A 72089-nucleotide genomic window follows, 5' to 3' on the forward strand; every position below is an offset into this window, starting at 1 on the left:
GAAAAGTTGTGCTTCGCTGAATAGGATTATCCTATTTATATGCAAGTATCATTTTTGTATCTGAAGTTATGAATATTGCTATATACCAATATTTCAAATAAGCTTGCTCCTGAGGTAACTCCCACAAAGTAGTTTACATCCAGTCTAGCCAGCACTTTGTGAATGGACTATTCAAGCTGGTGGCCCATCAATGAATAAAATGGGGCATGGAGGAAGCTTATCCCCACCTAATGGACTTTCTTGACGTTCTTGCCAGAATATGGGTAATTGCCCTTGCTATGAATCATCAAAGAATGCAAAGACGTGATCAGCTCATATGACACTGGGCTGCATCTTGTGCCGTAGTTTTCCACTAATTCTGCTAGGGGCTTTGTTTGGGACAATTAAGTTCCCTTTACATTGCGGAAGCCATAAAAGGGAGAAATGACATCACTTGGCCTCACTCCCCCACAACTGAACACCTGGAAAGATTACTACAGGACAAAGACTTGGCTTGGGGAGGTGGTCCCAGATGGGAAAGGAGGAATCCCAGCCTGTGTACGGAAGGTTGGTGAGCTGTTTGTACCATCAGGATGAGACATGGCTTGATTCAAATCTTGTCTAGGTTATAGAAATTACATTGTGATTTTGTTTTATTTCCTAGGGCATCTACTTTGACATGCATACTTATTACTTATAATAACTTAAAATCTCTCTTTCTGTAGTTAATAAACCTGTTTTATATTTTTTACCTAAAACAGTGTTTTCTTTGACATGTAAAGGGAAATCTACTCCAGAATAGCGGCTGGTGCACTGTCCTCTCCACATTGAGGAAGGGTGGTTGGGGAAATAATTTACACTAGTCAGTCTTCTGGGCAGTTTATTGAGCAAGACCAAATTCTTCTTGGCTACACGGTGTTCTCACTTTCAGCTTATGGTGGCTGCGGGTTATGTCAAGTCCGGATCTCTCATAACAGCATAACGTCTATCTAAAACCAGAGTTAGAGCAGAAAGAGGCTCACAGTTGCAGTGTAGCCAACTATCATGATTATACTGTGAGTTTCTCAATATTTGGTAGTTTTCTTAAAGCCCCAGTTCCCAGAATTGAGATATTTCAGGAGAATCACAACTTTCATTTATTGAAAATGTTAATTTCTGGCCCTTTGACTTTGCAGACGAAATCTTGAAAGCATGAGATGAGTGCAAAAAGCAGCTAGTAAATAAAAAGATTACCTATTAACTTTTAAGCCAATCTTAAGATTCTTGGGAAGGTTAGATCTCCTGCTTTTTGAATGCTTGGGATTCAGCAATATTTCAGCCTTGCTGATCACTTCAGGAAGGAAAGGAATGATAGCAATGCATTATAATGGGCTGCCCATCTTCTGATGGTTGGGTGGCAGGTGAATAGGGTGTGTGAGAGAGAGAGAGACTGGGGGGAATGGGAAAATAAAATAAACTGTCCTTTTGGTAAATGGTGTATTTGTGGCCAGCAGAAGGAAAGATGGTGAGTGGTGTATGAGGGTGTAAATTGCTGCCCCTGGGCAGTTCATCATCAGTAGGGATCAAACCTGAGACCTTAAAGCAGCAGCCTCAAGCACCTAAGCTGAAAGAGCCACATCTGTTATTAAATATTGTAGCAGGCTCATCAACCTGTATCTGTGGCCAACTCACCATCAGAGACATAGCACCACACTGAATTATGTGGTCTATTACAGTTTTTTTGGCTTTTTAGACAATGTGGTCTTTCGTAATTCTTTCAGACCCTCCTTATCCAACAGTATTGTTAAGATCTCATTCTTTCCACAGTCTAGAAACCATTTCAATGGCTGGGGAAAATCACACCAGTGTATATAAGTTCACCCTCTTCGCAGTTACGGATTGTTCACAGCTGCACTGTTTCCTCTTTGTGGCTTTCCTCATCATGCACCTGTCACCTTAGTGGGGAACAGGGGAGGCTCTAGGTATTTTGCCGCCCCAAGCATGGCAGGCAGGCTGTCTTCCGTGGTTTGCCTGCTGGAGGTCCTCGATCCCGCGGATTCAGCGGCACACCTGCGGGAGGTCCACCGAAATCGCGGGACCAGCGGATCCTCTGCAGGCATGCCGCCGAAGGCAACCTGCCTGCTGCCCTCGCAGCGACCGCCAGAGTGCCTCCCCCCGCACCTTGCCGCCCCAGGCAAGTGCTTGGCGTGCTGGTGCCTTGAGCCGCCCCTTGTAGGGAATATGGGGATGACTGCGTTAACCAGGATTGACTCCTGGCTCCATAGCCCCCTGTATTTCTTCCTCAGCTACTTGTCAATCACTGATCTTGGTTATTCCTCTACCATCACCCCCAAGATGATGCCATGCTTGTTATTGGAGAGGAAGAAGATTTCTTTCCCTGGGAGTACCATTCAATAATATTACTTTGTTCTTTTTGCCATCCTTCAATGTTTCTTGCTAGCTGTGATGACATATGATTGGGATGCAGACATCTGTAACTCACTGCTCTGTACTGTTGTCAGCCTCTTCAGAGTCTGTTTCCAGCTAATTTAGGCATCTATACCATTGACGTCATCCATGAAGTACTGGAAATTAGTTTTACCTTTTGCTTCTGTGGGCCACAGGAGATCAATCACTTCTGCACTGTCATGAGTTACAAATAGTAGAGTTGGTATTGAATATTGCAGTCCTCTTGGCTGTGTGTGGATGCCACATAGCCCATGATGCGATGAGAAAGTGTTAGACTTGTCCTAGGGTCATCATATCAGATTTATTCTCCCCCTATATTGTAGAGGAGCATCCCGGGCATTGATTGGCTGCTGCCCTTATCCACGAGACTGTCGCTGTCTCATGCTCCTCTGCATAGTCTGGGCAGGATTGATAACATCACGTCTTATTAAGATTGCCTGATATTTCCCTTTATAAGACCCTGTCTTCAGTTGCTTACAACTTTGAAAAACTGAGTATAAAGGCTGAAATTTCCCATGCTGGTTGTTTGTATCAGACTAAATTATTTTTGGGAAATTTCACCGAAAATAATTTAGCCATTTCTGAGAATGAGGCTAGAGAAATATACGTTGTTTTGTCTACAGTAAAAAAAATTCTGGCCATCTTTTTTTGATCAGCTTTAGTCTTTCCATATTTTGGAGCAGGGACTTGAAATTTGTCCAGTGGTAGTCCATAAAAGCAAAGATATGGGTTTTTTGCTACAATCATCTGCTTGAATTTGGCCAAGTTATAAAAGCTCTGAAAAATTGAATTTGCACATGCTCAACAGGAATAGCTTTGATTTTAATTTCTTTAAAATGTCCAAAAAGTCTATCCTCACTGTGTGTGCTCCATCCCGTCACAGCTCCTACATGTGACCACACTCCTACATGTGCAGCAAACCCAGAGAACAAAAGAGCATGCTCCAGGCAAGGGGTGTAAGAGTGAAGCCAGACCTTCCCTGTAACTGGTGCTCCCAGCTGCTCCAGGCCAGGAGGAGGCCAGGTATTGGAACAGAAAGTGAACCCATCTTTCCTGTGCTATGAATCACCTACTCCCCTCCTTGATATCTGGGCAGTGTTGGAGGAAACTGTCCAATTTGAATGCTGTGTGGACAAAAGCTGGAGCAGAGGGAGGGTTAAAGAGTAGATTGGGACAAGGAGTCTGTTGAGACTTTGGCTACGTGTTCACTACCCGCCGTATCGGCTGGTAGCAATCGATTGCTTGGGGATTGATATATCGCGTCTCATCTGTGATATATCGATGATCGGGGATCGAGATATTGCCTCTCATCTAGACACGATATATCGATCCCCGAACGTGCTTATATCGATTCCGGAACTCCACCAAGCCCATCGATCCCTCACCTTGAGGACGGTGAGTAATTCCATCTTAGATACTTCGACTTCAGCTACGTTATTCAAGTACCTGAAGCGGCGTATCTAAGATCGATTTTCCCCCATAGTGTAGACCAGCCCTAAGACTGAAATCAGGGAGAGACACTGGGACTAGGACTACCCAGGCAAGGAGATTTGGCCTATGAATTGCAGGTGTAGAAGTGAGGCTGGAACTGAGTTACCAAGGAGACAGAGACTGGGAGCCAACAAGGCAGGGGAGGGGAAGCTGAGACTTATTGGGCAATGAGATTGGGACTGGGAGTCAGAGAGGGAAGCAGTGGGAGGGATTGGGAGCCGCTTGGCTGGGAGAAAACACTGAGTTTAAACAAGCAGTTGGTCAGAGACGGGAGACTGTGACCAAAACTGGCTGAGCAACAGGACTGGAACTGGGATGAGAAGCCTAAGAGGTGGAGACTAGGACTGTGAAGACAAAGAGAATGAGATAGGGAAAAGGACATATTGGAGGGGATAGGACAAAGGGCTCAAACTTCAGGGGGAACAGATAGAAGTGTCTGTGGTACTAGAACACACGCCTCTCCAAAGCTTGGAATGGAACCCAAGAATCCTGAGTCTCACCATTCCTATGTGGTCAGCGAATAACTATGAAACACGCTAGCAAAATATGTCTCATCCCCCTGTAGTGCTGGTCTACATAGGCGTTGACAACCTACTGCTGTTATAAGTTTTTTTTTTCTATTAGCTCCAGTTACAAAGGTCTGCGAGGTGAATCTGAAGGTGCTCACCCTGCTACTTTACCATGTGGGTTTCAGGCTGAGGCCACATGATATAATTTATGATTATTCAATTTGTTTTTTTTTAGAAGTAGGAAATTGCACACTCAAAAGAAGGTCATTAAGTTTACAAATTCAAGCACTCAAAAATTAGGAAATACTAGAATTAAGCTTGCCTGTGCAACTTTAATTCCACTCTCTTGCATGTACATGATGGGCGTGCATTCATGGCGTGATTCCCCTGCAATCATTGGCGTGATTCCCAGTTTTGCCTTTGTGCTCTTAGCCAATCTCAGCCAGGAACACCCATGAGAGTAACAGACAGTACAGAAGGACAGATAACCATCATCTTATTGCCAATTTACAGTGACAGCAGATGGTACAGAAAAACTGATAACCATCTGTGCTATCATACAAAAGCAAATAAATGCTGCTGTGTAGCGCTGGAGTATCGCCTCTGTCCGCGACATCCAGTACACATACGGTGCCTGTAAAAAAAAAAAAAAAAGCTGAGCAGGCTCCATGGTTGCCATGCTATGGCATCTGCCAGGGCAATTCAGGGAAAAAGGGTGCGAAATGATTTTCTGCCATTGCTTTCTCGGAGGAAGGAATGACTGATGACATTTACCTTGAACCACCTGCGACAATGATTTTTGCCCCATCTGCCACTGGGCTCTCAACCCAGAATTCTAAGGGGTGGGGGAGACTGTGGGAAGTATGGAATAGCTACCCACAGTGCAACGCTCTGGAAATTGACACTAGCCTCGGACCATGGACGCACACCGCTGAATTAATGTGCTTAGTGTGGCCACATGCACTCGACTTTATACAATCTGTTTTATAAAACCGGTTTATGTAAAATCGGAATAATCCCATGGTGTTGACGTACCCTAAGAAGAACTGTGTTTGGCTTCTGGTTACCCACTGTGGCACTACAGAGGCTCTTTTGTTACTGGCTTGGTGAATCTAATTATAGAATAAACCACCATTTTGGGGGACTGTCTGCCCTGTTTCTTGCAGTCTGCCCTGAGTTTGATATTCTCAGTATATCCCATTCAATGCACCCAGTTACAACACAGTCTCTTATGTGCCCTCTTTTTCCCAAAAAGGCCAAGGATGAAAGTCATGGAGATTGGCCTCCCCTTTCATTTGGCTTCTCCAGGTTGGGGCAGTGGGTGTAGCTGGGGAGTGCACAGTTACTACTCATGTTGTACCTGTTGTATGGATTTCATACAGAAGAGCTTCTAGGTCAATCTAATGCCATTCACCAGCACAAAAATTCACTTTAAAACATATAGCATCTTTTTCAAAAGAGTGATATGAAAGGATTGGTATATGTGTGCACTACATGGAATAGACGGGTTAGTCCAAAGCGTACTGAATATAAATCACTTCAAATTAAAGAGAAGTTTCAAGATACTTTGTTAATTTCCCAAGAGCTTTTCTGATTCCAAAGGAACTAAGGTAGCTCTTAATTGCAAATGAACCAGTTGCCTCAGGCTAGGTTCTGAGAAGGACATCAAGAGACTCACATCTCCAGTAATGACCGAAACCCATAATAAAGAACTCTACCAAATCAAATAATGAATCCTTTGGAATCTGAGTGGATGAGTATCTTTCTGATTTAGGTAGGTTCTGTGGTTGTGGGTTACATGGACCTAGCATGAAGAGCTGTCTGTCTGAATATATTCAGTGGTAGAGGAGGTGGAGTTTTCCAGAGAATATCAAAGAGCCCTTTTTAACTCAGATGTGAAATGATGGTCTAATAGAAATCAAAATGCGATGATCCAGAAATTGGAATTAATAGATACAAAATACCTTTCTTAATCCATTCCCATTTCAATTATGTTAATTTAATAAGGGACAGAGCAGGGCAGTATGTTAATTCAGCGTTCTTATACATGAGGCAATGTGGTCAGCTGGAGAAAACTGTAAGATGTGATGTATTCTATTCTATTCTTCACTCTGCTATTGACTTGCAGTTTGACTTTGGGCAAATTGTTAAAACTTTGTCTACGTGAGCTTTGTGTATATGTAGAATGGAGAATAATGAGGATTAATGTGCTTTGAAATTGACAGATGAGGAGCCACACAGTTTTTGTTACATACTTGTTCTTTTAAATTACGCTCTGGACTGTAGAAATATTTCAGTTATTAAACTGTGAAGTTCATAAAGAAAGATATTTGATAGAGCACAATCCAAAGGATGTTCATTCCAGTGAAACAAGTCTCTAGCAAGATTGAGAAATACATGTAATTTAATCTTAACATGCACTGTACTTCAATTCTCTCTTCCACCTTACCTGCATCCCAGAGAGAAACTCTAAGGTTTAAAATGCAAACTGAGAGCAAATCCTGCAAGATGTAGAGAATCCATCATATATCATATGTGGGATTTGAGTCTACGCTGCATAAGCCAACAGCTTCCAGAACAATTTTCTGCTAGAAAATTTTCCAACAAATTTTTCTGTGGAAAATGGCTTTTTCAACAAACTGACATTTTTCTTGAAAGAAGTCTGTCAGTGTTGAAATTTCTCATGTGTTGGTTAAAAAAAATCAAAACACTTTTTTTTTAAAAAGCAAAACTCAACTTTTTGAGAAGGAGGAGGTTAAAAACACTTCCCTTGATCTGCTGGCAATGCTCCTAATAATGCAGGACAATATGCCATGGGATTCTTCCATCCTAATACATGACTCTGCACTTATCCTTGTTAAATCTCATCAGATTTCTTTCAGCCCACTCCTCCAATTTGTCTAAATCTCCCTGTATCCTAATTCTACCCTCCAGCATATCTATCGCTCCCACCAGCTTAGTTTCATCCGTGAACTTGCTGAGGGTGCAATCCATCCCATCATCCAGATAATTAGTAAAGATGTTTTTAATTCTCTGACAGTTCTGAAAAAATTGATATGTGTCAAACAATCTGAAATTTCTGAAAAAACAACTGACAAATCCAGTCAATTTTGGATCCAATGAAAAATGTTGTTTAATCTGGAACATTTTGTTTCTGGGCATTTTAAAGGGCTACACTGAGAAGATTGCTTGCAGAGGAAACCAAGATGTAACTTTTAACCCAGTGATTAGAGCACATGCCTCAGATAGGGGAAGAAAGCATTCATATCCCAGGTCTGGAATAGAGATTTGAACTAAGGTCTTCCATCTGCTAAATAACTACCCTAACTGCCAGCATATATGATATTCTTAAACTGAGATTTTTTTTCCATCTCCTCTGTTGAAACTGTTCCACTACGTATAAAAGATTTGAATAGCCATAGGGCCAGAGAGAGAAAGAAATTGAAACTGACATTGTAGCCTGAAGTTTAGGGCACTCACCTGGAACTTGGGAGACCCAGCTTTAAATCCCTGTTCCAGTGATGATTGAAGTGGAACAGATTTAATAGGAGAAATTGAGAATGAGTAGCCTACAGCTAGTTGTTAGGAATGCACTTACAAGAGGGAAAACCTGGATTCAAATCCCTGCTGTAGAATAGGTATTTGAACTGGGATCTCCCACATTCCAGGTGAGTGTCCTAAACTCTGAGCTTAAAAGTTATAAGGTGGGCTGTTGCTGGTTTGTGAGTCTAGCCCCCTCCCCATTATTTTTCCTGGTAGATACTATTCAGTGAATTTGTCCATAAATAACAGGTAAATAAATATCAAGTGGGAGCTAAAAATAAAAGTTGCTGATAGACAATGATGGAATTGCAATATAAATTAATAATGGGAAAAAAGTAAGCAAAGGTTAAGAATAAATTCCTTTAAAAACAGGGATGGGTTTAAGAAATGATTTCCTGATCTCAGTAAATGAGGTCATGCCCTGAAATATGTGGTTCCATTGCTTATGTTATTTTTCTCTTATGAGACGCAAGTAAATAAAAATAAATTAATGGAGATACCCTATCTCCTAGAACTAGAAGGGACTTTGCACGGTCATCAAGTCCAGCCCTCTGCCTTCACTAGCAGGACCATGTTCTGATTTCATCCCAGATCCCAAAGTGGCCCCCTTCAAGTGGCCCCCTTCAGGTTTAGCAGGCTAATGCTCAAACCACTGAGGTAATCCTCCCCAAAGTGTATGCCTATATGTAATTCCAAAATGAATAAAGCATATGGAAGTAATTTTCAATGTAACATTATAATTAGTCTTTGGATAAATTTCCATAGTGTTATAATTAACCTCTGCCACAACATTACTGGAGAAAAAAAAAACTTTAGAAAAAAATTTCAACTATGTTTTGAAATCCCATTCACTGTGTTGTACATGAGTCAAGACAAACTATGGGTAGGACCTGCTTGCCTCCTAGCTGTCATACAGGGCAGCTTTGCCCAGACTTTTGAAAGTTCACTCTCACTTCAGGAAAATGAAACCAATCACATCCTCTGCTGCAACCCCTCCATGTATTGATAAAGGTTTATCAGTGTTCATGTATATGTCTTCAACAGCTTTCCCTCCCCTTCACCCGGTCCCAGAATTTGGAAGCACTCTCAAGGGGTATTGTGAACTCTATACTTTTCCTGGAAGGTAAGCATTTGCCCAATTGTCCTAGTTACAGGCAGCACTTAAAGTTGCCATATTATAATAAAGTGCCTCACGCCTATCACTACCTCTCATGTATTTCTGAGGGATTTAACAGGGACTAGGCATTTCTTCTATTTAAGGGAAGGAATTCCTAGATAAAAATATTGTGACTCAAAAAGACTGTTTTCTTTAAGACCCTCTCTAATTCTAACATATACTTTAACCTTGTTTTGGAAGATGCTCAATACTGAATACATGGCTGGGGAAAACTACACTACAGTGACTGAATTCATTCTCCTGGGATTCTCTGACCATCCAATGCTGCAGAGCATCATCTTCATGGTGTTTCTAGTGACCTATATCACAAACCTGGTGGGGAATCTCGGGCTGATTGTGTTAATTAGGGTCAATCCCCATCTCCAAACTCCCATGTACTTCTTCCTCTGTAATTTATCTTTTGTTGACTTCTGTTACTCCTCAGCCATCGCCCCAAAGGCAATGCAGAATTTCTTGTCAGAAAGGAAATCAATCCCTTACATGGGATGTGCTGCTCAAATGTTCTTCTTTACTACATTGATAACCACAGAATGTTTCCTCCTGGCCGTGATGGCTTATGACCGATATATGGCTATTTGTAACCCCCTGCTCTATATGAACCTCATGTCCCCAAGGGTCTGCACCCAGCTGGTGGCTGGGTCATATAGCTTGGGTATTACTGGTGCTTTAGTTCAAACAAGCGGTGCCTTTCGATTATCCTTCCATGGCTCCAACATCATCAATCATTTCTTCTGTGACATTCCAGCAGTCATCAAGCTCTCCTGTTCCAGCACCTACATTTCAGAGATGGTGCTTTTCGTCTTCTGTGGGATTATTGCCCTCACCACATTTTTTATCATCCTTGTGTCCTACATTTACATCCTCACCACCATCCGGAAGATCCGCTCCACAGAGAGTACGTATAAAGCCTTCTCCACATGCACCTCCCATCTGACAGCCGTCACTCTGTTCTACGGGACAGCCATTTGCATTTATGGCCTACCTCAATCCAAAGATTTGCTTGAAGAGGGCAAAATCGTCTCAGTGTTTTATACTTTGGTGATTCCCATGCTGAACCCGCTGATCTACAGCCTGAGGAACAAAGAGGTGAAGGATGCTCTGACATCAACTGTAAGAAGAAAAATACTCCCTAAAATGTTGTTTAGAACCTGATTTTAAAAAATACCCCATCAAACGGCAACGCAGCATGGATAGATTTTTTTTACATGATTCACACTGCTTATTCAGCACTCATCTGTTTAAAAACAGATATATATTATCAAGCACTAAAAAAAAAACTGAAATAAATCAGGATTTATATCAAGATTGATCAGGAATTTTCCTTTGAAAATTTTTCTTCAACAGAAATGTGATTCAACAGAAAAAATATTGTTAAGTCCATGAAGGAAGTTAATAGAAAGAAATAATAAAAATTGTGCATCCTGTGGAAATTAGAAAGCACAACTAGTTTGGCATACTTTGTCTTTTTAGCTACTACTTCCCACAAAAGTGAATTTTTCCTCAAGAAAATGTTGATTTTGAAGACTAATTTAGACTTTCTGGTATGAGATATCTAAACCAAATATTTTGTTTTGGATCATTTCTACATTAATTTCTGCATCCACCTCAGCTGCAGTCGCCCCTTATGGGAGCTGTTGTTTGAGTGCCTCATGACCATATTCTTACCTCAGGGTTGGCGTTCCTCGTAGAACTACATTTCCCATGATGCACTGTGTTCATAGAACGCCAATTATTCCCTCTGGTGAGGTGCCATGGTGTAAGACTATGATGCATCATGGGAAATTTAATCAGCTATGGCAGCCCTGCTCAGAGGAAGGAATGAGGGCATGAGACACAGAACTACAACTCCCAGAAGGCACTGCAGCTACTCAAGCAGATGTAGATGAATTCTGAGGTGACCTAAAAAGAAACATTTCAGTTCACCTCAATAATCCAAGATGAAAGTTTTCCAGTGTGAAAGTCAACATGTCACATTTTATAAAATAATTTCCAAATTAAAAAAAAAAGGATGAAAAAAAACATTGACATTTCAGAAATTCCCAGGGGATGGTATTCCATTTTTTTTGTTAGCTTCAGTCTATGTTGTCATATGATCTTTTGTCAGGTTTAGAGGGGTTTGGTAATATTTTTATAATACTACTGGCCTGATTTTCAAAAGTGCAACTAATTGAAAACCAGGTCCTAGGGTTAATATCTTCAAAAACGGGTGCCTCAAGTTGGGCTGCTAAATTCATATTTGGGCCTAAATACATATTTCCAAGACTGCTGAGGATCCAAAGTCTCCTTTTGATGTAAATAGAAGCTGCTTGGTGCTCAGCATTTCTGAAAACAGAGCTAATTGAAAGTCAATGGAAATTGGGTGCTGTCAAGGTTCCTTCCTCACTCTGAACTCTGTGGTACAGATGTGGGGACCCACATGAAAGAACCCCTAAGCTTATTTTTACCAGCTTAGGTTAAAAACCTTCCCAACGCACGAACTCCACCTTGAACAGTATGCTGCCAGCACAAAGTAGATTAAACAAATATTCAGGGAGGGCCACTTGGAGCCCTACCTTCCCCAAATATCCCCCAAACCCTTACACCCCCTATCCTGGGGAGGCTTGAGAATAATATCCTCACCAATTGGCACAGGTGAACACAGATCCAAACCCTTGGATCTTAAAACAATGAAAAATCAATCAGGTTCTTAAAAGACGAATTTTAATTAAAGAAAAGGTAAAAGATTTACCTTTGTAAAATCAGGATGGTAAGCACTTTACAGAATAACAAAAGACTCAAGAACACAGAGTATCTCCACTATACACAAAACCTTAAAGTTACAAAACCAGTCATAAACTTTCCTTTTACACAAAAGGAATACACAAGCCAAAACAGAAGTAAACTAATGCATTTCCTTGCTAAATATTTACTAACTTTATACGCGCTGGATTGCTTGCTTCCTCAATCTGTGTCCAGCAAACACACAGTGTGCCCTTCAAAGCCTACAAAAATAGATAATAGGACATTATAAAAAGTTTAGCACCACCCAAGGTAGGTACCCAATCCTCCCCTATTTAAATTCTATGGGATCTTTGCTACTGATTTAAATGGGATTAAAATCAGATCCTTTAACAGAAATATTTTGATTTACAGTAATAACAGAAACCTTTACCTAGGAGAACCATCTAACATCACAGACCTGCAAAATACTAATAAATACTAATATCAATACATTACTCTGTTCCCACAAAAATTGTAAGAATTTATTTAGATATTTTTTGATGTCATTTTTTTCATTCTCCTACATGCATAAATATAGTATATGACCTTTAATTTTGTATATTTATTTGACAAATTAAACATTATGCTAAACATATAATTGTTTATAGATATACTTGCGATACAAAAATATTAGGCACAATCAGAAATGCTAACTTAAGTGTTCATTTTATAACAAGATAAAAAGGACAGAAGAATTGAGTCCAAAGGGTGAATTAATTCATGATTCAAATTCTCTATTAACTGTGAATAATTATGATGATACGTTTTGTTTATAATTGCTTAGTAACATAAATTTTATTTCTAGGACAAGATATCTTGAACATTATATTATGTTTCTTTATATGAAAGTTGTATAAAAATTACGTTTTTACAAAAATTACCTCTTCATTGTAAGATTTGACATATTTCCGTTTACAGTAATAGGCATCGTTATATAAAACATCGGTCTAGTTCAAAGGATCATTTATGGTTGATAAAGGAGAAGGTATTTTGGTTTAAACTCAGATGAAATACCCCATAGAAGGTGAAAGTCTTGTGTAGTTATCATTAGTAATTATAATGATATATATTGACCTACAAGTACATAAACCCTAGAAATTTATTAATTTTTTTTTAGCTTTTCCATTTTCAAATCTACATACAAATTAAATATGCCCTGAAGTTTAGTTATTAAATAATGGAAAGAAAATTAGCAAATTATATAGAGCAAATTAGTTTTTTGCATTATAGATATTAGTCACAGTCAGAAATACTTGCATAAAAATTCATTCTGTTGTCAAATCACAATTTTGTTTGCCTACCTTGAGAACAAAGGGAAGTGTCTTTTTTTGATGCTACAGGTTTTCATAAATATCTGCTGGCAATTATACCTGGGAACCACAATCTCTAAGGGATCTCACAGTTACTACCATCAGCAAACTCATAAGGCTTTTCTTAGTTATCAAAGAATCACAAAGCTAAAAATGGAATGCACCTATTACATCATCCAGAACGCTGTGGTTTCATGCCTATTTTATTCCATATGAATTTCCCATAAGGTCATGTTTCTCAAACATTTGAAATCTAAGCGTCCCTTCAGGAAAACCAAATCAATCATGCCCTGATCCTTCTGCAGTACCACCATGTTTTTTGAAAGGCCTACACGTCTTAATTTAAACAGTTTCCACATTGCCCTTCCTCTGGCCAGTCCTTTGTATACACATATATCCCTCTAGTTCTCCTCACACAGAGAATTTTTGAAATGTGTTGAAGATCTTCATAATAGTGTTGCTAGCTTCCCATTGGAGGAGAAATCAGAGATGAGGGGTTTTCTTAGTTATACTATTTTCTTAGTGTACTCTATTTTATTACACTCTATACACCAGTCCTTGAACAAAGATGGTCACAAATATGTAGGCCACACCCTCTTTCAGAAATGGAAGTCCTTATCTCCCGTATCCAATTTCCAAGAGCAGCCCTACTCTCACAATTGACCTAGTTAGGGAGATTAAAGCAGAGAGCAATCTCTCCTATTCCTTGCAAAACTCCCCACAAAAGAAAGTCAGTCAAAAAGCTAGCAACAATAGAACTTTTCTTGACACAACCTACACACTAAAAACAGAATTTGTAGTTCTGTGCGTAACAATGTCATCTTGTGACTTCCGCTATAAAAATATATAGCCTCTCTGTTCTTATGCACTTTGGTAACCTGTGAATTAGTTAACAATGCTAACACAAAGTTTTATTACTGGCATCTGAGGTAGCACCAGTTGAAGTGTACAATGTAATTCACACCTCGCTGGTATTATTTCAGGCTCTCTGCTAATTCAGGAATATGTCTCTGCTTCTATTACAGTTGCCTCAGCTTTTGATGCTTTGCTTTATAACAAAAACAACTAGTATTTTAAATAAAAACTGAGCCTGTGAAGAACAATTGAAATGTCAGTCCACACCCACACTTTGATATATATTGCCAATAAGAGCCTTTCACACCTCCATAAAAATTTACTACAGCTGATTACTAGAAACCTGCTGCCATGATTCAAAAAGTTGGGAAGGTAAGTTTTTCTTTGATGAAGACACTGAACAGACATTGCTACTGCAGTAGGATGTGCATAAACCAATGCAATAATAGCCTGATTTTCAAAGGTGATCATTCTAGCTCCCAATCCCTTGAACGGAAGTGGTAGGTGCTCAGCAATCTGGAAAATTGTGACACGTAACTGATGTGTCAGTTAAATTCAAGAACTTTTACAGACATAAGCAGGATTAAAAATTTGGGGTATTCCTAATTCTCAAATTTGATTGCATAATTGAATTCCAGTTTGGTATATCTTGCTGAATATTAAATCTCCCAGATGGTACCAGTGTGCTGTTGCATGATAAAAGTTACAGTTGTCTTATTGTAGCAAGTCAATGTGACAAGGACAACTGGTACAATTAACATACATCGTACACAGAGCTAAGAGAGGAGCCCTGGCCTTCCATTTCCTAAAAAGGCAGTGTGATGGGTTGGACCTCCCCCGCCCACAGAGCCTGCCCTTTCCGCCAGCTTGGGTTTCCTCATCCTGTTCTTGCTGTGCCAGGATCTCAAGGCTTCTCTAGAACACAGGTAAGGCCACACCCAGCTGCAGACACAGACAGAAACTACTTCTGTGTGGGAAGACTCAGCTCAGGGATTTTATCCAGCGCTCACGTGCACACGCCCTCTCTGTTGTGCTGCATAGAGAAATCAGTACAGTGTACACTCATAAAAATCACTCTCTCCCTCAATGTGGACAGAGATATGCACAAGTTCTCCCCCCCACTCCCAGTTATAAATTGAACATATTGGGTTTTATAATAAACAAAAATAACTTTATTAACTACAAAAGGCAGATTTTAGTTATTATAAGGGATCGCAAACAGAACACAGCACATTACTATGCATGTAAACAAAACTTGAATACTAAACTTAAGCTCTTAAAGAGATTGGTTTCAAGAACTAATTTCTCACCTTAAATGTTGCTTTTGGGCAGGTTGCAGAAATTCTTGAAGATTAGCTACTCTGTTTGCAGCTTAAATCTTTAGACACCGTATTCACAGATCAGATCCCTTTTCCAGCCTGGGTGCAACTCTTTCCCCCTCCACGCATATGTCTTTCTTTCTCAGATCTTTCCAGCTGTCATCCTCGGAGGGGATTCAGTGACGATCAACTTACTCTCCAGACTTAAATAAACTTTACATAGGGGAAGAGCCTTCTGTTTCCCAGTCTTGCCCTCCCAATCCTTTTAGTGGAAAATCACTAGAAGTCCAAGGCAGTGCTTAGTACCAGGTGACATGACCACATGACCTTGAGATTTGTATAAACCTCTGTACAAATCAGAGGGAGTTTGTATAAACAAAGGATAACAGCTAATGTCATGGGAAGGTATTGTTTATGCTACTTGGAGGGGGTAGGTCTGCCTAAGGTCAGGACCTTCCCTGTCTGACTGCAGTCTTACCATGCAATTGCTTGTAATAAACTGTCTCTGAACTTGTTGCTAAGAGACGCAGAGCGAGGACTTGTTTTCTTCCACAACCTACATGAACTAAAAACTTTTACTAAGAGGGTGAGAAATACAATAAATGCTGAACAAGCTGAATTATCTGAACAGTGGTTTCTAGGATTCCATTACCGTTTTCTGGGCTTCCCTCCAGGACATATTTCCCTATGTGTCCTAAAGCAAGATTTGTCCTTGATCAATTGCAAATTCCTGGACAGTTTTCTTATAGTTAGGTAAACATGCCTTTCCCCCTAGATAAAAGCCTACCTGTAGCCTTCGGGTAAGAGATGGCCTCAAGCACTTCCATGCTTGTTAGCAGACAGTGCTCCACTTCTTCTTCAACGCTTAGCTAGAGAGTTGGCCAGAGCAATTGTCCATTCCTGCGCAACCGCAAAGGCATGATGGCCTGAGCGTCAAAAAACAAGAGCGAACAATCAGGGGCGGCTACAGGCACCAGCGCTCCAAGCGAGTGCCCGGGGCAGCAAGCCGTGGAGGAGCGCTCTGCTGGCGTTGCGAGGGCGGCAGGCAAGGTGCCTTCGGCGGCTTGCCTTTGGAGGGTCTGCTGGTCCTGCGGCTTCAGCGGACCTCTCGCAGGCATGCCTGTGGGAGGTCCGCCGAAGCTACAGGACCAGCGGACAGTCCGTGCTTGACACGGCAAAATGTCTAGAACCACCCCTGCGAACAATTATCCTGGGAAATACCTCATCTCACTGGGATGAGACAGTGGTTCAGTAAGGCGCCCTTTTCCTGATCCACCAGTACTGGCTTCATGCTGTGTGACCTGAGCGGCTGAATCTTTCTCCGGTAGCTAGGTGCAACTGCTGCCCTACATCTCTGCCACCTGTGTTAGCCATAATTTTCAGGGTTCACACTGGATCTGTCCACCTCTCATAATGACAAAGTATGACATGTCCAAACTATCTTCATTCCATACAACCTGCCTCACAAAAATCCCCCTGAATGCAGCACTGCATCCCCTGTATCTTTCGGCCCAGAACAATCTCAAACCAATTTCTATTGACACAGTGCAGTCAAGAGGATATGAGTACCATCATTGTCAGGAGGTGCCAGAGGTGCATGGACCACGTGCTTTGCATAGAAATGGATTCCATCACCAGAATAGCAATAAGATGGACACGTGAAGGCAAGCGAAAACGAGGTATCCTAAAAACAACATGGAGAAGAGCTATGGAAGCCGAGCTGAAAAAGGCAGGCTCGTACGGCGGCTCAGGGCTACATTCTGTCAACAGTGCTGTCTGTCAAGTTAGAGGAGTTGTGAAGGGGCTGAGTTCCCACAAAGTAGTCTTGCTTAACCTTCCAAATCAACTCCTGGGAGCAAGTACACAGTGAATAGCACAGCACCCACAGCTTTACCATTGAGAAGTGTGTATCATATGCTCCACAAGAGTTGTGAAGGAGATGGACTTTCCACTTAATAGGAAATTCCTAGATTTCAATAATTGTTTTTATTGTTAATTGGAAACATAATCTCAGAATTTCTTATGAAATGAATGTTTCAAAAACAAATATTTCAGGACAATAGAAATATTTTGTTTTGATAAACTATTTCTTTTAAATTTCAACTTTTATTTATTTTATATTATATTATAAAATGGTAATATAACATTAAACAAAAGAAATACAAAAAATAATTTTTAAACACGAAATTGAAACATTCCTTTCTGATAAGGTCAAAATGCTTCATTTCGGAGTTTGTTTTGTTTTGTTTTCTCAAAGAAATGTTTTTGAAATCAACATATTCATATAGAATGTTTTGATTTTGAGAAATCAGACTTTTCTGATGGAAAAGTGTACTGCTCAAGAACTATTACATCTTAAACCTACATGCAGTGTAATTGCTGTTGTTGCTTGCCCACAGGTGAAAGACTGCATGCCTCTATGTTATGGCTTTTTTTCCTCTTTTTTTCACATTTTCATCTCAAAGGAGTCTATTGTCTGGAAAGGCTGCTGTTTGGGGGTTTGGGGGTGTTTTTTTTTTAGAGAGAGTTGATGGGACCTGTTACAGAAGACACGCATACAATACTCTTTCATGGCGGTACATGACTTTTGTTCTTTCTTGTTTTGCTTTTTCCCTTAATGTTAAGTGACATTTATTCTGAATTGAAATGATTTTTCTTTGGTGGACCCAGGCTATATGGTCTTGTGAGTCCAAGGATTACCACGTCTTTGAACTACACAGCATGAAATGTCTTCTGCGTTGCTAGTCCAAGTACTACTAACCAATAATGCAATGACTTTGGTGTTCCCAGCACAGATTATACTATGCCTTAAACCTGTTGTCAGTGTTTGACTCTCATGACTGTTCCAAAACTTTGTGCCTACAATAAAGTTCCTCTGTGCTGCTGCTAGACAAGCGCTGTTAGGCAAAGGCTTATATAGCACTACCTGGGCCAGATCCTCAGCTCATGTCAATCAGTGTAGCGCCGTTCTCTGGCCCTCTGGTGCAGTGCAATTTGAGCACAGATTACAAGGTAGGAAATTGCCTAGGCAGCGTCTGTGTGGTTTTACAAACTAAAAGAGCCACGATATCACTGCAGAAAATCCAAGTGATGCTGATGACTGACGATAAAATTAATTTATTAATTCCCACAACCATACAGAGAACTGGGACTAAGATCATGTTTTTCATCTTCCAAAACATTGGTTTATGTCACTTGAGAACTCCATGAAAGATCCCATATCGCCTACTGTAAGTAGCCACTGTGACAGATTTCTCTTCTCAATGTGCCTGAGGTGTCAGGTGTTCAGGCTGAGGTCACAGGCTCGTCAGGGGAGGAGATGATGGAGCACATCAAGCGTCTATGTTTAAAGCTTTATTAATAAAATTATAAAATAACAGCGGAGAGTGCTGGGGATCCCCCACGTCATTCAGAGGAAGGAAGGAAACGTTAGCTCCCGAAGCCCTAATCCTCTTTCATACTCACACCCGCAATACCCAATTTTGGATTGTCCTGTAGCTGAGACACAGAACTTATTTAAGAACCAGCTCTACGATATGTATAATCTCTGTTCCAAAACTAATTTCTCCCAATATGTTTTCTGCTACCTGAGGTTTGTTCCCCTGCAGCCTTTAATACACAATAGTGCTAGCAACAAGACAAACAACACAAGACAAAATATAGAACACAGAACACAATTCCTATTGTGACAATAGATTTATGGAATTTGGCGTTTCTCTTGCTGATTTCAGCTTTTTCTGACGTGTTTACTCCTTTGGCGGTGGCAGATTATTGCTTAAAATAGTCCTTTCTTTTACAAGCCCTTGCTTATTGCAGGCAAAACAGCGGAATTATAGCCATATTTTCCAGTTTTTGTTTTATAGGCGGGCCAGGTTTCAATGGTTTCTATCTTTATCAATCAGGTAATATGCGTTAACACTAAAGTTTTTTGGCTTGCTTTTGGATCCCGAGCCATCAGTAGCTCAGAGACTCTGGGACACAATCAACTTTTCACCAGAGTCCTGATTACTTTTAACTTTTAACTCCTGCTTCCTGCTTCCAAAACACACACCGCGCACATCCTGGGGAAAATGCACATTTCTTCTACATTGTTCTACTTTTATGTGACTGTATATAGATTATAGCCCCTTTATACTATAACCCCCTTGTTTTCTTTTAGCCAATTTGACCACTAAATTGTCCGTAATCAAATGATTTCAAATAGATAGTCTGGTTACTTGGATTATTTACAAACATTCTTTTAGAAAAGGGCCCATTTTCCTTCAAAATAGCTGCAAAGAAATCAAGAATTCTCTTTTTCTCTAACACTTTTATAACAACTGCTTAAGTCCCTCCAGCCTCTGCAGAGATAATTTCTCCCTCTCTTTCCTTAAATCTCTTGCTTATTTTCTAAAATGACACCTTAATCAACTTAGATTTTTACCATTCCCAGTACTGTTGCAGGGATTTAAATTCCCCATGTCTGCACTTACTCCTGCCACAATGCCTTCAGGGCTTCCAACCTGTTTTTCAATTTTTTTATCTGTTGCCTGCCTGCTTGTCTGGGCCTGATCCTGTTTTTCTCGTTGAACCGTCCCTTTCGATGGGCACAGGCTTTGTTCGACTATCAATTTAGCAGGGAGGGTGGGCTCCTTAACTAGCCCCCTCCCGTCCTGGTCCCTTTCCTCTTTGTAATTACCCCACGGGGTGCTCACGTCATAGTTGGGGTGCCATACATACAACCTTCTCCCCCTTCAGCCGCTGGACCTCTCTTTAGTCTTAATGAAGTGTGCAAAAAGGGGTCACCCAAAATTGAGGATCCTCACAAAGGAGCGATCAAAGCCCTCACAAGGGCCACCCGAAACATCCATGAGGCTCGCCGCCTAGACCAACACACGGCCAATTGATTTTAACTATTCCATTTCCTTTTCATGGCAAGCACTTTGCCATTACGGCGTATGCTGGACATGAATGGTCAAGTCTTTGACGAGTCCCTGAAGGACTAGTACCTGCTTAGCCAGTGCTTTCAGGCAATTGCTTTCCGCTTTTTCCAGCTGGAAGTCCTTTCTCAAGACCTACAGCTTGTCCTGGGCTTGGGTTGCCACCTGGTTAGTAATTTGCCTTTTCAGTTGCTCTATTTCCACCAGTTGTCGGGTGCACACCTCTTCCCTTCTCCCCAACTCCTCTCTGTCCCGACAACATTTGATACCACATGGCTACCCCAGTCCAAATTAATCACACAGCTGCCTCTAGGCTTTTATCCTTCAGCTTTTCATACTCGGCATACAGGTCTAAGTCTACACTCTTTTCTGAAGCTCCGCCACAGAATCCCAGAGAGTGTATCCCACCTTGAGGAGAGCCCTCTCCATTTGGGATAGATCCCCCCCTTTGAAAGAGCCACTAGGATTCCGTCCCTCTTTGCTGCCTCCCCCGTGGCTCAGGCTTCGGGTCCATCAGCCTCCCGTGACACAAGTGGGCTGGGCAGACAGACTAGCACGATCCCTAATGCCTGTGCATCCAGCCTTGGCTTCATCGTTGAGGCCATGATCTATGACTGTGGGAACTCCCAAATCCGCAGCTGTTGTAGGAGCTGGATTTTATAATGTATTATGAGAATTAATGTACGATTTTATTTCATCCTGTCAGCCACCTTGTTTGAATAGCAGATAGGATTGACAGACCAGAACAATCCAAATGAATGATTACGGTCACCCTTTTGTTTTAAGATGTGTTATAATGTCTTCTATGGTTTTGTATATGTATTACAAATTAAGCGCTCTAGTTAAATTTACATTTATTTGTTTAGCAAGCAAGAGACAGGATTCTCCCTTATGTGAAGTAGATTAGAGGACCATTGAAGACTTGGATCTCTTTGTAAATTGTCTTGGTTATTGATTTTAAAACTTAGCAAACTTTAAGTTGCAATTACTTTTTGCTTGATATGAAATACTACTCTTTGTATTCTCGATCTGTTTGCGTGAATGAGGATGTATGCATCACGAAAAGATAAGGTGTGAAGGCCACTGTTATAGCCAGAGTCAATGAAGAAGTAAAGAAATTTAAAGGACCACAAAGAATCATCAAGGCGCGTCCGTAATGAAGAGCAGATTGATGACCATGAGGTGGAGACTAGCACCCCTAGGGACAATTGATTAAATCAGAACAAAGGACAGGATGATTCTCTCGGAGGTGTATCGGAATGTTTACACCAATTAAGAGGTAACAGCTCACAAACTGACACAGCAAAATCCATAGACTTCAACAAAGGGAAAAAACCTGTAAGAACCAGGGTGCTTGGCCATGGGACTTTTGAATTCGTCTAGCCATACTCCAGGAGCATCGCCTCATGACCGACATGGGCCGAGCTCCACACTTGTGCTCAAACTAACTGGCCATTAGATTGACTCGAGCTACAACAGTCTGGCAATTATGAACATCACTGACAGAACTATGTGTATGTGTGTGTGACTAAAAAGCATATGCTAACTGTTGTTCTCAATGAATGTTGTGTGTTTACCTTCCTCTATAAAGATCCCTTGTGCTTTGTATGAGCGTAAAACTGTACCCGTCTCTTTTCTGAGCATCTTATCACAACTGATTAGTACCACTCTTAAGATCTTTCTGATCATTGGAGATTTCTCGTTGCTCACACCGGTACCAGGAGTTTCAGTGTTAGCCCACTGGGCCAGCGGGAGGGACGCTAAGCCTCCCTCTGTATTACTCGGCCTCTGTCACTGAAGGCCGGTACACCCAATACAAATCCCCTCCCCCATGGGCAGAATGAGAAACCCCAAGTTCTACTCTTCCACTCTGTCCTGTTATGGCTGAGGGTGTACCTATTCGGTTTCTGGGTGCCTGAGGGTGTATGCATCTATGATTTTATTCTTCGGCTCGGAGAGAGGATCGCTAAGTCTTCCTCCTATTGCCTGGCACTTTTACGACCGGGGGGTAGACCTACCTGCATCCTTCCCCTGAGCATCGGGGTAGAGAGAGGATGCTAAACCTTCCTCCAGATCTTAGTCCTACTATGGCTGAGGGTTGGGCACACCTTAACCATAAAATCCTGAATCCATCTAATACCAACAGTGCTGAACAGATCAAACATGAAATGCGAAGGACAGAACAGTTGGTTCACACTGCAGGCCTCCTCACTGCAATTCTCCACCAAAACTATGACAGATTTCTGTTACCAATCTGCCTGAGGTGTCAGATGATCAGGCTGAGGTTTCAGATTTGTCAGGGGAGGAGATGATGGAGCATACCAAGTATCTAAGTTTAAAGCTTTATTAATAAAATAATATTATAGCCGAGAGTGCTGGGGAACCCCCACGTCAGTCAGAGAAAGGAAAAAGCAAAGCACTAGTGCCCAAAGTCCTAACGCACTGTCATAGTCACATTCGCACTACTCGAGGCTGGCCAAGTCTGGGTGTAAAATAAGAAGAAGAGAGGGAGGAGTGGACGAGAGTTCTTAGAACATAAGAACACAAGAACTGCTATACTAGGTCAGACTAAAAGTCCATCTAGCCCAGTATCCTGTCTACTGACAGTGGCCAATGCCAGGTGCTCCAGAGGGAGTGAACCTAACAGACAATGATCACGTGATCTCTCTCCTGCCATCCATCTCTGACAAACAGAGTTTAAGGACACAATTCTTTACCCATCATGGCTAAATCCATTAATGGATTTAACGTCCATGAAGTTATCCAGTTCTCTTTTAAACTCTGTTATAGTCCTAGCTTTCATAACCTCCTCAGGTAAGGAGTTCCACAAGTTGACTGTGCGCTGTGTGAAGAAGAACTTCCTTTTATTTGTTTTAAACCTGCTGCCTATTAATTTCATTTGGTGACCCCCTAGTTCTTGTATTATGGGAATAAGTAAATAAACTTTTCCTTTGCAACTTTTTCACATCACTCATAATTTTATATACCTCTATCATATCCCCCATTAGTCTTTTCCAAGTTGGAAAGTCCCAGCCTCTTTAATTTCTCCTCATATAGGACCCTCTCCAAGCCCTAATCATTTTTAGTTGTCTTTCTCTGAACCTTTTCTAGTGCCAGTATAACTTTTTTGAGATGAGGCGACGACATCGGCACGCAGTATTCAATATGTGGGCGTAACATCGATTTATATAACGGCAATCAATAGTCTCCGTCTTTTTCTCTATCCCCTTTTTAATGATTCGTAACATCCTGTTTGCTTTTTTGATCGCCTCTGCACACTGCGAGGACATCTTCAGAGAACTGTCCACGATCACTCCAAGATCTTTTTCCTGCTCGTTGTTGTAGCTAAATTTGCCCCCATCATATTGTATGTATAGTTGGGGTTATTTTTCCAGTGTGCATTACTTTACATTTATCCACATTATATTTCATTTTCCATTTTGTTGCCCAATCACTTAGTTTTGTGTGATCTTTTTGAAGTTCTTCACAGTCTGCTTTGGTCTTAATTATCTTGAGCAGTTTAGTATCATCTGCAAACCTTGCCACCTCACTGTTTACCCCTTTCTCCAGATCATTTATGAATAAGTTGAATAGGATTGGTCCTAGGACCAACCATTGGGAACACCACTAGCTAGCCCTCTCCATTCTGAAAATTGACCATTTATTCTTCCTTTTGTTCCCCTGTTTTAACCAGTTCTCAATCCATGAAAGGATCTTCCCTCTTATCCCATGACAACTTAATTTACATAAAAGCTTTTGGTGAGGGACCTTGTCAAATGCCTTCTGGCACTCTAAGTACACTATATCTACTGGATCCTCCTTGTCTATATGTTTGTTGACCCTCTTCAAAGAACTCTAATCGATTAGTAAGACATGATTTCCCCTTACAGAACCATGTTGACTTTTTGCCCAACAATTTATGTTCTATGTATCTGAAATTTTATTCTTTACTAACGTTTCAACTAATTTGCCTGTACTGACGGTTAGACTTACCAGGGTCTGTAATTGCCAGGATAATTACCTCTAGAGGGCGGCCGGTGTGGCTCTTCTACTTTGATTTGCCTGCCGCACTCTACTTCTGACGTTTAGATCTCCTGATACCCAGTCTGTAACCCCTTGCATTCTAGTATTACTCTAGAGCTTTTTAAATATTGGTTTTACATTAGCTAGCTTCCAGTCATTGGTACAGGATCCCGATTTAATGGACAGGTTAAGACCATAAGTTAAATCATTCCGGCAATTTCACATAGGGTATGTCTACCCTACGGGATTATTCCGATTTTTGCAACCGGTTTGTAAAATAGATCGTATAAAGTCGAGTGCATGTGTCCACACTAAAGCACATTAATTCAGTGGCGTGCGTCCATGGTGTGAGGCTAACATCGATTTCTGGAGCGTTGCACTGTGGGTAGCTATCCCGTAGCTATCCCATAGTTCCCGCAGTCTCCCTCACCCATTGGAATTCTGGGTTGAGATCCCAATGCATTATTGTGCAAAAACAGTGTGGCGGGTGACTGGGTAAATGTCATCACGCATTCCTTCCTCTGTGAAACCAATGGCAGACAATCATTTTGTGCCCTTTTCCCCTGGATTGCCCTGGCAGACGCCATAGCACAGCAAGCCTGGAGCCCGTTCAGCTTTTTTTTTTTACTGTTACCATATGTCTACTGGATGTTGCTAACAGATGCGGTACTGCAGCGCTACACAGCAGGGTTCATTTGCCTTTGCAAGACAGCAGAGATGGTTATCAGTTTTTCTGTACTGTCTGCTGCTGTCATGGGTGCCCCTGGCTGAGGTTGGATGGGGGCACAAAAAGGAAAATGGGAATGACTCCCAGAGTCAATTCCTTCTTTAGGGTATCTAAAAACAGAGTCTGTCCTGCCTAGAATATGATGCAAGTGTACTAAGGAACCAGACAGCACAGCCGCCCTGTGTCAGATCCTGCAGAAATGATGCGCTACATGCCATTCACAGGGGGTGCCCCTGCATCAACCCTACCCGTTGCTTCCCTGCTCCCCCAAACCTCCTGGGCTACCTGGCCAGTGCATCAGAGTTCAGATTGCTGTCCAGAGCAGTCACAATGATCACTGTGGGATACCATCCAGAGGCCAATACTGTCAATTTGCGGCCACACTAATCCTAATTCGGTATGGAAATACCGATTTCAGTGCTGCTCCTCTCAACGGGGAGGAGTACAGAAACCATTTTAAAGAGCCCTTTGTATTGCTATAAAGGGTCTCGTTGTGTGGACGGGTGCAGCATTAAATCGGTTTAACGCTGCCAAAATCGGTTTAAACGCATAGTGTATACCAGGCCTAGAATGCACCGTTAATTGTTGCTCAAGGAATCTTCGTCTCAAAGCAATTAAGGCTCTGTCCTGGTGGTTTGGAAAATATCAGTCTGTGATTAAGACGAAAAATGAGAAATTCATTCCTCACATGTCCTGGGGAAAAATGTCTTCAACGACTCTTTGTTGGAGGCAACTCGTTCGTGAGTAAGATGAGTTCATTTCTGAGCTGCGTTTTTAACTCCTTTCTCAAAGATTCTTTGTCTAAAAGCCACTGGGTTGCACTGCTATTCGTCTGGAAGAGATCAGTTCATGAGAAAGATGAAAAATGAGATACTGATGGCTGGTCTCGTCTCCTGACAAAATTCTCAAGGTCTCTTCATCTTAAGGACATTAGGATAGACTTGTCGCTTTTTGGTAGCTATCCGTTCATGAATAAGATGAAAAATGAGCAATTCATTGCTAATCTGTGTTCCTGAAAAAGTTCTCAAGGACTTTTCCTCTAAAAGCCATTAGCATGCACTGCTAGTTGTTTGGAAGAGATTGGTTTGTGAGAAAGAGAAAACAAATGAGCCATTAATTCCTGATGAATGCTTGTGAGACGTTTGTCTTGGAAGTTTACCTTGAAAGGCATTTGGTAGAAAGGCATTTGTGAAAAATACTAAAACTGAGAAGTAGAGCTACATGTCTCCTGAAATTATCCTCGAAATAGTTTTTGAATCTCTCCTGTTGATTTGGTAGAGGTGGGTTGGTGAAAATGACTAAAAATGAGAAATTCATTCCTGACCAGTGCTAGTGAAAATGTCTCATGGAATCTTCCTTCGAAAGCCATTAGGATTCTCTCCTGGTGTTTTGATAGAGCTCTGTTCAGAGACAATACTAAAAGAAAGAAATTCATTCCTGACCAGTGCTAATGAAAAACAGTTCATGGCATTTTCTTCTAAAAGCTATTAGGAGGCACTTATCATCGTTTGTCTCATACACTCATAGACTTTAAGGTCCCAAGGGACCATTTAAGGTCAGAAGGTCACAAGGCTTGGTGCAGAGCTATGGGTGAAAATAACTAAAAATTAGACTTTCCTTCCCTGTCCATGCTAGTGACAAATTTCTCATGGACTTTTCCACGGAAAGCTATTAGGAGTCTCTCCTGGTGATTTGGAAGAACTTGATTAGTGTACATTACTGAAAATGAGAATTTCATTCCCTATCTGTGCTGGTGACAAATTCCGCAAGAATTCTTCGTCTAAGACAGTGGTTCCTCAACCTTTTTCGTCTGGCGGGTGCCAGACTAAGGACCGTGGCAGTGGTTGAGCATCTGCCAAAATGCTGCCGAAATTCACCTCTGGATAACACTGCTGGCCAGGATGCAGGTGCATTTAGAGGCCCCTCACAGGCACCATGGCACCCGCGGGCACCAAGTTGGGGACCCCTGGCCTGAATAGTGTGCCTTTGTCTGCTTACTAGTCATTCCTTAAGGCACAAGATCAGTGGACAAAGCTGTATAAAGGATAGACTGACTTATTCAGAGAGGGAGTGAGTTGTGAGCTGATGCTGTTATGAACTTTTAGTCACAGGGGAAACCCCTAGGTGGGGTTTGAAGGCCTGACTCCTACCAGATCCCTTGCTGGAGTTGGGAGGTAATCGCTGGTAAGCTTATTAGCAAGTGTGTAAGTCCGGTTATTGTTTTTAATATGTTTTCTCTGTAATGCTTTCACCTTAAGAATAAATGTACTATTTTATCAAGATCTGTTTAATAAGTTATAACTACTGGCAATTACACAGTTCATAATTTTTGATAAGAAAGCAAAGCACAGAAGCTGGCCTGTTTAAGCAGTCTGATTTTCTGGGGATATCACCGTGTAGTCAGGGAACTGGAAAGTCGCCAGTCAGGAGGGAGAGAGGTGCAGATCTCTGTCCAAGAGAGGTGTTGGCTGAGGAGCTGGGAGCCTAGAATAGATGCCCTTAGTGGACCAGGGAGGGCGAAATACAAGTGAAGTTGCTCTGAACTGTGACAGTGGTACTGCTCACCTAAAGATTACTTGGGCTTAGTCCTAGATGGCATTACCTGAGTGTTATTTTTCACCTATAGAGCATTAAGTTTCAGGCCTATATGGTAGTCTCTATATGGTAGTCCTAATCTAAAGGTTATTAAATTTTATGCCTAGATAGCCATATTTTTGTGGCATTGTTCACCTAAATATTATTAGCTCTTATGCTTTAGGTGGCAGTACTTGTGTGGTAATGCTCACCTAAAGTTTGTTAGCCTATAGCCTTATCTCTGTGCCATTTCTGATGAATAGAACATTACTCCTTGAAACTGCCTGTAAGCATATGTGTCAACTTTCCCCGGTGCTGGTAGGTGCTCACATCCCCCCGCCCCCGGATCCACCCTTTCCCCGCCCCTGCCCTGCAGCCATAAAAACCCTTTCCCCAAAGTCCCCGCCCCAACTCTGCCCCCTCCCTGCCTCCATTGGACCGCTTCCCCAAATCCCTGCTCTGTCCCTGCCGCTTCCCCGAGGATGCCGTGTTCCCCGCCCCCTACCTCCCAGCCACACAAAACAGCTTTGTGGTGCAAGCTCTGGGAACTAGGAGGAAAAAGCAGGCATGCAGGGGGCTCAGGGAGGAGGTAGAGGCTCAGCGGAGGGGGAATCCCACAAATTTTTCCCCGTGGGTTCTCCAGCACCCATGCAGTTGGCACCTATGCCTGTAAGATATTTCTAACCTAAAGGTTTGTGTGGTATTGCTCACCGAAAGATTATTAAACCTTAAACCTGCATGGTGGTAGCTGCATGGTGTGGCTTACCTAAAGATTATTTGGCTTCACGCCTGTATAGCAGTATCTGTGTGGTACTGCTCATCTAAATATTATTAGGCCATATGCCTGCCTGGTAGTATCTGTGTAGTATTATACACCCAAAGATTACTAGGCCTTTGGCCTAGCTGGCATTACATTTGTGTTATTTCTCACCTGCAAGGTATGGCTATCCTTTGAGCTGGGGGTTTGATTCCCAGCTTGAGGAGACATGCCCATACTAGCTCTGATCGAGCTATCACACAAAATATAGAATGTAACTGGGAAGGCATGAGGGGCTAGCCTCCATGAGTACATGCCTAGCATCTTGGATGGATATGTACCTAGAATGGCTAGCCTCTCCTGCCGCTTGTACTACTCCAGCTACACTCTAGTGCACTAGCTCAGTCAGAGCTAATGTGGAAATGTCTCCTTGAGCTGTGAATTACAGCCCCACTTGGAAGTGTAGAGATACAGATAGAGTGTTATCCTTCAAGCTAATATGGCAGTACCTGTGTGCTGTTGCTAACCTAAAGATGAATAAAGCTTTTCCCTAGATGTCAGAAACTGTGTGGTATTTCTCACATGAAGATGATTAGGCCACGAATCTGCATGGCAATACTTGTAACACGTTGCTCATCCAGAGATTATTATGCCTCATTCATGCCTGGAGGTGCCCGTGACATATTGCTACTCTAAAGTTTCTTGGGTCACAAACCTACACGCTAATATCTGTGAGGTATTGCTTATGTAAAAATTATTAGGCCACAAACCCGTGTAGCAACACCTGTCATGTGCTGCCCACATAAAAGGTATGAGACCTTAAGACTAAATGGATTATTAGATTTCATGACTGTGTGGCAGTACCTGTGAAGCATTGCTCATCTGAAATGATTGGGCTATAAACCTAGGGTTGCCAATTCTGACTATTTCGGGAGATATTTTCCCCCCAACATGACACAGTGTCGTTTTCTTAAAATATCCTATTAAAATCTCCTGGTTTGCTTTCAGTGGTCACTGGGAGATTGATGCCAGCTCTGGGAGGCTCCAGGACAATCCTGGAGACTTGGCAACCCTAGCCTAGATGGCAGTAACGTGCATGGTTTTGCTCACCTAATGAATAGTACTTATTATAGGGAACATTTGTGGTGTTAAAAGTGGTGTCAAAATGGCATTGTAATTTGAAATTTGTTTATATTTTTGACATTGAGACAAGTTCATCTAAGAGGCAGCTCTGCTGAGTTAATTTGGTTACACTGTGAATGATTATGGCTCATGGTTTTTACCCAAAAGCACTTTTATGTTCAGGTTTCTCACATATTTGAATGTAGTTTATAGTAAAATCAAATTCACTCATGTTGTCTACTCAAAACCTTGTCCCTTATTTGTGTATCTGTGACTGTCCCCTCCTAGCCAGTGACTTTAGTGCAACATCTGGCAACAGAACCATATTGTCAATTGTTCCATCAGGCAGAGTGGGCAGTATGAGACCCAAACAAGAGGACGTGTGCAGAACAGGAGTGCTGGGAGTGTTGAACCAGCTAGGTAGCGGGACAGATGTCAGACAGTCTTATCTTTGTCAAACATACCTCTGAGTTTATTATCCGTGGTACTGGAATTGTGGGCCAGATTAATCAGTCTGCTCGGGCTGCTTTGTGCCACTATAGCAAAGCAAAGTATGTAGAAAGTATCTAGGAGGGGGGCAGTCATAGATAGACAAATAAGGGACAGGTTTGAGTAGACAACATGAGTGAATTTGATTATGAGTCAACAGTGTGCCCTTGTTGCCAAGAAGGCTAATGCCATTTTGGACTGTATAAGTAGGGGCATTGCCAGCAGATCAAGGGATGTGATCATTCCCCTTTATTCAGCATTGGTGAGGTCTCATCTGGAGTACTGTGCCCAGTTTTGTGCCCCACGCTAAAAGAAGGATGTGGAAAAATTCAAAAGAGGCCAGAGAAGAGCAACAAAAATGATTAGGGGGCTGGAGCACACGACTTATGAGGAGAGGCTGAGGGAACTGGGATTGTTTAGTCTGCAGAAGAGAAGAATGAGGGGGGATTTCATAGCTGCTTTCAGCTACCTGAAAGGGGGTTCTAAAGAGGAAGTCGCTAGACTGTTCTCAATGGTAGCACATGACAGAACAAGGAGTAATGGTCTCAAGTTGCAGTGGGGGAGGTTTAGGCTGGATATTAGGAAAAACTTTTTCACTTGGAGGGTGGTGAAGCACTGGAATGAGTTACCTAGGGAGGTGGTGGAATCTCCTTCCCTAGAGGTTTTTAAGGTCAGGCTTGACAAAGCCCTGGCTGGGATGATTTAGTTGGGAATTGGTCCTGCTTTGAGGAGCGGATTGGACTAGATGACCTCCTGAGGTCCCTTCCAACCCTGACAGTCTATGATTCTATGAAACCTAGTTTAGTTAAGCCTCAATTTACAGCCGCTTTGCGTTGTTAGAATGGCAGAAAGCAATCAGATGAATATGATCCATACTCCTTAAACTGCTTCCGGTAGTGGTTAGTATAGTTGGGACTGCAAAGTGCTAAGCATGGTGGCTAGCATAGGCCGGGGACTTCTAGCTTTTCTTGAGATGAGAAATCATTGTATAAATCCTGTTGCTCTTTCGCCTGGACTCTTTTCCTTTAAGGAAGCCTCTCAGAGTCCGCTAAGTTAGAAAAGCAATTAAGCTTTTTCATTTATCTCTGGAAGTTGCTAATTTCATTGAATGTTTGCAGTGTCTTTGAAACACATTCAGATTTTAATGATGCGCAGTGGACCCAATTTAACCACACTTCCAAACTTGCTTGCAAACTTACGCAATCGCAGTTTGGCAGGCACAAACTTTCTAATCATGCCCACCGAGAGCTTATTAAAATTGTCAGAAGCTAATACTGTTTCTGTAGAGATGAGTCAATTACACTAAATTGATCACCTCAGGTCCTAAGAAGAGGCACCTGAAAGTGTAACCTCTCTGGAATTTGCATTTTTGTTTTGTTGCCAGAGTCAGGGTGATTATTTTGAACCAGCACGCATAATCTCCAAACTGCATTATCGTGTTCCTCATAGGGGCGGTTAGGAAATTACCAGTAGAGAATTCCCTAAGAGCAACCACACAGAGAAAGAAACTAATTATTTGAGCTCTAACTGCAAAAACTGCTCAGAGAATACATTTGAAATTCAAAACTTTTGTTCCAGTGACTATATTAGTATCAGTAAAACATTATCCCATAGGAAACATAGGAATAGACATAGTGGGTCAGACCAATGATCCATCTAGGCCAGTATACTGTCTTCTGACAGTGGCCAGTGCCAGGCGCTTCAGCAGGCATGAACAGAATAGGTAATCATTGAGTGATCCATCCTGTCACCCATTCCTCTTGCAATTTGACTGATACAGCTATTCCTCACTTAACATTGTAGTTATGTTCCTGAAAAATGTGACTTTAAGCAAAATTATATTAAACTAATCCAGTTTCCCCATAAGAATTAATATAAATGAGGGGGTTAGATTCCAGGGAATTTTTTTTCACCAGACAAAAGACTATATTATATATATGTATATATACACACAGTATAAGTTTTAAACAAACAATTTAATAGTTGTACACAGCAATGATGATTGTGAAGCTTGGTTTAGATGGTGAAGTCAGAGGGTGGGCTATTTCCCAGGGAATCCCTTACTGCTAAATGATGAACTGGCAATCAGCTGAGCCCTCAAGGTTTAGCCATTGTTGTTAATGTAGCCTTTTAAAGTAGATCAGCAAGTTGAGACAGAAGCTGCCGCCGGGAAGCCCGCTCCATTGTGAGCCCTGTCATGTCCCTTCCCCACTCTCTAGGGAAATGGGTTAAGTGGGGTGCAGGAGCAGCAGGGAGGGGGAGGAGGAACCCCTTGACATTAGCCCCCCCACTTCCTCCCCTGCACAGCAAGCAGGAGGCTCTGGCGAGCAGCTCCAAGGCAGATGGCTGGAGCAGCACGTGGCAATGGGGGGAGGGACAGCTGAACTGCTGGCAATTGATATCCTGCTTGGCAGCTGCTGCACAGGAAACTTAGAGGAACAGGGAGCTGATGGGGGGCTGCCAGTCCACCCTGGTTCCAAGCCCCCACCAACGGGCTGCTCTTCCTGCAAGCAGGGACAAAGGAGGCGGCTGACAAATGACGTTATAAGGGAGCATTGTGCAACTTTAAATAAGCAAGTTCTCTAATTGATCAGCAGCATAACAACAAAACAACATTAACCAGGATGACTTTAAGTGAGGAGTTACTGTATTACCTTGAAGACTGTACAATCTTGTACACCTTTGCATTCTAAGGCCCTGAAGTCAGTGGGAAGAGTCTTTAGATCAGAGAAGTTTGGATCAGGACCAGGGCTGCCCAGAGGATTCACAGGGCCTGGGGTCTTCGGTGGTGAGGGACTCACCCCCCTTCAGCGGTAATTCGGCTGCAGGGGGGTCCATCCACCCCAGAGCGGAAGGAACTCCTGCCACGGAATTGCCGCCAAAGACCTGGAGCAGAAGCAGCTCCAGGGGCCGGAGCCCTGTGAGAGTTTTCTGGGAACCCCGGAGCGAGTGAAGGACCCCACTCCAGGGGCCCCAAAAAACTCTTGTGGGGCCCTGGGGCAAATTGCCCCACTTGCTCCCACCTCTGGGCAGCCCTGATCAGGACCTCATATTGTTGTAAGTGACAGCACAAGGTCAGTGGTGCAGAATTGGGCACATTGTAACTAGAGCTGGTGAAAGCAGAAGTTTAAAACAATTTGATTCAAAATTTCAAAGTTTTGGTTTGCAGGTTTCAAAACACACCCATTTTAAATGTTTGGTAAAATATTTTTTATTTTACCCTTTTCAGTTTTCCTGCTTTCCTCTTTTCTTTTGCCCTCTTTCTTCTGAAATTAAAAAGGAAAGACAAAGGGCGGGGAAGGGAGAGGGAAAATAGGAAAAAATGTAAACAAGAAATATTGGCAAGTAATACCGAAAAAATATACCATGAAACATTTTTTGTGAAAATTATCCGTTTATGAAAATAAAAAGACTATTTGTGACTAAAAAGGTTTTAATCTTAAATTAGTAGCGATTAATATCTGGGGTTTGTTTAATATCTGGGGTCTGTTTGTCATCTCTATTGGCAAACTTTTCTCCACCAAAATTGAGTCAGATTAAAAAGAAAAATGTCCGGCCAAATCCTACTCACATCTAAACATTCTTCCTGCAAACACCAGAGTGATGACCAAACCTTCTTCAAGCCACATAGTAGGTCTTTGGCCCCCCCGCCCTTGTGGTTAGTCTACATAATACTTTAACAAATCTATAGCAGAGGCCAAAAAAGAGGGGCTTAGTATTTAACCTCAAAGTGTAGATGCTCCTGTTTTTAGGATCTACTCCTACACAGCCAAAGGAAATTGGAGCTTTACCATTGACTTCAATGAGCACTGGATCTGGTCCCTAGTGCAGTAGGTCCTGAGTCAATCTCTGCCAATGTCCCATGTCAGGCGACTGCAGTATTGTCAACTGTAAATATTCAAAATCATAACACAGGTCCCGCATGCTCATAACATAGAGATACAAATAGTTGGTCATACTTAGAAGTTTTTCTCTGTAATAATGAGGTCTAGACAATGAATTGTCTTTAAATGAAAGCTGAGATTCACCTGACTGCAGCTGCTGCAGCTTTAAGAAAAGCACCAAATGTTGACTGCAATATAAAATCATGAGGGTTGGCAACACTGCAGTTGTCACACATCCTGGTTACACAGATGTTAGTAACGTAATGTATTTGTGCTTTATTCTTTCTCATTTAAAGTATCCTGGGCATGAAAATAGAGATTTACAGGTTTAGAAGTTATCAGTGTATTCTTTCTTGAGCTACTGGAACCCAGAAAAAGGTTAGAAAAGCAGATCTAATTTTTATTTTAAATATTTCAATTTTTAAAGCCTAAGTAGAAAAAAAGCATGCCAAGAAAATGTCCTGCCGGCCTGCCTCTGTCAGTTCTGCCCCTTCACATGAAACCTCCTCAGCCGTGCCTTTCTTACCCAGTCTATCCATGTAAAGGCCAGGAATAGCACGAACCTAAAACTCTCTGGTCTGTAGCCTTTCCCCAGTCATGCCAAGCACAGTTTTCTCTGAAAACTAACTATGTAAAAATGTCACCTTCCTACACCACAGACCTGCTCCCTGTTTGCATTACAGTCACATCTTCTATCTTCAGTGACAGAAGTCAGCTTTTACTGCTGATTATTTCTGTTAGTGCTGTAGAACTGACATAGCTGAGAGAGAAGGAGCTGGACTCCTTCCCATTTTACACATCATCAACAAAACTATTTCTTCAGTTCCAATTGGTTCCATCTGTGCAAACCTACGGCAGGTATTGTGACTGGATAGGTGTCACTGAAGGCCAGTTTGGCTAGTGATGATGATGCATGAGGCAGACAATGGCCCATTTGACTCTCAGAGACCAGGCAAAGTTCACAAGGGTAGCAATGAGGTTAAAAAACCACACCAGTTAGCAGTGAGATATAATCTGAGCATATTTGTAGATATTAATGAGAGACAATCAGCACTGAAAGCCATGATGCCATTTTTACCAAGTTACTTTTCAAAGAGCTCACGACACTTCACAGTGAACACAATGTGAGCGATAGGTGTCTGACTGACATCTCTGGAGATTGAAGACTGCTCTCAATCACCCACATCAGATACATTGTGGGCAGCTAGAATAAGGACTTACAAACTAGTCATTTCCAACTAATGTGCCTCTATGCTGACCTAGAAGCAACAGCTCAGGGAGATGATAGGAGCATTCAGTCTCTGTGGCCTAATCACTCTTTGCTTTTTCTGCTGAAGGTTCCAAAAAGGTACCAATAAGCACTAATTGTAATGATGGAATTTGTGATGTGGGTCAAACATTTTCCATCAAAATTGTTTTTCATGGAATTTTTGGTTTTCAACTAAATGTTTGTTTGTTTTTTGTCATCCAAAACCTGAATTCCTGAGGGCCCAAATATTTTTGGATTTAATTTGAAAACTAAAATACTTCAATTCTGAAATGCTGCCATGGTGTCTCATGGGACCTGTAGCTCTGGTACTTCATGCTCCAATTGTCCTTGATGGGCCCCATTCTTCAGCCAGACTACATCTCCCAAGAAGTACCGGGGCCATGTGTCTATAATAATACATGTCCTTCCCTTACCAAGAAGGGAAATGATAGTGCATCATGGAACATGTAGCCCAACCAAGGAATGCAGCCTGTAGCGAAAAATGGGAGCAAGAGGTTCTTGAAGTACAACTCCCACAAGTCACTGTAACAGCATTTCCAAGCCAAAATATTTCAGTGTACAGCCAAGATATATTAAAATATGATTTTTCAATTAAAATTTGAAATTTTCAGTCAAAAAAAATGTCCCAAGCAAATCTAGGTGTGGTTACCTGTCATGCTAGAAGATGCAGTGAGGGACCCAATTCATATCGCAAAGGCCATCGATCAGACTTAAGATAAATCACAATTCCTGATCACTATCAGTTGGGCTTTCAACCCGGACTTGAGTGGAAAAGGTGTGTAGCTCATTCCCAACAGTTATTCTGTCCTCCCCTCTCCAACCTCCTGGCTGGTTTATTTTCCTTCCTACAATGCTCAAGCAAGCACAATAGCAGGGCTTGATTTTAGTGTTAGGATATAGATATTCAGGCCTGTCTGCAAAGGCTTATACTTTTAAGACTTTGGATGTATTCTTATCACTTAGCTAGTTATAGAGATATAAAAGAAAGAATCAAAAATCAGGGTACTTCTGCACTATGGGATTATTCTGATTTTACATAAACTGGTTTTATAAAACAGATTGTATAAAGTCAAGTGCATGCGGCTACACTAAGCACATTAATTCGGTGATGTGAGTCCATGGTCCAAGGCTAGCATTGATTTCCAGAGCGTTGCACTGTGAGTAGCTATTCCATAGCTATCCCATAGTTCCCGCAGTCTCCCCCGCCCCTTAGAATTCTGAGTTGAGAGCCCAGTGGCTAATGGGGCAAAAATCATTGTCGCGGGTGGTTCTGGGTAAATGTCATCAGTCATTCCTTCATCTGGGAAAGCAACGGCAGACAATCATTTCGCACCTTTTTTCCCTGAATTGACCTGGCAGATGCCATAGCATGGCAACCATGGAGCCTGCTCAGCTTTTTTTTTTTTTTTTACAGTCACCGTATGTGTACTGCATGCCGCAGACAGAGGTGATACTCCAGCGCTACACAGCAGCATTTATTTGCTTTTGTATGATAGCAGAGATAGTTATCAGTTGTTCTGTACTGTCTGCTGCCGGTGTAAATTGGCAATGAGATGATGGTTATCTGTGCCTCTGTACTGTCTGCTGCTATCATGGGTGCCCCTGGCTGAGGTCAGCTGGGGGCGCAAAGGCAAAACTGGGAATGACTCCCCGAGTCAATCCCTTCTTTATGGTTTCTAAAAATAGAGTCAGTCCTGCCTAGAATATGGGGCAAGTGTGCTAGAGAACCAGTGTATCAGAGAGCACAGTGCTCTGAAGTCAGATCCCACAGAAATGATGAGCTCATGCGATTCACGGGGGGGTGCCCCTGCCAACAACCCTAAACCGTTGCTTCCTCTCCCCAAACTTCGCTGGGCTAGCCGTGGCAGTGTCCTCTCCCATTGGGTATGAAGTTATAAAGAATGCAGGAAAAGAAACAAGTGACTTATTAGTGAGAATAAATGAGGGGGAGTAGCCTCCTGATGCATACATGTCCAGGCAGGACAGTAAGAGTGCGGGGAGAGGAGCCCAGCAGCCTGCGCTAGCTTAGTCCAGCAGGACACATTTTTCTTTAACACAGGAAAGGTGGGGGCCTGATGGAGCGCAGCCCCCAGTTGCATGATAGGATGTTACCAGCCATTCTGTAACCATCTAACTGGAATGACCGAGATCATTCCTATTTCACCCAGGTGCCCCCGGCCCAGCCTCACTTGAAGCCAGCAGGACACTCACTGGGTTGATAACAAGGACGGCTACCAGTTCTAACTGCATTGTCTGCCACCGGGCAGGGGAGGAGGAGTGATACTAGCTCCCTTCACTGCTGCAGCATCACGTCTACCAGCAGCATTCGTAGACATAGGGTGACACTGAGACGAAGTCATAAAATGATTTTCCTTTCCTTTTCTTTTCACGTGTGGGGGGGTAAATTGATGAGCTATTCCTGAACCACTGAGGTTTGAACCACAGGCATTGGCCTCAGCCATAGAATGCAAATACTTTTCGAGACTGCTGGGCGACTGTGGGATATTGAGCCTCAGTAACCCCTTCCCTCCATGAGCGTCCATTTGAGTCTCTGGCTTCCCGTTACGCTTGTCACGCAGCACTGTGTAGCCTGTAGATTTTTTTTTCAAACACTTTGGCATTTCGTCTTCTGTAACGGAGCTTTGATAGAACAGATTTGTTTCGCCATACAGCGATCAGATCCAGTATCACCCGTACGGTCCATGCTGAAACTCTTTTTGGATTTGGGACTGCATTGCCACCTGTGCTGATCAGAGCTCCACGCTGGGAAAACAGGAAATGAAAATCAAAATGTCGCGTGGGTTTTCCTGTTTACCTGGCCACCGCATCCGAGTTCAGATTGCTGTCCAGAGCAGTCACAGTGGTGCACTGTGGGATACCGCCCGGAAGCCAATACCGTCGATTTGCGGCCACACTAACCCTAATCCGATATGATAATACCGAGTTTAGCGCTACTCCTCTGATCGGGGAGGAGTACAGGAACTGATTTAAAGAGCCCTTTATATCAATATAAAGGACCTCATAGTGTGGACTGGTTCAGCATTAAATCAGTTTAACGCTGCTAAAATCAGTTTAAACGCATAGTGTAGACCAGGCCTCACCGTCTGTGTAGTGGTCTTCTCTTACCGTGACAGTCTGACAGTTCTTTAGCAGCCATAAACTGGGAAATGTATGGTCATGTCCTCACATTCCAAACTAGTCATATTAAAATAAGGCAATCTGGGACTGTTAGGAAGGTGATTCGATCTATCACCTCCAGAAAAAGGAAAGAGCCTAGAAATTTAGTTTGATAGTTTTCTGTCTGGTAAGACTTGCTTAACAATAGACACAGCTGAAGAACCCTTATGTCTGTATAGATGTAGTTGTGAAATCCTTACTTCTGTATTGTTTTGTATGTTTATTTGCATGGGCTGTGTCTGGTTCTGTGATTGTTTCTGTTTGCTGTATAATTAATTTTTGCTAGGTGTAAACTAATTAAGGTGGTGGGATATAATTGGTTAGCTAATCATGTTACAATACGTTAGGATTGGTTAGGTAAATTTTAGTAGAATGATTGATTAAGGCATAGCTGAAAATATTACTATATAAATTAGGGGCAAACAGGAAGTAATTTGGGATTCGAAAAATAAGGAAAAGGAACTTGAATTTAAGCTTGCTGGAAGTTCATCCCAATAAACATCAAATTGTTTGCACCTTCGGACTTCAGGTATTGTTGCTCTCTGTTCATGCGAGAAGGACCAGGGAAGGGTGAGAGTGAAGGAAAAAGCTCTCTAACATTTAGTATTCCCCAGTTAGTGCCCTGCCATACAAGATGCACAGTTCTGAGTATCTGGATTTCCTTTGGAAATTTGAATATGTATTTAAAACAGTCTGATCCTTGGCTGCACTGTTTAATTGCTTAGTGCATTCCATAAGGGAGATTAGACGATTCGGGGTTTGAGGAAGTCTCCTTCATAGTTCCAGAGATCCCAGTGCAATATAAATATTACTGCATGATCAAAACATGAATCCTTCCACAGATCCAATTATTCTTTCAAGTTGTGGGCTTTACCAACCTTTGGAGTAGAGCTGAATATTCTTCACAGCTGTAATAACAACAGTCATAATTAGCAACCCCTTTTGCTTTGATGGAAAGCTGAGAAAGGGCTTTTCTTTCAGATGCCAGCATGAACTGAAATTCTCTTTAGACATTCTTTTTACAACATGGGACAACACGTGAGCGGTGTTCGTAGCTCAGTTTGGCTCCTGGTAAGTCTGATTCTATTAGTGAAATTTAAAAACCATTGTAGTCAGTAGTGTAGGAATTGGGAATTAGGTGAACTTTTAGGTTTTAAAGAAAAAAATATTTTAAAAAATCCAAACTTTTCACTCCTAATGTGAAATTTGTTTGGAAAGGGCTGGGATTAAATAAAATAACCAATTTCCTTGGATTTTGGTTCTTCTAATAAGAAACCCTCTGATTTAATAATTCGTGCCTTAGCTGAGATCAGGTCCCCATTAAACCAGGCAATGTATAAACACATACTCAGAAACAATTCATGCCCCAACACGTTTATAATAAAAATGGACATGACAGACACAGGATGAGAGACAAGAAATATTATTCTCACTTTACAGATGGGGAACTAAAGCACAGAGTGATTAAGGGTGAATTTTTCAAAATGGGCCTAAGTGACTTAGGAGTTTGAGTCTCATTTTTAAAGGTGACTTCACACTTTTGAAAGTGGGACTAAGGATCTTAAGTTACACAGGCATTTTTTAATATTTTTCTCTGTGTGACTTGCACTTAGGATCAGAGAGGATGTGTCTGGCAGAGGTGCGAATTGAATCCAGATCTTCTGAGACCCAGTCCAGTGCCTTAACTACCAGACTTATCCTTCCACTCTAATTAGACTGATGTAGATTTTGTGTATCAATGTAGTAATAACGTAACAGTAATATCCAGGGTACAGGGTTGGCATTTAACATAATAATTAGACTGGGGTGTTTCGCTGAGAAAAAGAGCTAGATTAATACATCTATAACTAAATACTGTACCTGTTCTGCTCTTGTGTTGACAGTTCTGGGTCCCTCAAGTTCTCTCTTTATTCACAGAACAGCATCACCAGCAGCAGAGTAAGTTTCCCTGCCATACTGTTCCTAAAAGGACCACATCCTGGGGTAAGAGTTCAATCTCTAGGCTTCCAGTCCTTTGCTTCTGCAATAGGTTCCAGTTCTGGTGATTGATATCTGTCATACAGAACATTTTCCACTGTGAAATAGACCCAAAACTTACCCAACTCATTCAACACCTACAGTACCACTCACTCATCATCAATCCACCCATCTTCAAACTCTCTCACTCATCTGACTACTGCCTTACAGAGACAGTATATTACTGTCAATATCTTTTACTGGACCAACAGTCAGGTCTTTGTGTAGCCCTGTGTAGCTTGAGGCTTGTCTCTTCCACCAACAAAAGTTGGTCAAAAAAAAAGATATTACCTCACCCACCTTGCCTCTGTAATATCCTGAGATCAACATGGCTACTACAACACTGTCTGCCCTCTCCCAGCCACCTTCTCACTAATCCAAAATCCCACATTTCTACTTGCTCATTTGACTGCCCACTGACTCACCCATTTGTCCACCTTCTCAACTTCCTACACAACCATCTATTCCGTAGCTCCTTCTTACACCAACAATACGCTCACCCATCTATCAATTCAACAGTTTAGTAACACATCCAATTGTCCAGTACAACTCATAGAGACTCCCATCCAGTTACAAACCAAATCACCCTTCCAATCACCTATTCATTTACATCCGTTTATTCATGCAGCCACGCACTTACTCACCTACCATCCAATAGATCCACCCAATCGCCAATTTAGAGAATATACCAAATACAATGGGATACATTTTGGAAAACATCCAAATTATCGGATGCATAAGACTGAACTGAGCACTCAGTTGTTTTGTTATCTGCCTGTCACTATACAAACCATTTTAAGCAAACCCCAGAGAAAAGTTTGTTACCTTCTTTAGGTAGAAAGTTGAATGTTTGTGAATATATATCACTGAGGCCCAAATCTCAAAACAGTATGCATGCAGAAATATGTATGCATTTGCATGCTTTGTACACAGAATTATGTCTGAGCATTAAATAGTTCATTTTCTCTTTATTAATCTTTCAGCAGGTATCAGAAATGGGAACACTGGAAGAGAAAAATTGTACCGTAGCAACCCAGTTCATTCTCATGGGATTCACAGATGGGTCAAAGCTGCAAGTCATCTACTTTGTGTTGTTTTTAGTGATCTATGTTATCACCCTGGTGGGGAATCTCGGGATGATCATTTTGATTAGGATCAGTTCCCGACTACACACTCCCATGTACTTCTTCCTGTGTAATTTATCTGTTGTCGATATCTGCTATTCATCTGTTGTCACCCCAAAGATGCTGGCGAACTTCTTAGCACAGAGCAAAGCCATTTCCTATTCTGGGTGTTTGGTTCAACTCTATTTTTTTATTATCTGGCTCAGCTCTGAGTGCCTGCTTCTGGCTGTGATGGCGTATGACCGCTATGTGGCCATCTGCAAACCACTGCTTTACTCAGCAGTTATGTCCCATAAAGTTTGTGTCCCATTGCTGGCTAGCTCCTATTGCACTAGTTTCATGAGTGCTATGATTACTGCATGTTTAATTAGCAGGTTAACATACTGTGGCTCCAACTTCATCAACCATTTTTTCTGTGACACCCCTCCACTGCTAGCTCTGTCATCTTCCGATAGCTCCATCGCTGAAAATATCATTTCTATTTTAGCTGGTTTCACCAGTGTCAGCTCCCTCCTGATAATCCTCTTCTCTTACCTGTACATCCTGGGTGCAATCCTGAGGATCCACTCTGTCGAGGGCAGGCACAAAGCCTTCAACACTTGTGCCTCCCACCTGACGGCTGTCACCATGTTTTATGGGACTCTGATCTTTACATACTTACGTCCCAACACCAGCTACTCACTGGGCCAAGACCAGGTGGCCTCAGTGTTCTACACAGTGGTGATCCCCATGCTGAACCCTCTGATTTACAGCCTGAGGAACAAAGAGGTGAAGGATGCTCTGAGGAGATCACTGGGGAGGGGTAGTGTTTTGAAGATGAATGCATTTATTAAAATGACTAGAAAAGAATAGCAAACACATTCATCTCCTTTCTTTATTTTTCGAGGAATGTAGCTGAGACGGCTTCTCTCTCAAGTGCTCTTTACATAGGCATTGTAAGTAATAACCACATCTCATAGAAATGCTCACTTAAAGCTAGGCATGAAATCACTGACTTTAAATTAGTTTTGGAGGCCCACATGTGCTCACTTTAACAGTCTGTAAGGTTCTCGAATGCTACGGTGATGAGCACTGTATAAGAACAAAGATAGATAGATGAAGAGGCAGACAAATAGTATTAGAAGTACTTATCACAGAATGATAATTTGGTATGTGTGAGAGAAGAAACATTTGTACTTTAAATTCCAGTATCAGTCAAGTCATATGGCAGAATGGCACAGAGTAAATGGAACATAATGTGTTTTTAAAAAAGGAACACAGTGTGTAGCTACATATACGATTGGTGTAATAACCGGACAGCAAACCCTGAGATCAGCAGTCCCTGACGTCCCTTTCCCCAAACATGCTATTATTGTGTCTGATGCTCTCAGGGGTTTACAGCCATGCAGGAGGCACTAGGCACTTTGCAGCATCTGTTGCATTGTTATTGCTCCATTAACCCCCAAACTATAAATAGTATAAGTGTCTCCTTTGAACCTCAGGAGAGAGAAACGCCCCCAGATTATAAATCACTTGTTGATGGAAAGGTCATGGATGAAAGTTTAAATCTGGGAACTGTGCCACAGATCTGTGTAACTGACCCAAATACAAAGAGACTAGTTCAGTGGGACTGTGGAAATGAATTACATCAACCACTTATGTCCTCATTCATTAGAGGTGTCTGTATTATATTGCACAATATAGAATGGAATAACCTTAGCTATTCAAAGAACAGGGATGCTTGTACAATAACTGACTTGAACTGTACACTAATTTCTCACATCAACACTGCAATGCCCTCTGATAGGTTAGGGGCTCTTGTTTTGCATAATAACTGAATTGTTATTTCTTAGAAGCCTCCAAACATGCAAATCCCTGTGCTCTGACTGGCTGAGGGTCATTATTCTCTCTACAGCATAACCACCATTCAAGTTATTTCTCAAGGGCTATGAAGTAATTACACAACTCCTTCCTTTGTGTTTGGCTGCTGCCCACAGCAAATGTAGCCATTTCACCTGTGCAACCTCCTTCTCCTGCTACCCCATGTAGCCCCTGATATCAAATGCAATTTAATTTAGAATGGAATTGTTCTTGAAGGGATAGATCTTTTTTAGATGGCATATAAGCAGCCCTCTTCAGAACTCTGAGAGACACCATGTCTGCAAGGACACTGAGAAATTTGGGGCTGGGCCTTACAATCACAGTATAACCCTATACAACTACGTACTTGTACTTCTGTAGTATTGGCTGCAGCTGAAAGGATGTAAAACCAATATTGCTATTACACAGAAATAGAGGAAAAGATGAAGATTTTGATTTGGTAACAGCATTTGATAGCTAGGCCAGGGATAGAAAATAGCAGGGGTTCAACTCTTTCTGCTGTTCAACCTCAACTACTACATGAAACTCTCTCTTGCTCTCTCTCTGGTCTGATTATCATATATGTGCCCACTGCAGACCTTTCTGCACTTTCGTCTGAAGCAACTAGTGCTGACCACTGTTGGAGTCAAGAAGCTGGATTGGATGGGCTACTGGTCTCACCAAGATTGGCAGTTCCTATATTCTTGTATCCTACCCCCAGTGGTTTTTCTTATGATTGATATAAACAGGAAAAGTTGTTATGACAGTTTAACTGCCACTCCTGAACGACCTGTACTCCCTCATCCACTCAATGCACGACAACCTACTCAGTAGTTTCAGAGAGAAAGAAAAAGAGGGAGTTTAGGCAGCAAAAATCTAATTACCCAAAGTGGGATCTGCTAAGTGTATCCCAACTCTAGATAAAGTGCAGGTGGATCTTTAATGACCCATCATGATGGGGTCTCAATATCACAGGGAAGGGAGTGTTCCAAATGCATACCAACAAATGGATGATCACAAGTTGCCAGCATTTGGGTTTTATTTCTCATCTCACCCCTCACTAAGTCACTAACATCATCCTGGGTTTTCCCAAGAACTGGAAAGGTCATGGATGAAACTTTGCCTCTATTCATAGCTGCAGGAAATTACGGGGGAGAGAGGGGATTCAGACAATAATTATTTAATGGTCAGTAGACATTGAGATTCAAAAAGTTAAAGCTTAATTGCTGGTAAGACACAAATTGTCAATATTACATGTCAAAATATACAAAGTAAATATCAAACAGTAATAAGTTTTCAAACAGCACTTTTCTTACTTTGTCAACCTGTAAATTTAGATTATTGATGAAAATATTTTTAGTTAGTTTCTGTGTGAAATCAGCATTTGCTGATAAAAATCTAATCTTTCTTAGGTTAGCTAGATCCAACTTGCTTATGTATATTACTTCTAGAATTGTTCAAAATTAAAATTCTGTCAGAACAGTTTGACCTCAGAAAATGCTGACTACAAATTCTAAATATCCTGTGGGAACATGTCGATTTTAATGAAATTCCATTTTTAAAATATCAAAGTGGTTTGTTTTGATTTTCATTTAGAAACAACTTCTTCATTTTGAATTTTATTTTATGCTATGTTATCTTATAAATTATAATGTAATGTAAAGTTTAAAAAAAATGTGGAAATCAAAATAAATGCTCTGAGGCCAACAATCCATCCAGGAACTTTAAAGCATGAGAATCTATGGCCTGAACTAAAAGACCCAGTACTGTCACCCTAGGCAGTAGCTAGCTCTGTCTGTGGCCCAGCCAACAGTACAGGGAGCAGAGTGCACCACCGAGTGGGTTGTGGAGTACAGTGGCCAACACCTCCCACCCAGCAGACCAGATAAGTGATGTCAGAGATCCCTAGTCAATGTTACCTGGAGACCCCTTTGGAGAATTCCCCTTGTGTAGCAGGCTCTCCTATGTCACCTTTGCGAGAGTCATGGGTGCAGGGGACAGTGTTCAAGGGCAGGGAAAAGTCTGTGGTGGGCATAGGTCAGAGGAGAGATGGGATAGATTGGGGACAGAAAGAGGTGTGGCCTAGATAGATCTGCTCCTGGTGATTCTACCCTCTGCAATAGCCCATAGAGGGAGCAGGTCACGCAGTGAAGAATATATAGCAAACCCTGAAGGGGTCTAGCAGTGGGCATATTCCCCCTTGTGTGCTCAGGATCTTTGGAAGGGTTTCTGTTCCCCTTACTCTGAGCTGTATGCCATTTGTACATTTCCGCTCTTAGAAATTAGAATGGTAAGAGAACCATTAAATCCCTTTGTCCACCACCTCTCCATGCAGGTTTGGTCACTACTATCTCTAACACAATGCTTTAGGGTACTTAACACTGAATTTGTGCCCTCACAGAGTTGCCAACTGTTTTAATTGGAAAATGACTTTTGTGTTTAATTAAATCTCCATACACAATTCACGCAAAAGCCATTGCTTAATTATTTGGTGCTGTATGTTCCAGTCACTGGAAGATTTATATGCTCCCTCAGAGACCAGGTTCCAAATACTTGGAAATATGAATAAATATGGCAGCATTAACGAGATGTGAGTCCTTTCAGGGCTGCTTTTCATCTTTACAATTTGGAGTTTTTCAAGAACTAGATTAAATGCTAATATTCTTGACATGTTAGAAAAAATTTTGGTGGTACAAAACTGATGCAACTCTCTTAACCATGTTCTGAAGTCAAAATCCCATCTTCAAGTGTCAAATTGGCCTTAAATTCAGCAGCAAGATCCCAGGGTTGTGTGACAGCCTGGGAATCCCATGACAGCTTCCTTTATTTTTATTTTTATTTATTTTATGTATTTATTTATAAAGGATAGGTTTTTAATGAACTAAGTGTTTAGTTGATTAAGACAGTAGCGTAAGGGTTTAAACATTTCCAGTTATAGGGAGGTGAAAACTGCATGGCTTACCTTGGGCAGCTTGGAACATGGTAAGTCTGCATGACGATCTGCATTCTGTCTCCTAGCCAGGAGCGTAGGTGAGGCAGGCAGACACCACAGTGTGCCATCATATTTCCATGGTGACAAACCTTGCTTGCAACCTTATTTTCCCAAAGATTCTGAATACTTCTTTCTCCTCCTGGCATTACTAGTGTTTGTGGATGTACAACACCTCTGAAAAACAAGTCATTGGTTCTCAAAACCCTTCTAATGGTTATTTAATCAGATAAGCCATTGATTTCTGATTTGGAATATATTTGTTCCTTGCATTAGGAATTGGGAGGTTATGTTACCTCTTTATTTCTTACAGTTAAACTGCTGCTGGAATAGTGTGTCCAGTTCTGGTGTTCACAGTTCAACAAGGATGTTGCTAAATTGAAGACAATTCAGAGAATGATTAAACGATTGGAAAACATGCATTATAGAGCTGGCCTCCACTATGGGGAAATCTACACTGCTGCAATTGATGCAGCAGGGATTGATTTAGTGGGTCTAGTGAAGACCCACTAAATCGATGGCAGAGCGCTCTCCTGCTCTTGGAGAAGAGTAAGGGAAGTTGATTGGACTGTGTCTTCCATCAACTGAGCGCTGTGAAGACACCAGGGTAAGCCGACCTATTGTATGTCGACTCAAGCTATGTTAGTCACATAGCTAGAGTAGCGTATCTTATGTCAACTTACTCCCGTAGTGAAGACAAGCCATTAATAACAAACTCAAGGAGCTCAATCCATTTTGCTTAACTAAGAGAAGGTTAAGGGGTGACTTGATTAAAGTGTGTAAGTACCTACAAGGGGAACAAGCATTTGATAATGAGCTCTTCAAGCCAGTGAACAAAGGTATAACAGGATCCACTGGCTAGAAGTTGAAGCTAGACAAATTCAGATTGGAAAGAAGATGCAAATTTTTATCAGTGAAGGTTCTTAGCCATTGATAGAATTTACCAAGGGAAGTGACAGATTCTCCATCACTGGCAATATTTAAATCAGGACTGGATGTTTTTTAAAAGATCTGCTGTAGTTCAAACAGGAATTAATTCAGGGAATACTATGGTGTGTGTTATATAGGAGGTCACACTAGATTATCAGAATGGTCCCTTCTGGCTTTATAATCTATGCATCTGTGTGGGAATGAGGAAGGTTAATAAAATAATTGCTTCCATTAGTATCTGATCCAAAATCTATTGAAGTCAGTGGAAATTCTCCCTCTGACTCCACTGTGCTTTGGATCAAGCTCACAGACTTTATTGTCTGTACTAATAAAACATCTTCTGAAATTAAATATTACACTGGGGGTTGGCAGTCTACAGTTTTGTTAGTAATAAATCTTTCTGATAGATCCTAGCTGATATAACTCATCATAGTTCCTTTGGAGTCAACTGAGGATTTGTGACTTTCTTTTTCTATCATCCTTGAGAAATTGTCTTGAAAACTTTATCAGCCTGGGCACAAAATGTACATGCCTGTCCTTAGCAATGGTGATTAAAGATAGTGAAAAAATGAGGATAGTTTACTTGCCACTAAATTATATTAAATTCAATTAAATTGTTCACATGGGAAGGCAGAAAGTTTGCAAGACTCATTTATTCAATGTTTGTATTGACAGCTCTGGAGACTGAAGTATTCTGCCCCAGTAACCCATACAGCACCTACTGAATAGTCAGTGACAGGGCAAACCTCCTAAAAAATATTGCCTCCATAAAATGCATCTTCACCTTGAACTGCAGGGATCATCTCCAGAGGTAAGAGGGCCTTTTAACCTTCATTCGTTTTGCAAAAAAATCAGAGATTTCAACTTTTTGTCTCAATCTGTGATGAAATGAAATGTCAAAATCATCAAATTTCCTGTGGGGAGAAAATTTGTTTTTTTTTTCAAATGAGCTCTGTTCATTAAGACTAAGGAGGTTTATGAAGATCTCTAGAAACTAACTGACTCAGCAGCACACTGATTGCAACCAACAACAACAAAAAAATCAGTGTTACAGTGATATCAAGCTACTGGATATAGGAAAGAACAGTTTAAACTACACATAGGCACTGATGGGTTCTGAAGCTTAAGGGTGACTTGATCACAGTCTAAATATCTATATGGCAGGGCCAGCTCCAGGGACCAGCAAAACAAGTAGGTGCTTGGGGTGGCACATTTCTAAGGGCGCCATTCTGGCACCGGCCATCATAGGTACCAACTCCTGGGCATGGGGAAAAAGTTGCCTCCGCCGCCCCAGCTCGCCTTCGCTCCACCTCCGCCTGCTGCCCTGAGCGCGCCGCCGCCGCTCTGCTTCCCCCACCAGGCTTGCTGCAAAACAGCTGTTTTGCGCAGCAAGTCTGGGAGGAACGAGAAGCCGGGTCACTTAGCGGAGGTGGCAGTGGTGGAGCGGAGGTGCGCTGGCGTGGGGAGTAGTTCCTCTACCTCCCTCTACTTTCTGCGCTCCCCCCGCCCCCACCCTAGCTCCTCTCCGCTCTCCCTGCTCCCCTGAACGCGCCGCTTCTCAGCCCTCCCTCCCAGGCTTGCCTCACAAGAAACTGCTGTTTCGTGCAGCAAGTCTGGGAGGGAGGAGAAGCCGAGCGGCGGGCGCTCGGGGGAGGCGGTGATGGTGGAGCGGAGGTGAGCTGGAGCGGGGAGCGGTTCCTCTACCCCCTGTTACTTCCAGCGCCTCACCACCTTGCTCAGCTCCGCTCCGCCTGCTTCCTGAATGCGCTGCTGCTCCGCTTCTTCGCCCTCCCTCGCCTGAGAGGGAGGGGGGAGAAGCGGACCGGCGGCAGCAAGCGGAGTGAAGGTGAGCTAGGGCGGGACCTCGCAGGGTGCCCCCAGGAAGCAATGGGGGAGGGGGAAATGCGGCACACCCGGGGGAGGAGTGGCTGGGGATTGGGGAAGGGATTCGGAAGGGATGGAGTTGGGCCGGGGGCCGGGAGCAGGGGGACATGAAGGGTGGGGCGAGAGCAGGGGGTCATGAAGAAAAGGGAGGGTTGGCCAAATTTTTTTTTGTGGGGGGGGGGCAAAAATCCTAGAGCCAGCACCACTACATGGGGGAAAATATTTAATAATGGTCTCTTCAACCTAGCAGAGGAAGGTATAGCACAATCCAGTGACTGCATACTGAAGCTAGACAAATTCTAACTCAAAATAAGGCATCAATTTTTAACTGTGAGCGTAAGTAACCACTGAAATGATTTACTGAAGGTTGTGGTGGATTCTCCATCACTGACAATGTTTAAATCAAGACTGGATGTTTATTCTAAAAGATCTGCTCCAGAATTATTTTGGGGAAGTTTTATGGCCTGTCTTATATAAGAGGTCAGATTATTACAAATCTACGAATTAGTTCTAACATTTCAGGAGGAGTAGCTAAGCACCTTTGTGATCAGTTCAATGAAGAGGACTGCTTAGTGCATAGAGGTGGTTTAAAATGCAAATACATATAAAGAGGGAATAGAGTATTTATTAAGAGGGTAATACAAATAATTAATGGATAGTAGGTGATTTCTATGGAAAAAAATTACAGTGTGTTAGGAATGAATGGTACTATATGTCTTCATCTGACATGTGCTGTTTGATTTTGCTCATCTCATCAGAAAAAAGAACCAGCAACAGGTCTAGAGAAGAGCAACAACATTTATGCCAAGCTTTGTGGGCTTTATGCAAGGAGAGAGTAGAATGACTATATTCATAGATTTATAGACTTTAAGGCCCCGAGACCATTAGATCATATGGCCTGACTTCCTCCATTGTGTATGTAAGAGAATGTAATCCAGTTATTCCTGGAAATCAGAGTTAGGAGATATATATGTATCTCCTCTTCCTGATTTCCAAGGACCGCATATATAGGGTCATAGATACAGAGAAACATCCACCAGAAACCCCAGTTACTACAGGCCTGATGCTGAGTTCATAGAAGTGAGCATGAATCTTACCACTGATTTCAGTGGGCTTTGTATCAGGGCCTATGTTTTGTAACTTCACAACAGACAGCTGTCCAAGAAATTAAATGGTGTCATGTTTAAAATGGATATAGGAAGATGTTTTTCTATGCAACATGGGACAAATGTGGAGTTCTCACTGCTACCAGAGCATGCACACCACTACTACTGTGGTTGTATGTGTCCTCTTTAAAAAAGGATTAAGTACCTACATGTAGAGCAATAGCCGTTGAAGTAACAAGAATTTTAAAAGCTCATATAAAAGTGTACTGGGACAACATCCCTTTGTGGCACAGCATAGACCCTCTGTGAGGAATATTCCTTAAACCTCTTCTGGCAGTATGACAAATTAGTCCTTTGTAGTTCAAGTCCAACCCTTGTTCCCCTTGATTCAGGGTTCCCACAGATGACCTTCTTAGGTCTCTGTAGACAATTATGTAGGTTTCAGCGCCTTAGGCAAGAGTCCCACACCCCACTTCTTTGGCACCTGGCAGGGCTGGCCTTACCATGAGGCAAACTGAGGAGCCGCCTCAGGTGCCAGACTAGGGGTGGGGGTGGGGGGACACCACTAGAAGCCAGAGTATAGAAATGTGTGTCTGCTGCTGGTGCATATGTGTTCTCTCTTCTCTAGATGCACAGAGATGGTGGAGAGCTGTGCTGAAGGAAGGAGGGCACAAGAGACATAACAGGCAGGCAGGAGAAAAGATGAGAGCGAATAACAGAAAGCAGCCAGAGTTGAAGAGAGAGAGAGGAGGAGGAGCCTCTTATGTACCTCTCTAGCACCCCCAGGAGCCTGGACTGATTAACACGAGCTTCTCAGGGAGCTTTCTGTTTCCTGCCGCTTCTCTGAACCCACTTGAGGCGAACAGGCAGTCACCTGAAGTAGTAGGAGCCAGTTAAGCCCTTAAGACTCTGATATCTTCCCTCACTCAGGCCCTGATACCAGCCTGCTTATTTGTCCCCTTCAATTGAGTGTTGAGAGCCACTATAGCTGACACAGAACGGCAGTCAAGAATGAAAGAAGAAAATGCCCCTCTGGGGCAGCATTCAGAAAAAGAATTTCTCCTGCATCAACTCATCCATGGCAATTTTGAAGCATCATTTGGGACATCCTCTCTGATACTGAAACCACTGAGTGCCACATGTGGTAAAGTCGAGAGGAGCGATAAAGCCAAATTGAGAAGATAGATGATGCCACAGTTGCCATTATGGAGGATAATGCTATGACAGGAACCGTTCGTGGGAGAACAAGTGGTAGAGGGAAATGGAAACACCAGAAACATACATAACTTCAAATTTTTGTGTGGCTTAGTGTTGTGGCATGACATACTGTTTGAAATAAATGTTGTAAGCAAGAGACTCCAAGGTATTGACCTTGATATATCTGGAGCAATGGAACAACTGGACAAAGCAAAGTCACACCTACAGTCTTACCGGTCACATGAGGGATTTCAAAACATTCTGAAGAGTGCACAGAAGTTGGCAAGAGAAACTTCACACTGAAGTGTTTTCCCACCCATTCAAGAATACAAAGTCACTGAAAAGAAAACATTTTGATTATGCAGCAGGGATAATCCCATATGAGACACCAAACAATTCAAAGTTGAATTCTTTAACCAGGTGCTAGATTGTGCAATACAGTCAGTTGAAGAACATTTCATGCAGCTCAAGGAACACAGCAGAATATTGGGATGTTGTATGATATTCCAAAACTCCTCACTATACTGAAGAAGACCTACACCAGCAATGCAGGACACTAGAGACAGTGTTGACACATGATCACTGTGCAAACTGAAACCCTTTCCAGATACATTTCAGGAGGATCAACTCCAAAGGCTGTTCTGGAATATATGTGCACAAATAAGATGAACCACTTCTTTCCAAATGCTTTTGTTGCTCTGTGCATACTTCTAACACTTCCTATAACAGTTGCGGGAGAACACAGCTTCTCCAAGCTGAAGTTAATAAAAACACATTCTACTCTCCACAATGACAACAGAGAGGCGGTCAGACTTGCAACATCTCAGTAGAGCATGAGCTGGCCCAGATTGTAGACCTTCAGGAAGCAGTTCAAATCTTTGCAACCAAGAAGGCACAGAAAGCACCACTTTGATTATTCAAACAGTTAAAAATGCCAGTGTTAACTATGCAGACAAGAAGAAGTTACATTTGCTGTTCAGGTGTTTGAAAGTAAGTGTTACTTAAAATTTTTGAACAGGGCATTTTAGTTGTTAGTTCTCCTTTATTGGGGAGTAGCAGAGCAGTACCATGAGAGGATTAGAACAGGAAGAAAGCAGAATTGAGACTTTTCAAAGTTTTGACCCAAGTGAGAGGCATGGGGCATCATTGAGCTCCCCGCCTCAGGTGCCAAATGTTGTGGGCTGCCCTAGGACATGGGCTCTGTTTAGGGTCATGTTCCACCAGGTCACCATAGCTAGTTTCCAGTCCTGGGTTTAGGGGCCCATAATCCTCCTTCTGAGGCTGTACAAGGAGACAGCTTTCTCCCTCTCTGATGTCTGCCCTCTCTCCTCCTAGACCTTCAACAAAAAGAACCTCACCTCCTCACAGCTCTCTTGAGAACTGAGGCCCCTTTCTCCAGTCTCCTCTGCTGAGTTCTCTTCAGCCTTTTAAATAAATTACTCATCTGATCAGGACTAGTAGAGAGAGAGACGCTGCTGCTGGGGGACCGCTTCTTCGGCCCTCCCTCGCCTGAGAGGGAGGGGGGGAAGCGGACCAGCGGCACACCGGGGGGGAGCCAGATGCGAAGTGAAGGTGAGCTATGGGCGGGAGGTATCGCAAGGGCGCCATTGATGGTAACGATGTGTGCCCACACGGAAGCAATGGGGGAGGTGTGAAAATGCGGGAACACCCGCGTGGAGGAGGCAGTGGCTGGGGATGGGGAAAGGGAGTATCGGAAGGGGTGGTGGCGGTTGGGGCGAGACAAAGGCGGTCATGAGAAGAAAAGGGAGGATTGGCCAAAACTTTTTTTTTTTGATGGATGTGTGAGGGAGGGGCAAAAATTCCTAGAGCAGCAACCACTACATGGGGGACAAATTATTTAAGTAATGGTCTCTTCAACCTAGCAGAGGAAAGGTATAGCAAATCCAGGACCTGCATACTGAAGATAGACAAATTCTAACTCAAAATAAGGCTATCAATTTTAACGTGTGAAGGCGGTAGTAACCACGAAATGATTTTAAGCTGAAGGTTATGGGTGGTAAGTTCTCATGTTACTGACCAAATTGATTAAATCAAATGACTGGAAATTTTATTCTAGACAAGATGCTGCCCATGAATTAATTTTGGTGAAGTTTTTATGGCTTGTCTTATATAAGAGGTCAGACATTACAAATCTAACAGCGATTAGTTCTAAATTTCCAGGATAGAATAAGCTAAGCACCTTTGTGGGTCAGCAAGAAAAGGACGCTTAGTGCACAGAAATGCTTAAAAAAATGCAGATACATATAAAAGAGGAACTTAGGTATTTATTAAGAGGGAATAACAAAATAATATAATGCATAGTAAGGTGATTTCTATGGAAAAAAATTAACAGTGTTAGGAATGAATGGATAAGCTGAATATGTCGTTCAACTGATCAGTGTGCTGTTTGATTTTGCTCAACTCATCAGAAAAAGCAACCAGCAACAGGGTCTAGAGAAAGCAAGCTAGCATTATGCCATTGTGGGCTCTAATGCAGGGAAGGAGAGTAGAAAGACTATATTGTATAATTTATAGACTTTAAGGCCCCAGAGACCATTATATCATCTGGCCTGCTTCCTCCACTTTATTTTTTTTTTTTTTTTTTTTTTTTTTTTTATGTGTATTGTAAGGAGAAAATGTAATCAGTTAATTCTGAAACAGAGTTAGGAGAGTATATATGTATCTCTCTTGCCTGATATTCCAAGGACAGCACCGCATATATAAGGGTCATAGATACAGAGAAACATCCGACCGAGAAACCGCCAGTTAACTAACAAGGCCCTGATGCAGATTCAAGAAGTGAGCATGAATCTTAAACATTGATTTCAGCGGTGCTTTGGTCAGGGCCTATGTTTGTGTAACTTCACATACAGACAGCTGCCCATGAAATTAAAATTTGTCATGTTTAAAATGGAATTAATAGGAAGAATGTTTTGTTTTATGCACACTGGGAGCAAATGTGGAGTATTTCTCACTGCTACCAAGCAAAATACACACCACTACTACTGTGGTTGTACTGTGCCTCTTTAAAAAAGGATGTAAGTACCTAATATCTAGAGCAATAGCCATTGAAGTAACAAGAATTTAAAAGCTCATTATAAACAAGTGTAAACTGCGAGACACACCCCTCTTGTGCAGCAGCATAGACCCCACGGGCACGACTGGCCTGTTACTCCTTCTGGTCTGTTTCATAATAAGAACCAACCTCTCCAATCAGAATATTTTAAATGAGAGGATTCCCGCTCTGTGAAGGAATTATTCCTATAAGACTCTCTGGCAAGATATGACAAATTAGTCTTTGTACTACTCAGCCAACCCTTGTTCCCCCTGATTAGGGTTCCCACAGATGACCTTCTATTAGGTCTCTGTAGACAATTAATGTAGGTTTCAGCCTCTTTAGGACAAGAGTCCCACACCCCACCCTCTTTGGCACCTGGCAGGGCTGGCCTTACCATGAGGCAACTGGAGGAGAGCGCCTCAAGGTTGCCAGACTAGGGTGGGGGATGGGGGGACAGAGTAGCCAGAGTATAGAAATGTGTGTCTGTGCTGGTGCATATTGTTCTCTCTCCAGTCTTCTCTAGATGCACAGAGAATGGGTGGAAGTGCTGTGCTGGAGGAAAGAGGGCACAAGAGACATAGCAGATACAGGCAGGAGAAAAGGATGAGAAGCGAATAACAGAAAGCAGCCAGAGCTGACCGGGAAGAGAGAGGAGGAGGAAGCCCTCTTATGTACCTCTCTAGCACACCAGGAGCCGGACTGATTAACACCCAGTTCTCAGGGAGCTTTCTGTTTCCTGCTCGTCCCTGAACCCACTTGAGGCTGAACAGGCAGTCAACTGAAGTAGTAAGGAGCCAGTTAAGACCTTAAGACTCATGATATCCTACCCTCACCTTAGGCCCCTGCTACCAGCGTGCTTATTTAAAATCCCATTCAACTTGAGTGTTGAGAAGACACTAAGCTGGCACAGAACAGCATCCATAAGTGAAAAGAAGAAAACGCCCCTTCTGGGGCAAAGCATTCAGAAACAAAAGAAAGAAAGCAAAGAAAGAAACTCACAAGCAAGCAAAGCAAAGAATTTCTATGTGAAACTGGAAGGAGCTTTTCCCCCTGAGATATACATTCATTAGACAAATTGTTCCATGGTGAGCCTTTTCTGAGAAGCAAGAGATTTTCTATCAAGCAGGAAGGAGCTCTCCTGAGATACATAGACACAAATGTTCATGGTGGCCTTCCAGCCCCAGTGAGGATGTGAGTGGTGAGGAGATGCCTAATCTTCCAGTTAGTCAAGTGCAGGTGACGGCAGCTACTGCAGCATCCATATTCATCTCAAATGGATGTACCATGCACATTCCTGAGAAAAGTGTAGATCGAGAGTGTGTGGTGAAGCGCAAGGAGACTGTGGACCCACTTGAGGCAGTAGCTGGGGATTCTTTGTACTGCATGGGCCATAGCAGTGAAAACATTCATTTCCCAAGACAATGAAAATAGAAGTTTCCATCCAACAATTACTGGTGTAATCCCCAGTGGTGACAAGTGAGAGGCAGCTTATGTACTCAAAACCCAGAATGCTACATATGTTTTTTGTTGCAACTCTTCCAGTCTAATGCTCCAGCCACATTGGGATTCTAGAACAAAGACTGGAAAATCTGGAAGAAATTTGCATGCCATGAGATGGCAGCAAACACCAGAGCATTCCATAGTGGAAAGACCTTATAACAAGATGAAGGCCAATCATAGATGATCGAGCATCAAGAAGAAGATTGTTTCAGTATCTTTACTGGCAAAATGTTCTGAAAGTCATTGCATTGTGAGAAAGACTGTACTCAAAACGCTGCATGTGTGGCACTTCAGATCAGCCTGTATGTGCCAAACAATGGAAACTCCTTAAATTGCGGCGCTGTGATGGCTGAGTTTGATGCTGTACTGCCAGAGGCATCTAAGAAGAGTCACCACAAGAAATGTACACACCGACTACCTTGGAAAACAATTCAAACATGAGTCACACAGGTTACTGCAACAAAAGTCAAGTACAATTGTGCAGATCTGAAGTCAGCAAGATATATACTCTGTTATTCTGGACTGTACACTGACATAGCCATGTCTTTAATGACTTTTATAGATGCATTTTGTAAAACAACAAAACCTAGTGAAAATGTCCTGCAATGGTGACTGTCAGAGAGCATTTCTAGAATTATGGCATTGATGATACTACAGGAGCTCGTATGACAAATGTGCTTCTTAAAAAAGATATGGGAATAGTGAAGCTGCGCATGGAGAGGTCAGGGCTAGATAATGGTGCCAATATGAAAGGCAGAACAGAGGAATGCAGCACAGATCCGAGAGTAAACCTTGAGCTTTTTTTGTCCCATGCAGTTCTCATTCATTGAACTTTGGGTCAGTGATTGCAGTGTCAGCTTCCAGTGAGGCTCTTGATTTTTAATTATATTCAAAGCCTATGTATTTTTCTCTGCATCAACTCATCCATGGCAATTTTGAAGCATCATTTGGGACATCCTCTCTGATACTGAAACCACTGAGTAGTGCCACATGGTGGTAAGTCGAGAGGAGGCAGTAAGCCAAATGAGAAGATAGTGATGCCCAGTTGCCCTATGAGGATAATGCTATGACAGGAACCGTTCGTGGGGACAGCTGGGAAGGGAAATGGAACACACAGAAACACTACATAACTTCAATTTTTGTGTGGCTTAGTGTGTGGCATGACATACTGTTTGAAATAAATGTTGTAAGCAAGAGACTCCAAGGTATTGACCTTGATATATCTGGAGCAATGGAACAACTGGACAAAGCAAGTCACACCTACAGTCTTACCGGTCCCATGAGGGATTTCAAAACATTCTGAAGAGTGCACAGAAGTTGGCAGAGGAACTTCACATGCAAGTGATTTTCCCACCATTCAAGAAACAGAGTCACTGAAAAAGAAGACATTTTGATTATGCAGCAGGGATCTCCATATGAGACACCAAACAATTCAAAGTTGAATTCTTTAACCGGTGCTAGATTGTGCAATACAGTCAGTTGAAGAACATTTCATGCAGCTCAAGGAACACAGCAGAATATTGTGGGTGTTGTATGATATTCAAAATCCTCCCTATACTGAAGAAGACCTACCAGCAATGCAGGCACTAGAGACACGTGTTGACACATGATCACTGTGCAAACTGAAGCCCTTTCCAGATACATTTTCGAGGATCAACTCCAAAGGCTGTTCTGGATATATGTGCACAAATAAGATGACCACCTTCTTTCCAAATGCTTTTGTTGCTCTGTGCATACTTCTAACACTTCCTATAACAGTTGCGGTGGAGAACACAGCTTCTCCAAGCTGAAGTTAATAAACACATTCTACTCTCCACAATGACAGGAAGAGGCTGGTCAGACTTGCAACCATCTCAGTAGAGCATGAGCTGGCCAGATTGTAGACCTTCAGGAAGCAGTTCAAATCTTTGCAACCAAGAAGGCACAGAAAGCACCACTTTGATTATTCAACAGTTAAAAATGCCAGTGTTTACTATGCAGACAAGAAGAAGTTACATTTGCTGTTCAGGTGTTTGAAAGTTAAGTGTTACTTAAAATTTTGAACAGGCATTTTAAGTTGTTAGTTCTCCTTTATTGTGGTAGTAGCAGAGCAGTACCATGAGAGGATTAGAACAGGAAGAAAGCAGAATTGAGACTTTTCAAGTTTTGACCCAAGTGAGAGGCATGGGGGCATATTTGAGCTCCCCGCCTCAGGTGCCAAAATGTTGTGGGCGGCCCTAGGACATGGGCTCTGTTTGGGTCATGTTCCACCAGGTCACCATAGCTGTTTCCAGTCCTGGGTTTAGGGGCCATAATCCTCCTTCTGAGGCTGTACGAGAGACAGCTTTCTCCTCTCTCTGATGTCTGCCTCTCTCCTCCTAGACTTCCACAAAAGAACCTCCTCCTCACAGCTCTCTTGAGAACTGAGGCCCCTTTCTCCAGCTCTCCCTTGCTGAGTTCTCTTCAGCCTTTTAAATAAATTACTCATCTGATCGGACTAGTTTTGAAGAGGGAGTCGCTAATCGGCACAGGGTATGGCTGAGCCCAGTGATCTTAAAGGACCAGCAGACAGCCTTGACAAAGAATTTTAAAATTCTCACACTTCACAAATTGATGGTCAGCTGGGGATGAGAAGTAATCCTAGACTCATAGACTTTAAGGCCAGAAGGGACCACTATGATTATCTTGCTGACCTCCTGCGTTATGCTCTGAGAGAATTTTGCCTCATATTTCTGCATCAGGCCCTGCAACTTGTGATTGGAACAAATTGTATCTTCTAGAAAAAATATTCCAATCTTTATTTAAAGATGCCAAGTGATAGAGCATTTACTAAATCCTGAGATAAGCTGTTTCAACGGTCAATTACCCTCATTGTTAAAATTAGCACCTTATTTCCATCCATTCACTAGTCTAGATTCATTTCAGCATTTGGCTCTCATTATGCATCTCTGCTAGTTAAAGAAGAATTGACCACCAATGTGATTTGAATATACAACCTTCTGTCTAGAGTCAGCTATGCTACTATTGTACCGCAAGGTCCTATTGTTTCTTCTACTGTACATATAGAGTACACCATTGTATGTCTGAAGAGATGAATTATGGGAGCTTTCCATTCTCTGACCATTGCCAAGCTACAGTAGGTGGACCTATAGTTTCTGATCCAGTAAAGCAGATGGAATAATACTGGACAAGATAACCCGTTGTTTGCTGTGTTTTTATAGCCATGTTGTCCCAGGTCAACACTTTTCACAAAACGATCACTCCATATCTGACCTCTCCATCCTTTCCTCAAAGGAAAGATGAGCCAGGGAACTTAATTATAACTTTGCTTGCACCAAAAATCATGGTCTTAAAAAGACACAGGATTTATGGCTTTTTACAACAGCCTTTTTTTGTCCTATGACTGCAAGGGTATTAACGGTCCACTTTACCTTGAAATGGTTCTTTAGATATGTGTAAATGACTTATGCTAAACAATCTGTTTTAGCTTGTACTTAGCTGTGATGCTCTGAGAACCTTTCCAGCCCTGAAGAAGAGCTCTGTGGAGCTCAAAAGTTGGACCAATGATTATTTACCTCATCCACCTTGTCTCTTTAAGATAAACCATTGCTAATTCTGGAGTTGAAGCAGGATGGCAACTTCTGTTTCCTGTGGGAACAAGAAACCATCTTCCTCCTGCCAGGTAAATTTGTGTGATTGTGTTTTCGAGGGAATGGATGCTGCCCCTCTCTTTGAACAATAAGGTCACTTTATGTCATGGAGTCATGGAACTCATGGAATTTTTGACGTTTTTGGGGAAGAGGGAGTCGCTAATCTGGCACGGGTATGGCTGAGCCCAGTGATCTTAAAGGACCAGCCAGACAGCCTGTGACAAAGAATTTTAAAATTCTCACACTTCACAAATTGATGGTCAGCTGGGGATGAGAAGTAATTCCTAGACTCATAGACTTTAAGGCCAGAAGGGACCACTATGATTATCTGTGCTGACCTCCTGCGTTATGCATCTGAGAGAATTTTGCCTACATATTTCTGCATCAAGGCCTGCAACTTGTGATTGAACAAAATTGTATCTTCTAGAAAAAATATTCAATCTTTATTTAAAGATGCCAAGTGATAGAGCATTTACTAAATCCTGAGATAAGCTGTTTCAATGGTCAATTACCCTCATTGTTAAAAGTTAGCACCTTATTTCCAATCTCAACTAGTCTAGATTCAATTTCCAGCATTTGGCTCTCATTATGCATCTCTCTGCTAGATTAAAGAAGAATTGACCCACTAATGTGATTTGAATATACAACCTTCTGATCTAGAGTCAGCTATGCTACTATTGTACTGCAAGGTCCTGTTTGTTTCTTCTACTGTACCATATAGAGTACACCATTGTATGTCTGAAGAGATGAATTATGGGAGCTTTTCCATTTCTCTGACCATTGCCAAGCTACAGTAGGTGGACCTATAGTCTGATCCAGTAAAGCAGATGGAATAATACTGGACAAGATAACCCTTTGTTTGCTGTGTTATTATAGCCATGTTGGTCCCAGGTCCAACACTTTTCACAAAATGATCATTCCATATCTGACCTCTCAATCCTTTCCTCAAAGGAAAGATGAGCCTGGGAACTTAAATTCATAACTTTGCTTGACACCAAAAATCATGGTCTTAATAAAGACACAGGATTTATGGCTTTTTACAACAGCCTTTTTTTGTCCTATGACTGCCAGGGTATTAATGGTCCACTTTACCTTGAATGGTTCTTTAGAATATGTGTAAATGACTTATGCTAAACAATTTGTTTTACCTTGTACTTCACTGTGATGCTCTGAGCACCTTTCCAAGCCCTGAAGAAGAGCTCTGTGGAGCTCAAAAGTTGGACCAATGAAATATATTACCTCATCCACCTTGTCTCTTTAAGATAAACCATTGCTAATTCTGGAGTTGAAGCAGGATGGCAAACTTCTGTTTCCCGTGGGAACAAGAAACCATCTTCCTCCTGCAAGGTAAATTTGGTGATTGTGTTTTTCAGAGGAAATGGATGCTGCCCTCTCTTTGAACAATAAGGCTACATTTATGTCATGGAGTCATGGAACTCATGGAATTTTTGACTTCCAGAGACCTCTGTGACATTCTCTGCTTCAGCCCCAGTGGCTGCAGGACTCTGGACCTGGCAGCCAGCAGGGCCCTGGCAGGGTTCCAGCAACAGGGGACATCAGCAAAGGGGGCCCCCTGCAATGTTCCAGTGGCAGATGACAGACTCCTGAGGGGATTCTCCTTGGGGTTCCAGTGACGCGCGACTGACTTGCAGGGACAGTGGGGGAGAGAAAACCTCAGGCAAATGGCTGGGGGTGTCCTGTTTTCTCTTTGGGAAATATCTTCACCTTGCAGCTCCCAGCTGCCGCAGGCAGAGGAGGAACTGGCCCCACAGCTCCCAGCAGGGGAATCCATGGAACTTCAGCAGCAAAAGTCACAAACAGGTCATGGCTTCTGTGAATTTTTGTTTATTGCCTGTGACATCTCCATGACTTTTACTAAAAATAACCATGACAAAATCTTAGCCTTAACAATGGCTGACATGGTGCAGGTCCCCCTTGTTTCCAGCTACTATATAGGATTAAAACTCAGTTAAAAATACTTAAGATACTTTACTAATGTTGTTTTTCCATACAAGCAATTGCTGTAGCACTGCAGGTATGTTATTGGATGGGAGGGGAAGTGCCCATGAAACAATTAATTAAGATTGGCTCCCCACGATGAACGCATTTAAGAACCTCTGCAGTGAAGAATCGGAGATGAGGAGAGCTGGTGGATGTTGGACCTGAGATCGATACAAAGGGATTGCAATGAAATGGCTACCCCAAAAACAAATTGCTTAGTTCTGTAGGATGTTTTGGCAAGGAAGAATCTAGGGGGAGTTTGAGGTCCCAAAGTTTCTGTATCTACATAAGTGTCTTGCATCATCTAAGAAAGAATTATTGACAACCAGGGGATATGGTGATGCTGTCTTGCATTTTAGCTTAGAATCATGTTAAATTATTGCAACCTTTGCAGCTCAGTGTGATTCTCTGCCCTGTAGCAACATCAGATAAAGAGTCTGGATTCTTGGCACAGGAATGTCATTAATTTGTCTGGACATTTTAGAAAAGGCAAATACCTTCCAGCCTGCTGACTAGATGGCAAGTGGTTGATGGTAAATTCATTAAAAACAGTTTGTTTAATCAGCCAGGTTAACTGACAACTAGTGAAATCGGAAATGCTTTTTTGGTTGGAGATGGACAAAGGGTCAGATTTTCATAGAATCAAAGAACCATAGGGCCAGAAGGGACCACATGGGTCATCTGGTCTAACAAGATGCAGCATTAGTTGTGTCAAACCATCCAAGACAGATGGCTATCCAGCCTCCTTTTGAAAACCTCCGGTGAAGGAGCTTCCACAAGCTCCCTTAGGCAGTCTGTTCCTAAGATTTAATCTAAACCTGCTATGCTGTAGTTTGAACCCATTGCCTCTTGTCCTGCCCTCTGTAGCAAGAGAGAATAACTTTTCTCCATATTTTTTATGGCAACATTTCAAGTATTTGAAGGCCCTATCATGTTCCCACTTAATCTCCTCTTTTCCAAACTAAACTTACCCAGTCCCTTCCGCCTTTCCTCAAATGGCTTGTATTCCATCCCTTTGATCAACTTTATTGCTCACCTCTGGAACCTTTCCAGTTTTTCTACATCCTTTCTATACACTGGTGACCAAAATTGGACACAGTACTCCAGCTGAGGTCTAACCAGTGCTGAGTAGAGCAGTACTAGCACTTCCCGTGACTTGCATGCTATACTTCTGCTAATGCAACCCAAAATTCCATTTCCTTTTTTTTTGGAACAGCATCACATTTCTGACTCATGTTGAGGTTGTGATTCACCACAACTCCCAGATCCTTCTCAGCTGTGCTGCTGCCAAGCCAGTTTTCCCTCATTCTATACTTGTGCATTTGTTTTTAATTTCGTAAGTGTAGCACCTTCATTTGTCTTTGTTGAATTTCATTTTGTTTCTATAGCACAGTTCTCCAAATCCCTTTGAATCCCTTTATAGTTTAGCTCTATCTCCAAGTGTTTGCAAACACCCCCCAGCTTTGTGTCATCTGCAGGTTTGTTCAATATGCATTTATTTGTACCTTAATAAAAGTGTTAAAAACTGGACAGAGAACAGATCCTTGCTGAACCCCATGGAGATCTCCTTCCAGTCCAACATCATTCCATTAACAGCTATTCTTGTAGTTGTTTAACAATTATGTATCCACTGAATGGTAGTTTTACTGAGCCCGCATTTCTCCAGCTACTTATCAGAATGTATAGGGACTATGTCAAAAGCCTTTCTAAAATCCAGATCTATTATGTTCACCACAATTCCCCCCATCCACCAAAACAGTTACCCTGGCAAAGAAGGAAATCAAGCTGGTTTGGCATTATTTGTTTTTAGTAAATCCATGTGGGCTGCTATGGTTACCCCTTCATCCTCCAGGTATTCACAAATTGACTGTTTTATACATTGCTCTAGTAACTTCCAGCTATCGGGTGCGGCTGACTGGTCTATAGTTCTCTGGCCCCTGCTTTTTCCCCTTTTTGAAGATACGTAATGACTGAATCATAGAATCTAGAAGATTAGGTTTGGAGAGACCTCAGGAGGTCCTCTAGTCCAACCCCTGCTCAAAGCAGAACCAACACCAACTAAATCATCCAGCCAGGGCTTTGTCAAGCCGGTTCTTAAAAACCTCCAGGGAGGAGATTCTACCCTTCCTAGGTACCCATTCCAGTGTTTCACCACCATCCTAGTGAAATGTTTCCTAATATCCAACCTAGACCTCCTCACTCAAACTTGAGACCATTTCTCCTTGTTCTGTCATCTCCATTCATTGAGACAGCGAGCTCCATTCTCTTTGGAACCCCACTTCAGGTAGTTAAAGGCTGCTATCAAATCCCCCCTCACTCTTCTCTTCTCCAAGCAAGCCCATTCCCTCTTCTCTCTAAGCAGGGCTGGCTCCAGGCACCAACGCAACAAGCTGGTCTTGGGTGGGCAACGGCAAGGGGTGGCATGTCCGCTCTTTGCAGCAATTGGGCTGCGGGTTCCCTCAGTCCTCTGGAGGGAAAGACTGCTGCCGATTGCTGCCAAAGAATGAAGCGGTGGTGGTAGAGCTGCTGCCGAAGTGCCGTGATGTGCGCCTTTTTTTTTTTTCCCACCGCTTGGGGCAGCAAAAATGCTGGAGCTGGCCCTGCTCGTAAATCATGTGCCCCAGCCCCTGATAATTTTTGTTGCCCTCTGTTAGACTTTCCAATTTGTCCACAACCTTTCTGTAGTGGGGGGCCCCAAAACTGGACATAATACTCCAGATGTGGCTTCACCAGTGCTGAATGATGATGCAGTGCCGACTGAAGATTCAATTAGGTGTCTAATGGAATTTTCAAAAACTTTTAGGTGTCTAACTCCCTTTGAAATCTTTGGAAGTTAGGTATCTTAGCTGCATAGGTATTTTTGAAAATCCTACTCGGTGCCTATCTGAATCTTCCAGCACCTAATACCTTTGAAAATGTGACCCTAAATGCCTTAATGCTGTAGGTCCAATTTCTAAGATTCTAGGAAAGCTGGAGAGAGATAGAGAAGAGCATAGCTTGATATATATCAAATATCTTGAAAGAGAGGTGTGACAAAAGTATAGATTTTTTTCTCCAATAGTAGAAAATGCAACTGAAAAACATGTAACAGCTCCATAATAGTTTTAAATGTGAAATGGTATGTATTATAGTCTAGTTTGTACACTTGATCATATGAATCCTGCCTCATTGACTGAGTGGGGCCGCTTATGTGAGTTCAAGTGCTCATCAGCAGCCAGGCTGCAAAATTTAGCCCTCTGGTGGGGAATTTCATCTGGACACTAGAGTGTGCTCACATTATACCCTGAAAAACTGGGATTGGTAAACTTGTAATTAATGTAACGATATTTGCTAATCATAAATTACTACATTATTTCCTTTGTGTGGCAATGAGTTCCATGTTTAATTCTATGTTCCATTTAATGCTTTTGTCTGTTTCAAATTTGCCCTGCTGGAGGATGCAGAAAAGGTTGGTGACACAAGTTCTAGCAGCTGTTTTCCTTTTTTGGCTTTTAATATCCCAGAAAGGGCAGATGTCCTTAATTTCAATAATTCCTACTTCAGTTGTGATTCTCCCCCCATCAGAATCATGGAGGCTTTTGCTACCTACGACCCAAGGTGTTTCATGCAGTAAATCATGATCTATTTAATTTCTCGTCAGAAAATGACCATTGTGCCAATCCAATGTACAGTGAAATCAATGGAAAGTCACCCCTTGACTTCAACGGCCTTTGGATCAGGCCAAGAAGAAGTTTTCATATCTCACCCTCTGCTGGGGGTTGAGCTACTGCTGGTTTGGCCAAAATATTAACCTCCTACCGTCGTGTTAGTATAGCAAAGAAGCCATTTGCTTTTTCCTGTTGGAGTTCTGAATGGCTAAAAGTGACACCTGAGATTCATAGTTTCATTGACTTTAAAGCCAGAAGAGACCTTTGCAGGCCCTTATTTTTTACCCAAATATTACTATATAAAGCCCAAAGACTTTAGTTAGACTAAAGCATTTCAGTCCTCAGGAGACTAATATCGTGCCACAGACAGAGAACAGACGAGACCAAGGTGCCATCAATGCCCAAGGCTCCTGAAATGGCAGGGAACTGATTGGATGAGCCAGGCCCAGCACATGATCCATGCCTCATGGTGCAAAGGAAGGTGAAAACACGTGAAGTTCCTTGAGTTAATGCTGACATTATCTATTTCAGGAAGAAGATGGCCCTTACCTTTCATGAACATTTGGATCACATTGCTCGCAGATGGACACATCCAACTGCAGCTGCTTTGGGGTGGAGAGGCAGAGATGCACAGTGAGCTGTAAGGATGATGCTTAGTGCATCTTTCTCAGCATGGCTGAATTGCTGAGTTGGGCACAGTGAGGGTGAGAATGGTCCAGTGGTTCAGGTACTATCTTGAGCCATAAGAGACCAGGAAGTAAGTCCCATCCTTGCTACAGTCTATAGGTGTGACTTTGGACAAGTCATTTAGCTGCTCTGTGCCTCAGTTTCCCATCTGCTCTACCTCATAGGGTTGTTGTGAGGACAAATTCATTAAATATTTTTAGGCGGTTAGGTGTTATGGTAATGAGGAGTATATAAGTACCTTGGTTATCTAGAAGATAAATTGGGGCTCATCAGTTCTCTCTTTGGTCAATCAAGAAGAGTCAATCAGCAGATAACATCTGTGCAGACAAAATGGTTGGGGGAAATCACACCCTGGTGACTGAGTTTGTTCTTTCAGGATTAACAGAAAGCCCAGAGATGAAGGCCATCTGCTTTCTGCTCTTCTTAGTGATGTACCTGGTCAGCCTGGTGGGAAATCTTGGGATGATCATGTTGATCAGGGTCGACCCCGGCTCCACACCCCTATGTACTATTTCCTCAGTAATTTGGCTTTTGTGGATTTCTGCTACTCCTCAACCATCACCCCCAAGATACTGGTGGATTTCCTAACTGAGAGGAGAGCCATTTCATTTGGTGGGTGCATTGCACAGCTGTTTTGTTTTGTGCTCACAGCAAGTGTTGAATGCCTCCTGTTGGCAGTGATGGCCTATGACCAGTACGTGGCCATCTGTAACCCACTACTCTATATGGTCATCATGTCCCGCAGAGTCTGTGCCCAGTTGGTGGCTGGCTTTTATCTCATTGGCTTTGTCCATGCACTGGCACAAATTATCTCCACCTTTCGACTGTCCTTCTGCAACTCTAATGTCATCAATCATTATTTCTGTGACATCCCCCCACTGATACAGCTCTCCTGCTCTGATACCTACAGCAATGAGATAATGCTTTACACCTTTGGTACATTTCACAGCATCATCACCTCATTGGAGATTCTGGTTTCCTATATCTATATCATCTCCACCATCCTGAGGATCCGCTCCACTGGGGGCAGATGCAAAGCCTTCTCCACCTATGCCTCCCACCTGACAGCTGTCATGATATTCTATGGCACCACAGTCTTTATGTATGTCAGGCCAATTTCCAGCTACTCGCTGGACCAGGACAAAGTAATCTCAGTGTTCTACACAGTGGTGATCCCCATGCTGAATCCTCTTATCTACAGCCTGAGGAACAAGGAGGTGAAGGATGCCCTGAAAAGGTTATTAGACCGAGTAACAGTTTCTTGACAGGTGTCAGTGCATCAAAAATGTTGGTGAGATAATAAAGAAAAATCCTTGGGCTGAGTTTATTATTTTCTCTGTTTACTTCATGTAACTTTGGGTATTGTCTGGTGTGAAAATCAATGGTAATCAAAAATTGAATAGAGCTAAATTAAAGAGATTGGATTCACTTTTTCACCCTGAACCTGAACATTAAGATGAATGCAAGCATATCTGCTAACATACTTCAAGGAGCCTTCATGTACCTAATATATGAGGCACACATATGGCCTAAAGGAATAAGTACAGAAATGGAAGTCCTAAATTTGAATCACTGGCTGTATTTTGCTGCTTCATATAAAGCATTCATTAAAGATTCTTTATAAAGATTATAAAGATTCATTATTTATTTCAAGAGTGGAGCTGAGTCAAAATCAGAATTTCCACCCCTTCAGTGGAATACCGTGTGCGGCGTGGAATGTGTAGTCCAAGCAAGAAGCTAGGCCCATCGGAGAAGAATGGGGTAATGAAGCACGCAAATACAACTCCTATGAATTCCATGGCACCCAGCTAGATGTATAGAGTGTCACATATAACTTGAAACATTTTTTTGTTGTGTCAACCAACAAAGTGTTATGATTTTTTTCACGATTGTTGGAAAACAACAAACTAATAGTAAATGTCTACAACATCCATTTCCAGACAGCTACTACTCTTGACTAACTTTGAAGAGATAACATGGCATAGGGTGCTAAACATATTACGTGCCATAACTGTGGGACCTCTGCTGCTGGACAGTGCTGAAACATACTGGTGGCAAGAATATTTTAAAGCTTATTATGAAACAAGCCTCCCTTAAGATGGAAAAAGATGTGTTACCTAAGTGACATTGAGGTAGGATGCAGGCCTGCAAATGCTACATGATATCTACTGGTGCTGGTACAATCTATACTGGGGGAAATAGTCAAGTTACTTACCATTCTGTCTACAAAACCTCTACTTTACAATAATATTGCACAGACATGAATCATATCCTACAGCTGATTTTGTTGAGAGTCCTCTAAAATACTAAGTAGAAATTATAATAGGATTCTCCTTCCTTCCTTCCTTCTTCGATCCCATACTAGTCTTACCATAAGAACAATATCAACATACACTCAATTAGCAGTTTCAGAAGGGTACTGTGTTGTGTTCAGTAAAAACGAGGAGTCCTTGTGCATAAAGACTAACCATTATTGAGCATAAGCTTTTGTGGGATATAACCACCTTCATCAGATGCATGGAGTAGAAAATACAGTAAGCAGTATAAGTAATCAGTACATGAAAATGGGAGTTGCCTTACCAAGTGGGTGGTCAAGGCTAATGGAGGCCATTCAATTAGGGTGGATGTGGCCCATTCCAGCAGTTGACAAGAAGGTGTGAGTATGAACAGAGGGAAAATTATTTTTTGTAGTGACCAGACCACTCCCATCTTCATTCAGGCCTAATTTGATGGTGCAAGTTTGCAAATTAATTCCAGTTCTGCAATTGCTCATTGAAGTCTGGTTTTGAAGTTTTTTGTGAGAAGGCAACTTTAAGTCTTATTGAGTGTCCAGGGAGATTGAAGTGCTCTTATATTTTTTGAATGTTACAATTCTTGATGTCTGATTTGTGGTCCATTTAATTCTTTTGCGTAGAGACTGTCTGGTTTGGCCAATTTACATGGTAGAGGGGCATTGCTGGGACATGATGGCATATATCACATTGGTAGATGTGCAGGTGAATGAGCCCTTGATGGTGTGGCTGATGTGGTTGAGTCCTATGATGGTGTCTCTTGAATAGATATGCAGACACAGCTGGCAACGGGGTTTGTGGCAGGGGTTGGTTCCTGGATTAGTGTTTCTGTTGTGTGATGTGTAGTTGCTGGGGAGTATTTGCTTCAGATTGGGGGACTGTCTGCAAGTGAGGACTGACCTGTCTCCCAAGGTCTGTGAGAGTGAGGGATCATCATTCAGGATAGGTTGTAGATCCTTGATGATGCGCTTTAGTGGTTTTAGGTGGGGGCTGTTGGTGATGGCTAGTGGTGTTCTGTTACTTTCTTTGTTGGGCCTGTCCTGTAGTAGGTGACTTCTGGGTACCCTTCTGGCTCAGTCAATCTGTTTTTTCACTTCCCCAGGTGGGATTGTGGTTTTGAGAATGCCTGATAGAGATCCTGTAGGTGTTTGTCTCTGTCTGAGGGATTGGAGCAAATGTGGTTGTATTTGAGGGCTTGGCTGTAGACAATGGATCGTGTGATGTGGTCTGGATGAAAGCTGGAGACATGTAGGCAAGTCAGGGCTCTAAGGATGTGTCAGTATAAATTTATTCCTGTGCTTCTTCAGGGAGTTTTTTGAGCAGATGGTGCAGTTTCTTTTGGTACCCCTCAGAGAGATCAGAGGGTAATCAGAGGGCACTACAAGTCTCCAGCTAAATGCCTCCTGTCTCATTCCTACATACTTCTGTAAAATTACAGGAAACTGTACTAAGATCCAACCCATAGATTCAGCATGGATTACTCCTGGCAGCTGCAGAGCTGGACAGTTTCTGACTTGGGCTCAAGCTGGCTGCCAGTTTTGTACTCCTGATAGAACTCACTACTTATTGGTCAGGAGTTTCCAGCTTCTCATTAAGGGTATATGAGTATACATACAGGAATGTCTGCCCTAATGAAGCCTTCCATACCAGCCCCATGGTTGTCAACTTCCTACCCTCCCTCTAACGTGCTGAAATAGCAACTACTTCTTTGCAGAAAAGAAAAGAAAAAAAGGTTACACTGTGAACTGGTAAAAATTTTTTTTGTCAAAATGGGGTTTTCAACAAGAAATGTCATTTCTGTAAAAATCAAAATTTTTGAAAAATGTGTCGTCAAAAAAAATTTGTTTAAAAAAATTAAACATTTTGATAATGTCAAAATGTCCGGTTTCAACATTTTTGGAGTGTAACATCATTTCAAACAACTTTTTTGAAAAAATATTGTTTTATATGAAAATTTTCAAACACTTTATGAAGGTCAAATCAATATGAAATGTTTCATTTTTTCCTGATATTCAATCTACATTTTCCCCTTCTTAATTTAATCTCATTACAGCAAGTTACCATTGAGAAGTACAGGTGTAAATATAAAAATATAATGAGCAAGAAAACAGCCATGCAGTGGAGAAAGGCAGAGTCAGTGATGGCCAGGTTCAGGAGGTAGAAGATGACAGAGTTCCTCTTAAAGAGAAAGACAAGGAACCAGAGGACGATCCCATTCCTCAGCAGGCTGAACAGTCAGATGAGCAGAGAGATGGTGCTGATCACAAGTAGAGGAGTTACTGCTGTATTCCAAGCAGGACAGTTAACCCTGTGTTCAGATAGGTCCCTAACATTATACCCACTGGAATTGTTAGGGAGTGAGCAGTCTCCCCGTCTCTTCTCTGTTGGAGGCAGGCTCATCATGATCAGCTCTGTCACCACGAAACCGCTGCTGCTGGTCTTTTTCTCTTCCTCTTCCACCCCCCCGCAGGAGATGGATAGGAATCAGTGACTCTGACATACCGAGGGCTGTGCCTGGCTAGTCACGGCAATCCCACCCCAGCCTCAGGACATGCCCAGCTCCAGGCACCAGCTGAGCAAGCTTGTGCTTGGGGCGGCAGATTCTACTGGGAGGCATTCCACCCAATCCTAGGGCGGCACAGCAGGTGTTTTTTATTTTTGGTTCCCGGATCTGGCCGCCCTATAGGGGGCGGAGGAGGAGAGCGCCCTGCAGCAAACTCAGCAGGGCAGCCTGCGTCCTTCCCTCCCAACCAACCAGACCGGTGCAGAGCCCTCCCGGCAGGTGGTACGGAGGTCGGGGCTGCGGGGTGAGCACCTGCTTCTCTCTTTCCCTCCCCCTTCCCCCATTAGATCGGGTGCGCAGTCTGCAGCACAGGGAGTTCCCCTGAACCCTGGCTCTGGCTGCCCTGTAGGGTTTTTTTGTTTTGTTTTTTGTTCCTTGCTTGTCGGCCGTGCCATTTCCCCCTCCTCCCCCCGCTTTGCTGCTCCAGCCATGCCATTTTGGGGTGTTTTTTTTTTGTTTTGTTTTTTCCTCTCCTGCTTTGCCGCTCCAGCCGCACTGTGTTGTTATTTATTTTTTTCCCCCTGCTTTGTAGCAGGTTTTTTTTCGCCCTGTGCTTTGCCTCTCCAGCTGCTCCGTGTTTGTTTTTCCCCCTCCCCGCTTCGCTGCTCCAACCGTGCCATTTTTTTTGTCCCCCGCCCCTCCCGCTTTGCTGCTCCGGCCGCCTCCCCCGGCCCCCTTTTTTTTTTTGTTTTGCTTGGGGGCAGCAAAAAAGCCAGAGCCGGCCCTGCTCAGGAGCAGGACTGTTGAGCCTGATTGATAGGGATTCAGATAAACTGTATAGCAGGAGGAAGCCAGGGTATTTCTGGTGCGGAGGTGACTGAGCCAGTCTTTCTTCTCTGGGGACTTCAGGGCACAAAAGAACATGTGATAGATGAGAAATGAGTTTAAGGGAAGTCCTGGATTGTATAGAAGTGGTTACTGCAGAATTTGTTTGAGCCCACTGAGGGGAGCCAGGGCCAGATTAACCTTTTGTGTGCCTGGAGCCAAACGTATTTGTGGGCCCCCATGGAGGCAGTGGAGCATGGTGCAGGCAGGTCAGTCCCCAGAGCAAGGGGCCAGCCAGGGGCAATGGAGCATGGCATGGCAGGAGTGGCCCCACTCTGCCCAGCCCAGTGCAAGGGCACTATTTACAAACCAGCATTTGCCAGATGCACAGTGGCCCACCTGGCCCTGTGCTGTCTGCATGCCCCTTTCCCTCAGGGGCAGGCCTGTGCTCCACCACACAGCCCAACACCCCCAGATTCCCTATGGCCAGAGCCCCTCTGGACCCACTATGCCCAGCACCCTACCTAGAC

General features: G+C 42.5%; 3 protein-coding genes across 3 annotated transcripts; all 3 read left to right on the forward strand.

Annotated features, from left to right (window-relative positions):
• Positions 1–9345: 9345 nt before the first annotated feature.
• On the forward strand, positions 9346–10299 carry LOC116833490 (olfactory receptor 5AR1-like). Its single transcript, XM_032795064.2, has one exon. The coding sequence runs from the start codon at positions 9346–9348 to the stop codon at positions 10297–10299; it is 954 nt and encodes a 317-aa protein (XP_032650955.1).
• Positions 10300–41344: 31045 nt separating this feature from the next.
• On the forward strand, positions 41345–42614 carry LOC116833495 (olfactory receptor 5F1-like). Its single transcript, XM_032795068.1, has 2 exons — positions 41345–42275; positions 42595–42614. The coding sequence occupies exons 1-2, from the start codon at positions 41345–41347 to the stop codon at positions 42612–42614; spliced, it is 951 nt and encodes a 316-aa protein (XP_032650959.1).
• A 23656-nt stretch (positions 42615–66270) lies between these two features.
• On the forward strand, positions 66271–67205 carry LOC116833494 (olfactory receptor 8U3-like). Its single transcript, XM_075064982.1, is given in 2 exon segments — positions 66271–66424; positions 66427–67205. Coding segments are annotated over 2 exon segments (933 nt in total).
• Positions 67206–72089: the final 4884 nt, after the last annotated feature.

The sequence above is a fragment of the Chelonoidis abingdonii genome, chromosome 4 (assembly GCF_003597395.2).
Source record: "Chelonoidis abingdonii isolate Lonesome George chromosome 4, CheloAbing_2.0, whole genome shotgun sequence".
NCBI classification, from domain to species: Eukaryota; Metazoa; Chordata; order Testudines; family Testudinidae; genus Chelonoidis; species Chelonoidis abingdonii.

Coding starts and splice junctions, on each gene's coding strand:
- LOC116833490 (XM_032795064.2), top strand. CDS start 9,346: ATGGCTGGGGAAAACTACACTACAGTGACTGAATTCATTCTCCTGGGA.
- LOC116833495 (XM_032795068.1), top strand. CDS start 41,345: ATGGGAACACTGGAAGAGAAAAATTGTACCGTAGCAACCCAGTTCATT. Junction 42,276..42,594: donor GAGGAGATCACTGGGGAGGG/GTAGTGTTTTGA, acceptor AAATAGTATTAG/AAGTACTTATCACAGAATGA.